This window comes from Thalassophryne amazonica, chromosome 13, assembly GCF_902500255.1.
Source record: "Thalassophryne amazonica chromosome 13, fThaAma1.1, whole genome shotgun sequence".
Lineage (NCBI taxonomy): Eukaryota > Metazoa > Chordata > Actinopteri > Batrachoidiformes > Batrachoididae > Thalassophryne > Thalassophryne amazonica.
This window is the reverse complement of record NC_047115.1, coordinates 74746716-74818804: the sequence shown is the minus strand read 5'-3', so window position 1 is coordinate 74818804 and position 72089 is coordinate 74746716. Positions and strand designations below refer to the sequence as shown.

The window sequence follows — 72089 nt, the reverse complement described above, 5'->3', positions numbered from 1 at the left end:
GGTTAGTTTTATAAGATACCTCGTATATATATATATATATATATATATATATATATATGTGTGTGTGTGTGTGTGTGTGTGTGTGTGTGTATGTATTGATCACTGTCTGGTTTTACATAAAAGGCTATTTCTTCAGTAAAAGGCTATTTTGGGGGTAATTTTCACTTCAACTTAAGTATTTGAACATCCTGCGGTTTTTGCAAGTTCTCCCACTTAGAAATCATGGAGGGGTCTGAAATTTTCATCTTAGGTGCATGTCCACTGCGAGAGACATAATCTAAAAAAAAAAATCCGGAAATCATAATGTATGATTTTTTAATAATTTATTTGTGTGTTACTGCTACAAATAAGTATTTGAACACCTACGAACCAGCAAGAATTCTGGCTCACACAGGCCCGTTAATTTTTCTTTAAGAAGCCCTCTTATTCTGCAGTCTTTACCTGTGTTAATTGCACCTGTTTGAACTTGTTACCTGTATAAAAGACACCTGTTCACACACAATCACACTGCAACCTGTCCACCATAGCCAAGACCAAAGAGCTGTCTAAGGACACCAGGGACAAAACTGCAGACTTGCACAAGGCTGGGATGGACTACAGGACAACAGGCAAACAGCTTGGTAGAAGACAACAACTGTTATGATTATTTATTAGAAAGTGGAAGAAACACAAGATGACTGTCAGTCTCCCTCGGTCTGGGATTCCATGCAAGATCTCACTTTGTGAGGTAAGGATGATTCTGAGAAAGCTCAGAACTACACAGGAGGACCTGGTCAAAGACCTGAAGAGAGCTGGGACCACAGTCACAAAGATTACATTAGTAACACATGATGCTGTCATGGTTTAAAATCCTGCAGGGCAGCAAGGTCCCCCTGCTCAAGCCAGCACATGTCCAGGCCCTGTTTGAAGTTCATCAGTGACCATCTGGATGATCCAGAGGAGGCATGGGAGAAGGTCATGTGGTCAGATGAGACCAGAATAGAGCTTTTTGGAATCAACTCAACTTACTATGTTTAGAGGATGAGAACAACCCCAAGAAAACCATCCCAACCATGAAGCATGGGGGTGGAAACATCATACTCTCGGGGTGCTCTTCTGCAAAGGGGACAGGACGACTGCACCGTATTGAAGTGAGGATGGATGGGGTCATGTATTGCGAGATTTTGGCAAACAACCTCCTTCCTCAGTAAGACCATTGAAGATGGGTTATGGCTGGGTCTTCCAGCATGACAATGACCCCAAACACACAGCCAGGGCAACTAAGGAGGGGCTCCGTAAGAAGCATTTCAAGGTCCTGGAGTGACCTGGCCAGTCTCCAGACCTGAACTCAATAGAAAATCTTTGGAGGGAGCTGAAACTCCAAACCTGAAAGATCTAGAGAAGATCTGTATGGAGGAGTGGACCAAAATCCCTGCTGCAGTGTGTGCAAACCTGGTGAAAAACTACAGGAAATGTTTGACCTCTGTAATTGCAAACAAAGGCTACTGTACCAAATATTAACATTGATTTTCACAGGTGTTTAAATACTTATTTGCAGCAGTAACATACAAATAAATAATAAAAAAAGTCATACATTGTGATTTGCGTTTTTTTTTTTTTTAGATTATGTCTCTCACAATGGACATGCACGTAAGATGAAAATTTCAGACCCCTCCATGATTTCTAAGTGGGAGAACTTGCAAAATTGCAGGGTGTTGAAATACTTACTTTCCTCACTGTAAATTTGTGTATATATTAGAGGTGCGCCGATCAGGATTTTTTAGGCCGATCACTGATCACTGAAATTTTGATCTGCCGATACCGATCAAGGCCGATACCGATCAAGTACATATTTGGATCATGCCCAAAATAAGAATATATGTCTAATGTATAGGACTATTTTTGCATTAAAAGTTAATGATGAAAACAAAAAACATGCATTCAAATAAAGACACTAGAATAAACTGCCAACTTTTGTTTTATTACACTGACTTTGTTCTACTAGCAAGGTTTTTTCCATGTTTCATGTTGCTCAGGTTACAGCCTACAGAGAATACGTTGAGAATGTAAAATACAGCCCTCATTCTGTGGGGTTAGTTGTCAATTCCAGTATCATGGCAGTTCATACTGTCTGTACCTCTACACTCATATGAAAAAATAAACAAAATCAAAATGCCTACTGATTCACAAATACACACTCACGCACACTGGATATCCACTAGATGGCAGTGTGGTCCCATTCATTACACAGCAGTCTATTTAGATCTCTCAGAGCCATTTGAGTCATTTTGACTTCTGATATGAGCTGGACGGACATGGACTACATTAGATGATGGCGACTGCTCTCCTTGTCCGTCCAGCTCATATCAGAAGTCAAAATGAGTTTACGTCACAGAGGAAAGCGTGTCATGACAGGACCAAGCGCTCCCTGCGCTACTACCTGCACTGTTGTGATCGGTCTTTTTGATCGATGCATTTTGCCGATCACAGATCAGACTGATCAAGGCGTGATCGGCCGATATTGATCGGTGCCCGATCGATCGGTGCACCTCTAATATATATATATATATATATATATATATATATATATATATATATATATATATATATATATATATATATATATATATATACGAGGTCTATTAGAAAAGTATCCGACCTTATTATTTTTTCAAAAACCATATGGATTTGAATCACGTGTGATTACATCAGGACATGCTTGACCCTCGTGGGCATGCGAGAATTTTTTCACGACTGTCGGTTACGTCATTCGCCTGTGGGCAGTCTTTGAGTGAGGAGTCGTCCACCCGCTCGTCGATTTTTTTTCATTGTTTAGGAATGGCTCAGAGACTGCTGCTTTGTTTGATAAACAATTTTTTCAAACTGTAAGGCACAACTGAGTGGACACCATTCAATAAATTCAGCTGGTTTTCGGTAAAAATTTTTAACGGCTGATGAGAGATTTTGGTCTGGTAGTGTCGCTTTAAGGACGGTCCACGGCGCCTGACGGCGATCTGCGCTTCGAGGCGGCAGCGTCTCGCCGTCCACATTTCAGGCTCTGTTGACGCAGTAAGTCGTCAGAGAACAGAGAACTTTCAGAAGAAGTCGGCATGAGGAGTTTATTCGGACATTCCATTGTTAACGGTCATTTTGTAATGAAAGAACGTGCGGGCAGAGTCGCATGTCGGGCTGGACCCGACCGCGGGGGGTTGCGGCAGGAAAAACACCTCCGTTGGAAATCTTAACGGGCAAGTTGGAACATGCCCAAGCTGTTAAACAATTTCTCCAGTTACTCACTTGTTGAAAGCCATTAAAAGCCGCCTGAATTCTACAAATGGTTTTCACCACGGAGGTGTTTTCCTGTCGCGGCGCACACAGATTTGCCGAGTTGTCACGGAAACGACTCGGCGAATTTGCGCGTACGTCTTTCATTACAAAATGTCCGTTAACAATGGAATGTCCGCATAAAGTCCTCATGCCGGCTTCTTCTGAATCTTCTCTGTTCTCTCACGATGTCCTGGGTGAATTAAGCCTTAAATTAGGATGGTTTCAGCTCGAAACAGGCCGACGACAGCGCCTGGAAGCGCTGCAGGACGTCCCGCTCCGTGGGAAGTCCTTACACCGACAGAACACCCCATAATCTCTCATCAGCTGTTAAACTTTTCACAGAAAACCATCTTAATTTCTCGAATAGTGTCCACTCGGATATTCCTCACAGATCCAGAAAAAATTTTGATTAAGCAACGCGCGCCGTCTCGAGCAGCGTGTTGAAACAAAGGAATTCAGCCGAGAGGGCGGGACCACATCTCACTCAAGGCCTGCCCACAGGGAAATGACGTCACCGACACGCGTGAAAAAAACTCACGCATGCGCACGAGGGTTCAAGCATGATTGGTGTAATCGCATGTCATTCAAATCCATATAGTTAAAAAAAAATAAAAGGGTCGGTTTATTATCTAAGAGACCTCGTATATATATATATATATATATATATCATATATATATATATATATATATATCCCGGGATTGGGATGGGACAGGAATAACAATGAACGGGAAGCGGGCAGGAGCGGGGGAATGCCAAAAATTGATGATGATTTTCATCTATTTAAAACAACCAGAATTACACCAGTCCATTGTTATGCCTCGTTCACACCGGGCGCGATTAGATGCTACAAATTCACGGGGGTCGCATGGCGACGGACGCGCCTCCTTCGCCCGGTGTGTTGCTCTGCTTTTGCTGCGAAAATTCGCCCCGGTGCGGCTCTGGTTGTCAGTCAAGTTAACATGACGGACCTTGATCACACGGAGCGAGTTGTTGTGGAAAGCTCCCAATACAGGGAGTATCATTATTAAGGAGCTGTGTCTGGATGACGGCCACTTTCAGCGGTCCTTCCGCCTCTGCGGGACCCAGTTTGAGGACCTCCTGTCCCGTTCACGCGCGCACATATAAACAATAAAAAAAAGAAAAAAAAAGAAACTGCTGCTTGCTATGGGACTGCAGCTCGCTCTTCCCCCAAAAACTCTGTCATAATTGTGTTTAGAAACCAGTCACCATTTGTTTTATTATACATCTGTGTAGTTAATAAGTAAAATAATCTCCATGGTCATTTCGCTCGCGCGTGCATGTAAATTGAAGAGAAAAAGAAACTCTGCTCCCCGCTGCTGGGGCTGCTGCTCGCTATAAAAACTCTGTCATAATTGTGTTTAGAAACCAGTCACCATTTGTTTTATTATACATCTGTGTAGTTAATAAGTTTAATAATCTCCATGGTCATTTCGCTCGTGTGTGCACGTAAATTGAAGAGAAAAAGAAACTCTGCTCCCCGCTGCTGGGGCTGCTGCTCGCTATAAAAACTCTGTCATAATTGTGTTTAGAAACCAGTCACCATTTGTTTTTATTATACATCTGGTAGTTAATAAGTAAAATAATCTCCATGGTCATTTCGCTCGCACGTGCACGTAAATTGAAGAGAAAAAGAAACTCCGCTCCCCGCTGCTGGGGCTGCTGCTCGCTATAAAAACTCTGTCATAATTGCGAAATAAAGGACAAAAGAGACATAAGTCCTGACATAAGTCCTGCTCACAGGCTGCTACCAGATACAGGACATGTTCACATCTTCAGTCAAACTCCAGACATCTCCACGTCACTACATATTCAGTCCCTGATTGGTCATTGCGGTATGACGAGACGAAAAAGTTGATTTTTCAACTTGGGGAGGAGGGCAACGTGACGTGAACCGGCGTGAAGTTAGACAGTAGACAGTAGTTCATTATTCAGACAGTAATTCGCGATGAAGCAGTTCTGGGTGCATTATGGGCAAGAAATGTTTTTAAAATGGAAATAAATGTGCCCAGTTGAATTCTACCTTTAAAAAATCCAAAATAAAATGATGATTTGGTTTTAGTACTTAAGCAAAAAATACGACAGAATATGGAAAGCGAAAACAGACATATACTAATTTATTAGGCTTGTGCTTTTAATTAAATCTGTCAACTCCTTACACCTCACTCTAGTCACAACTTTAGTTAAAAAAAGTGCTGCAAAACCAATTATGAAAAGAACTGACAGTTACACATCAAAAAACAACTAAAAATAAAAGAATAGTAAACGATTTAAAAATTTTAAAAAAGTCAAGATGACAACTGACTACTGTACAAATAATATTTTGAAAATTCAGATTTTCTCCCCCTCCCACCCCTCAATTTCACTGTGGAGCCGCATGGCGCAAAGCAATGCCGTGATGAAGCCTTCCGGGACATGTTGGGGCATGTCCAGCTCATGCACAATCACAATCGGATAATCACACGACTGAAAAGCAACCGGAATCCATCTGAAATCCACCTGAAAGCCGTCCTGTGAGACCAACACGGAGGTGGTTTTTTGCCGCGTAATGAACGGCTCCGTGGCATGTCCCTCCGCTTTCTTTCCATGAAAAAACTCCTGTAACAGTGGAATGTGCCGAAAAAGTGCTGATGTCCACGACTTCTGCCTTTTTGTGAAAGTCAGACGAGGTCCTGGATCAACAAAGCCTTCACGTTGGAAATGATCTGGTTGTTTCAGTGGGGTGTCAGCCTGTCAATGGGGGCTGGGAGCGCACCGCGCTCTCAGCAGTTGTGGGCCATCCTTAAAGCGGCAGTAACACTCCTTAATCTGTATAATCCCCATAAAATCGTTCCTGAAAGCCATATTAATTTTCCGGACGGTGTCCACCTGGAGGTCTCTCACAGTTTCTGGAAAAAAAATTGATGCAGCAAAGCTCCAAATCGTTCAGACATTTGTTCGCAATAAAAAAAACGATGAGAGGGGTGGACCAGTGCTCACACAAAGCCTGCTCACAAGCGAATGACGCAACCGACAGGCGTGAAAAAACACGCATGCGCACGAAGGTTCAAGCTTGTCTGATGCAATCACACGTGATTCAAATCCATATGGTTTTTGAAAAAAATAAAAAGGTTGGATACTTTTCTAACAGACCCGTATTGGCCAATGAGCGATCCAGTGTTATAGAGAGAGATCAGTGGTCTGGAATAGAGTGCCTTTATTAGAGAGAGTGGCGACATGACCAGTCGAAAAACATCGGTCACATGAGTCATGGTGCCATCTTGGGGCAAAAATAGCATTAGCTGTTAATGTGTCTGCATGTAAGTGCAGCTATTTTATTTATTTATTTGCTGAAAATGCTGGATTGTGCATTTGGATGCACAAATAGACACAGCAATCTGAGAGACTATTACTGTGCAGCTCAGCTCAGAACCAGTAATTAAGTGGTTGTGATAAAAATTATTCTGCTAATGGAAAGATATTGAGACAAAAGTGGAAGAATTCCCAGTTCAGACGCTTCTGGGAAATAATAAACTTAGAAAAACACTACAGCACTCACTTGATCATATAGTGTCCCATACTTTGGAGATTTGGTCTGAGAAATTAAACAGGACAAATTGGAAAAGGAAGTAAAGTTGTTGAGTTGGGTTGCATATGACAGTGGATTTACACCAGGTGTACATGATCAAGGATTTAAAAACTGGGAAAAACGGGGAATAACGGCAATATGTACTATAATTAAGGATGGCAATCTGATCAGTTTTCAGGAACTGAAAGACCATCACCAACTGGGAAAACATGATTTCTTCCGGTACCTACAATTTAGAGATTATTTTTTGAAGGAAATACAAAGTTCTCGGTCCATTGTATGTCTTGTTATACTGTGTGATTAAAACATACAAAGAGATACAATTCAAGGAAATCTCAGCACTGTATAAAACCTTCAGGGAAAACACGTCAACATCAACCATCTATATCAAATCTAAATGGGAGAAGGAGAGAAAAACTAAAATATCACCCATATTAAACTGCTTTTAATGTGGGTGATGTCCTTACAGAAAGGAAATTAAAGAATGAAGTGAGGTCTGAAATAAAAAGGCTAAACTAAGGTATAAAGATAAAATTGAGTTAGAACTGAGCAGTAACAACCTAAGGAAACCCTGGAATGGAATGAAAACAATGACAGGATTACAGAGGAAGGGGGATGACAAAATTTCATTGCATGGTTTTACTTCAAAGATTTAGCAAATGACTTAAACAGATTTTATCTTCGATTTGAAAATCAGAATTTAACTGCACAGACGGGTGTTTTTAAAGATACTTTGTCTACGTCTCCAGCATTTTCTATTGATGTGGTAAATCTTTGAAGAAATCTAAAGCTTGTGCGGATCAGCTGAGCAGCATTTTCCACTATATTTTTTCACTGTCTCTTGAGCTGCATAAAGTACCCAAGCTTTGGGAACATTCAGTTATTGTTCCAATAGGAAAGAGAGGCTCCCCAAAGTACTCAATGATTTCAGGCCTGTAGCTCTGACTTCTTCAGTGATGAAGACTTTTGAGAAGATCATTACGTCTGAAATTTTATTGCATGTTGAACAACAGCTCGACCCATTGCAGTTTGCATACAATGCTGGCAGAGGTGGAGAAGATGCAGTTGTAACATTATTGCACTTTTTGTTCAGGCATCTTGAGGGGCAGAAGACACGTCAGACTCTTATTCATAGACTTTTCCTCAGTATTCAATACCATCCAACCCTTTCTGCTTGCTGATCTGCTCCTCCATCATTTTAAACTTGATCCTCACCTGATTAGTTGGATAACTGACTTTTTAACTTACAGGTCACATGAGAGTTAACGGTGTTTTTTTCTCATGTGCTCTCCTCTTCCACTGCCTCTCCTCAGGGTTGCTGCTTGTTGCTCCTGCTCTTTATTTTGTATAGTAATGAGTGCCGTAGCAGCTTTAGTGACAGACACATCTTAATGTGTGCTGATAATATGGTTATTGTTCGTCTTCTTCATGGAGATGAGTAGGATCATGGGCCTGCTGTTGATGGCTTTGTTTTTTGGTGTGTTTTTTTTTTCCAAAAATTTATTTCAGCAAATACAATAACAAACAAGCAAACACAGCACAAGGCCACAAAAAAACACAGTATCAATGTTATAATTGAAAGAGATATACAAGAAAAATAAAAATGTTCCTTATAGAGAAGGTGTCAGCATTTTTTTGTGTGTGTTCAACAAAATTGTTCATCTTACATCTTTACAATCAAATTCAATCTCCAAATTGAGTTTTCTTTTCACAAACAAGCTTATAGCTTTCCAAAAAATTTGCGTGTATGAACATTCCCAGAAAAGATGAATAATTGATTCTTCAAAATTATTACAAAATGAACAGAGAGGGTCAACATTTAAAGAAATTTTGAAATCACACTGTTTCCACAGTAGCATCTATGTAAAATCTTAAGACATACTTCACGTATCTTATTGCTTACAAATAATTTTTTGGGTAAAAGCCAAACACATTTCCAATCAATATTACAAAATAAATTGTCCCAAACAAATACAGAGGCTGGTTTGCATATTGTGTCCCGAATTATGAGTTCTCTAATACATTTGTTATTTGTTTTTACATTTAAAAATGGTTCAGAGTTACAAATAAATAATTCTGTGGAGGGGTCAACATCAGGATTATGTACATAAGTTGTGATGAGTCTTCTCTGGAGTTGAATGTGTCAAAAACCAAAGATATGATTATTGATTTTAGGAAGTCTACCTCTTTCCCATCACCAACTTTTATCAAAGGTGCTGATGTTGAGATGGTGGAGAGCTACAAATATCTGGGTGTGGTCCTTGATAATAAACTTTGCTTTGAACCTCATGTTGATGTTACCCTCAAAAAGGTTCGGTAAAGATGTTCTTTTTGAGGAAGATCAGAACCTTCCATGTTTCTTCTGAGATGATGACTCTCTTTTATAGAACTTTTATTGAAACTGTTTAAACTTTTTGTATTGTTGCATGGTTTGGAAACTTGAACTGTTCCAGTAAGATCCGTCTCGGTAGTCTTGTTAAAACTGCTGGAAAAATCTCAGGAAGTCAGTAGGCCGGGATAATGTCTCTCTATAACAGACAGGTCCTGAGAAAGGCTAATGCTATTCTTGATTGTCCAAATCACCCATGGAAAAAAAGAGTTTGAGCTTTTGCCCTCAGGCCATCGTTTTAGGGCTCCTATGAAGTGGACTAAAAGATTTTAGGTCTTGTTTATCCCCAGTGTAATTTTATTACTTAATGGCAATTAAGTAATAAAGACTGCTCCTTCCCAAGTGCAGGACCAACAGACTGAAAAACTCCTTTGTCCCTCAGGCCATCAGACTGTACAACTCCTCACTCGGGGGGGCAGAAGAGTAACAGGAAGACAGAAGACAGGAAGGAGAGGAACAGTAGTAGCCAGTAAACCAGTAGCAATCAGTATGTCTGGTATTTATATTTGTGTATTTATATTTATATTTGCAAACTTTTTTTTTTAACTTTCATGTTTGATACTCTGTGTGCTTCTTACCCTTTGTGCTGCTATACAGTGCTGTTAGAACTTGAATTTCCCTGAGCGAATCTTCCCAAGGGATTAATAAAGTTGTATCCAATCTAATCTAACACCAGTAGAGTTCATGCAACAACATTATTATTAGTAGTAATTTTATGTTTGAGCATGAAAAGCAGTCCTTTTGAACAACTGGGTTTTAGTGGATAAAATTTGTCACAAATTTCGGCGAGCGTCTGCGGAAATTGCTTTCTGTAAGTAACTGTTGTGTGTTGGGGGGGGCGTGGCTGGATGTTTTGGTGTTCTTTTCTTTCTTTGCTCTCCAGGTGGCATGAGGGCTTGATTTGTCTGTGAAGAAGGTGCTGGCTGAAGAGTCTTCACCCTCATCAACATCATGGAAAGCACCTGTGCTTGTGCTCACGTGCAACCTGGACGACTTGCAGCTGAAGCAGATAATTGGATGGCGTTCTGCATTTAGGTCATGTGTGATTCAAGCAAACTGCCGGGAACTCGACCTTGTGACGTTCGTTTGTGAGACGCTGAGGACCGCGCCTGGGTTTGACACATCGAGCCCGTGAAGCAGGGAGGGGGTGAGGACACATGCTGTCAGCACACACGAAAAGTAATTAAGTGTTTAGGTACTTGTTGATAGTAACTTGGTGTTTTGTTACACAGTATACTGGAATTGTAAAGAGAATTGCGCAGTTTGCTTCTCACTGCTGTGGCCGTGAAGGATAAGTGATCCTCCACTTGTTGTGAGAAGCTGCTCATTTGCATAAAGTAAAAAAAAAGGACACTGACCTGAGTGTGTTGCTGGCAGCGTGTGTTTATTGGAAGATATAGTTGTATCTGTTGACTTACCTCACCGTCTCTTTGCTTCACAGAGAGTCAGTTTGTTGTGTCCACCTGGGGGGTGTTTGGCGGTGGTAGAAGTCCAGGAGCGCCAGCTTTAATCCTTGCGGGCGCTGGAGAGCGAGCCGCGGATCACTCCACCAGAGGGACGTTGTTTTTTATGGTTTTTACACTTTTAAACACAGGTGTATAATAAATAGTTTTTGTTTGGAACCGCTTTCTGGTTATTTTAGCGCTGGGTCCTGTCTGACGCAGGTTCGCTCCTCAATCCGCGTCGACACATAACAAGTAACCACCACTGTCATTTCACACTCCCTTTATTCCATCTTCTCTGAGCTATCTCTCCCTTATGCAAAAACTATGTGCCTTTCTTCAGGAGTGGCTTCCGTCTGGCCACTCTACCATGCAGGCCTGATTGGTGGATTGCTGCAGAGATGGCTGTCCTTCTGGAAGGTTCTCCTCTCCCCACAGAGGAATACTGGAGCAGTGACAGAGTGACCATCATGTTCTTGGTCACCTCCCTGACTAAGGCCTTTGTCCCCCGAACGCTCAGCATGCAGCCAGCTCCAGGAAAAGTCCTGGTGGATCCGAACTGGTTCCATTTACGGATGATGGAGGCTACTGTGCTCATTGGGACTTTCAAAACAGCAGAAATGTTTCTGTACCTGTCCCCAGATTTATTCCCCAAGACAATCCTGTTTCAGAAGTCTACAAACATTTCCTTTGACTTCATACTTGGTTTGTGTTCTGACATGCACTGTTAACTGTGGGACCTTATATGTAGACAGGTGTGTGTCTTTCCAGATCATGTCCAATCAAACTGAATTTACCCCAGGTGGACTCCAGTTAAGCTGTAGAAACATCTCAAGGATAATCAGTGGAATTAGAGAGCATCTGAACTCAATTTTGAGCTTTATGGCAAAGGGGTGAATACTCATGTACATGTAATTTCTTAATTTTTTTGTTTAATAAATGTGCAAAAAAAAAAAAGAGAGAAAACAAAACAAAACACCAACACACTGTCTTATTGGGTAGTGTTTGTAGAATTTTGTGGGAAAGAAATGAATTTCATCAAGTTGTGGAATTAGGCTGTAACATAACAAAATGGTAGAAAAAGTGAAGTGCTAGTGAATACTTTCTGGGTGTACTGTACGAGGTCTATTAGAAAAGTATCCAACCTTTATTATTTTTTCAAAAACCAGATGGATTTGGATCACGTGTGATTACATCAGACATGCTTGAACCCTCGTGGGCATGCGAGAGTTTTTTCACGCCTGTCGGTTACGTCATTCGCCTGTGGGCAGTCTTTGAGTGAGGAGTCGCCCACCCTCGTGTCGATTTTTTTCATTGTTTAGGAATGGCTCAGAGACTGCTGCTTTGTTTGATCAAAATTTTTTCAAAAACTGTAAGGCACAACTGAGTGGACACCATTCGATAAATTCAGCTAGTTTTCGGTGAAAATTTTACGGCTGATGAGAGATTTTGGTGTGTAAAGTGTCGCTTTAAGGCGCCCACGGCGCCTGATGGCGATCTGCGCTCCGAAGGCGGCGGCGTCTCGCTGTTTCAAGCTGAAAACTTCCACATTTCAGGCTCTGTTCACCCAGGTCGTCGTCAGAGAACAGGAGAAGTTTCAGAAGAGGTTCGGCATGAGGAGTTTATGCGGACATTCCACTGTTAAAGGAGTTTTCTAATGAAAGAACGTGCAGGCAGATTCGCATGTCGGGCCGGAGGGGGGGTCGCGACAGGAAAAACACCTCCTTTGGAAACCTTAACGGACAAGTTGGAACATGCCCAGCTGTTAAACAATTTCTCAGATACTCACTTGATGAAATCCATCAACAAATGGTTTTCAACATGGAGGTGTTTTTCCTGTCGCGGCGCAGAAGGATTTGCGTCGTCGTCACGGAACCGACTTGGCGAATTTGCCCACACGTTCTTTCATTACAAAATCTCCTTTAACAGTGGAATGTCCGCATAAACTCCTCATGCCGACTTCTTCTGAAACTTCTCTGTTCTCTGACGACGACCTGGGTGAACAGAGCCTTAAATTAGGAAACCAGCAGAATTTCTCGAATAGTGTCCACTCGGATATCCCTCACAGGTCCCGAAAAAATTTTGATAAAGCAACGCGCGCCGTCTCCAGCAGCGTCTCAAAGGATTTCAGCCGAGAGGGCTGGACCAGTGCTCACTCAAAGCCTGCCCACAGGCGAATGACGTCACCGACATGCGTGAAAAAACTCACGCATGCGCACGAAGGTTCAAGCATGTCTGGTGTAATCGCACGTGATTCAAATACATAGTTTTTTTTTTTTATAAAACTGCAGTTAGTTTCTAATACACCTCGTATATGCATTTTAATTCAGTTACTTGTACAGCCCTACTCTGTTCTGTATGTTGGCGTACACTCATGGAATGCTTTATTGTGGAGTATTACGAGTGTGATGCTAGATAACATAATGCAGCTTGTTTATGCAGAGTTTCAAGAAAATACTTGATGTATCATGCGTGAAGTAGTCTTTGCACCAGTGTCATGGTGTATCCACACACAAGCATTCCATCCCAATGTGACATAAACTGTACACATAATATACAGTAAACTCAGGTGCACTGAACTTGAAATTGTAGAATAATACATGTTGTGTCCCAATGCTCTTCTCTCCTTGCATCTTACAGTATTATGCACTTCAGATTCTGGAAACAGTTATCAAAACAAGATGGAAAATACTTCCCAAGAACCAGTGTGAGGGTAAATGTGTAGTTTGTGGCATTGCCACTTTAGTATTTATAAAAAAAGAAGCTGAAAATTATGTCAATACCTTCTGTTGTGATTTATTTATGTAAGTAAGTCCCTTCGGCTGCTCCCTTGTTTGCACTCGGGTCGCCACACGCAAATCCAAGGTGATCTGCATGTTGATTTGGCACAGGTTTTACGCCAGATGCCCTTCCTGACACAACTCCACATGACATGGAGAAATGTGGCAGAGGTGGGATTTGAACCCAGAACCTTCCGAACTGAAACCAAGCGCATTAACCACTTGACCACCACCCCTGCTTTGTGATTCAGTTTATGTATTCCCCCATAAAAGGTAGGTATCCCTTTAATTATTTTAGCAGAATATAGACTGTGAACTTCGTCACACTTTAGTTTTAGACAGCTATACAGAGTTCAAAGAAGTCGATATGAAGTGAGTCTGTCATAGGAGCCAGGTGTCTGTATTTGTTTGGATGTACTCATTACTGAAAATTTTAAACGGAAAATAAGGATTGTTTTTTGTCCATTTTCACTCTCTGGTGGCAGAATGCACTTGTTTTGGTTGACAAGGAAAAAGTGAGCTGTAAATGCACAGTATAGCACATATAGACTGCAGGAGAAACACTTGTCCTCAGAAACCAGTATTAGTACTTATTGCGTAACCTAATACTTACATTATTGGAGTGGTTGTTTGTTGTTATTTTTTAAGCATTTTGTATCTGTGCACACAAACATTTGTGACTGATAGGGATCATCCTATCTGCCTGTCCATGAGTCTTGGACGTACAACTCCTCCTACCTTTACATCCAGGATCTGTGTCCTTTGAAGTTATGATTCCACTTACGCTCATGTGGGCATGTTAATCTAAAAATGGGATGGGGTCAGTTGCAGAGCTGATGCTTTACCATCCGTCACCAGAAATTGTTTGTGAGTTAAACACTGTTTTCCACTGTACACTCTCTCTGACAAGTGGCCCTAAACAGTTAACTTGCCAGAAATCCTTTTCCTTACATTTCGTTCCTCCATACCACAGTGTTATGTGCCAGGTGCACTCTAGTTTAAAGGTAAGGACATGTGCCACTGGTTGATAACGTGTTTGGACTACTTTCTTGGCCAGGTCACTGTTGTAAAAGAGGCCTCGATCTCAATGGTATTTTATCTGTTTAAAAAAAGGTTATTTTTATTATTATTACAACCCCAATTCCAATGAAGTTGGGACGTTGTGTAAAATGTAAATAAAAACGGAAAACTGATTTACAAATCCTCTTCAACGTATATTCAATTGTATACACCACAAAGACAAGATAGTTAATGTTCAAACTGATGAACCTATTTGTTTTTGTGCAAATATTTGCTCATTTTGAAATAGATGCCATGTAACATATTTCAAAAAAAGCTGGAACGGTGGTATTTTTACCAGTGTGTTATATTACTTTTCCTTCTAACAACACTCAATAAGCGTTTGGGAACTGAGCACACGAATTGTTGAAGCTGTGTAGAAGGGTGAAGCTGCTCTAATATAAATCTTTGAGGGTTATTGCAGTATTGGGATGGTGGCATTTGTTCAGTAAAGGAAACTTGAGCTTCGCTGATCTCCAAAAAGCATTTATATGTATTTGACACATGAACATCACTACATTACAGCAGAAGAAGAAATGACATTTTTACAGCACATTTTTTAAGATGAGATGTCCAGGTGGGGCAGCCCAGCACAAAAAACTGAGAAAAGATACACACGTTTTTACATGTTTCTGCAACATGAGCATTACACTTGAACTGAGAATCAATATGAACACAGAGTAACTTGAAAATTGTGTTACAGTCAATAGTTGTACCATAAATAGTTATAGACTGTTGGTGATTTTTACCATACAAAATATATTGAAATTTATCATGGTTTGCTTGCATGAAATGTGCACAGAACCATTCTAGCATGACATTTGTAAACTGTTAGAGTTTTGTAATGGTTTTCTTAGACACTTGTACCACAACAAGTTGCAGTGTCAGCATGACAACAGATCATTAGAGAGGATATTGTAACAAAAAGGGACAAACAGAACCCCGTGGAGCATTTTTTTTTCCAACCAGTCATTTAAATTCTTTAGACATAACCAAACAATAAATTGCCATTTTAATTTTTATGCAGTTGACAAAATGTATCAAGAATTGCATCTTTTCACCAAACAGTTTGTCACGGTATATGATACATTTGAACTTGGAGCTCTTTGGTTGTCCAAACAATTAGGTTGCAGCATTGTTTGCCCAAAACATGGAATGGCCCTTGGATCTGGTCATAGTAACTGTGGGTGTTCTTCATTGACAGGCCTCTGTTGTTAAATTCTAGATAGTAGGCAGATACAAATAAGTTACGATAATTAACAAAGGGTAGTATCAACTGTAACCTTACCAAGATAGAAGTCCCTTTCGAGATGTTACTGCCTCAAAAACAGTTAACTCTTTGGCTGTGTAGGGACATTTGACCTAAACGATGTCTGGCTGCTGGACAGTCTGTACGCCATCTTGGAAATGGACAGGGACCGATGGTGGCGTCACCACAATACCATCCAGAGAGGCGCCCAGAACGCCAGAGTCATGCAAAAACATTGCAAAATTATTTCTCTTGAAGTTAACAATTTTATGTCTTGGCTTAATTCCAAATGACAGTATGACAATAATTTAACCTGTGGTGGGCTGGGCCTTACGAACGGTCATTTAAGACCGTACCACATGGCAACTGACGCAAACTCATTCATGCCCAAACGGAAAGGTACTCAGACTGAACCAGTCTTAAATGACAAAAATAACCAACAAAAGGTCAAAATCAATTTGAAGCATGGTAATACTCCACAAAACATGGCTGAGATACAAAAAAGAAAAGAAAAACATGTACCAGTAGGTTCGACAACAGCACAAGGCCCATGTAGTCCTTTATGGCCCGGTCCTCATGGTTGATGCCCCAAGCGACACTTCCGTACGGCCTCCAGGTTGTACAAGGGACAGCAGGTGCTTCTTCACCGAATTAGTGATTCTGTGACTGGAAAATATCTATGTTAACCCTCCTGTTGTGTTCACCTCTACCCCTTACTTGTGTTCCTGGTCAAATTTGACCAGTCTGTTTTAACTGCTCTCAAATTAATACAAAAACTGTTAATCACCACCATTTTTTATTTAAGACTGTTTTTAGCTGTGAACAATGTTCTCAGCATAGCAGTTAACATGAATACTGCCTTGAAAATACAAATAGGCACTGAAAATGCAATTCTTTTTTATGACTTGAACTTCACATTTTAACAAAATAAGACATACAAATTATACCATGTCACACCTTAAGCCAGTTGTGTATGCAAACACTGAAAACATAGACAATATAAAACAAATTAAAATATAAAACAAAAAATAAAAAGCTGCCAACCATACACTTTTACCAGGTTACAGCAGGCATAACTAATAAAGGTCAACCTCCTGAGTTGGAAACATCATTGACCTGTGTAGGAGAAGTATGGGCCCATTTGTCATTCTAATCATCTATTCTATCAACAGTCTGTACGATAACCTTTCAAATGCTGCCAGTTGTCCAAGTGAGGTGTGCCACTGGGAGAAGCAGGTATCAATGGGGCCTTCCACTCTCTAAAAGTTTTCTCCCCAGCATGATGGCTGTTTGTACCCACTGCGCAAGAGAAGAGGGCAAATGACTCAAAAGGATCTCCTAGTACATAAAGCCTGTTCAAAAAGAGAATGCCCTGACCAACAACTTTCTCCACAACAGTCTGAACAGAAGACCAGCGTAACTGAACTTTAGGACATTCCCAGAGCATATGCAAAAGTGAGCCACTGTTGTGCTGGCACTCTCAACAGGTGTCAGAGTCAGCTAATCCCACTTCATGCAACCTCGAAGGCATCCAGTATATGCAGTTTAGGATTTTAAATTGAACCAATCCAGATCATAATACCCGTGATAATTTTTTCATATTCTTAAGAATTCTACACAACTCCTCTTCTGTAAAACACAGATTTAAATCAATTTCCCAGTTCTTTTAAGGGACAGTATATTAAGATCTGCGGATAACAATAACATTTTATAGTAGAACTGAGGCCTCGTGTCCATGTCCAAAACCTTTTAATGTTCTCCAAGGTCACAGCATGAGGGGGGCTTTGTGGGTGAGCCCAGTGTATTTACCACCAGATGTCGCAATTGTAAATATTTCCAAAAAATCCTGCCGGGGTAAATTAATCCTGCGCGAGTTTTTCCAAAACATTTCAATACATTATTGTCATATAAATTCCCCAACACTTTTATACCTTTTTCAAACCAGGACTTCCAAAAAAAAATGGCGACTTAGCTATGCGAAGTTTTGGATTATGCCAAATACCAGCAGACTGATTGAGGTGGGGGTCAAATTAAAAAATTTTGGACATTTTCTTCCATGCTCCTTTCAAGTGAGACAGAATAGGGTGCGACTGGTTATGAAGGCCAAGATTAGTTGATTGACTATTGAGCAGTCTAAAGGGTAAACAAGCTATGCTCTCAAGGTAGAACCAAGGGGGTGCTTTCTCAGGGGGTAAAAACCAATGTGCCAAGTGCCTGAGAGAAAAGGCATAGTGATAATGGAGTAAATTAGGCATCCCAAGTCCACCTCTGTCCACTGGTCTCTGTAGTTTTCTCAAGTTACGCTAGGTTTCTTAATGCTGCAAATAATGAATTACAAAGTTGATCAAATTGTTTGAAATAGTTCAAAGGAACATGGACAGGTAAAGTGTTGTAAAAGGTAGTTAAACTTGGGTGTACAGACCATTTTTATTATATTACCTTTCCCTCACATAGAGAGATAAAGCTGAGAACCAGCGGTCAACATCAGCTCTCATCCCACTTAGTAGAGGTTCAAAATTATTTTTATCAAGTCTGACAACTGCAGTGGGAAGACATACCAAGATACATAAAACCCTTCTGTGGCCAAAAGAACAGCTAGTTGGAAAAAGGGTCTCAGGGCAGGAGCAAGTTAGAGGAAGGGCTTCTGACTTGGTCCAATTTACTTTAAACCAAGAGATATCTGAAAACGGTGTTAATTATTGTGAACAGAGAGGAAAAGGAATGCTCTGGGTCCGATACAAAAAGAAGAATGTAGTCGGCATACAACATAAGTTTATGACCGTCGCCTCCTACCTTACACCTGGAAATTTGGGCTCCCAAAGTATGGCAACTGCCAATGATTCGAGGGCCAGGGCGAAGAGGGAAAAGGGGGTCCCCCTGCCTGATGCCTCGACCTAGTTAAAATGGAGGACCCTATGATACCATTTGTAAGGAACAGAAGCCTTGGGGTGAGCGTATATAAGCCTAATCCAGTCAATGCAAAGCATTCAGAGTTGTGAATAAGTATCGGAATTCAACTCTGTCGAATGCCTTTTCGGCATCCAACGAGATCGCGGCCACAGGAGACTGACTACCCTGAACTGCCCACCATGATGTCAATCAGCCTCCTAATGTTATCCGCAGAAGAGCGTGAACATATAAATCCAACCTGAATCCGCATGGATAAGAGAGGTTATCACTCGATCTGATCGCACTGGCCAAAACTTTAGATAAAATTTTACTGTCATAAGAGGTCAAAGTTATTGGTCGGGATAACTTTTACAATCAGAGGCATCTTATCTTTTTCAAAATGAGAGTAAAAATGGCCTCCAATAGAGAAGGTGGAGGCATTCCCTTTTGATAGGATTCGTTGTAGGTGTTCAGGATAAAGGTGCCAATTCATCAGGAAATGATTTATAGAAACTCGGCTGTAAAGCCGTCTAGACTTGGAGCCTTACCTGAAAGAAGATGTTTAATAACCTCAACTATTTCCTCAATAGTAATGGGTGAGTCCAGATACTCGAGCTGATCAGCTGTGACTATGGGAAGATTTAGGGGTAGCAGAAAATTTCTTATTCTCTGAAGCATTTGACTCCGGGCTGTACAGGTCCCTATAGATGTTACTGAATGTTGCATTAATTTTCTTAGGCTCAAAAAGGAGCTGTCCATCACCATCTTTAATGGCCGAGATAGTGGTCATGGCTTCCCTCTGTTTAATCTATCTTGCCAGGAGCCTACTTGCTTTATCACCTTCTTCAGAATACTTCTGTCTCATGCGAAATAAAGAAAATTCTACTTTTTGTGACAGTATTGCATTAAATTCATATTTCAGTTTAGTCAACTTGTTCAAGTTTGATAAAGAGGATTCCCTTTTAAAACTAGATTCAGTGATTTCAATCTGTTGTTCAAGATTCTGGAGCTTGGCGAGGCTCTCTCTCTCTTTTTAAAGGAAGCATGTGAAAAATGTGCCCTCTTAAAAAGGCCTTTAATGCCTCCCATGCACTCCAGCTGAAGGGGCACTGGGCACATTGATTTCTATATACAGATTAATTTGAGACCGAAGAGACTCTTTGAAATTTTCATCTAATAGAAGGCTGGCGTTTAGTCTCCACCTAGGGGTCCTAATGGTAGCATTGAAAGCAAACGTGGAGGTAGACAGGGCTGTGGTCTGAGAGAATTATGTTGCCAATAGTACTAGATGGATGCAACAGCCAACATCAGTGATTGGGACACCAGGAAAAATCTATTCTCGAGGAGTGATGGGGTGAAGAGAAAAAGGTATAATCCCTCCCAGAAGGATTTTGCAACCACCAAACATCTGTAAGCACATGCCTCGGATACCCCTTTAAGAGCAGTGTGGGCCCTAGAAACGTGTACCAGTCTAGAGCTTCGGTTGAGGAGTGGATCCATAACCTCATTAAAATCTCCCCCCAAGATAACTGGATAATGCCCCATATCAATTATTTTTTTCCTGAAGTGGATCGTCAATATTCAGAGCATATACATTGGCTAAAGTTACTGTATTCGCTTCAATCTCACACAGCATCAGCAACATCCTCCCGGCATCATCTTTACACTGTTTGAGGTATTTCAACTGTAAATGTTTACGAATCAACGTTGTCACCCCTCTGCTTTTGCTACTGCCACTGGCTGCACCCACAAAGCCTGCCCAACCCACACATAACCTCTGAGAATCCAGAGGCGAAAGATGTGTTTCTTGGACAAACATGATATTGCACTTTATAGATTTTATGAAGACTGAAAATGCATTCTAAAATATACACGTAATGTTAAAAAGAAATGGAAAACCAGAGACCAAACTCCTCAACATGAAGTCATATGTGTGTGTGTATATTCTCTCTGATGGATGAATAAAATCTGGATACACATTCATTTCCTATGGCAGTCTCTGTTGACCGGGAACACCACAGATGTAACAAGGTTGACTAAACCACTCAAAATTCGATAAAGTGGTGATCATCACTTTAATATGTTCAAGTGCACATTGTGGAGGATATCATGAGGCCTTGAGGCAGTCAGATGTAAAACACAATATTTATGAGTGTTTTGAGTTTTAAATCACTCAGATTTAACCCGAACACAACAGGAAGGTTAAATGCAAAAATAATAATCATTGCATGACCAAACTACCTCTTTGTCCTGGTGGCGTGCAGCACCATGCCAAAGTTGGAAGCCGTCAACCGGTTCTTCCTGGCAATGCTCCACAAGACATTGTTTCTCTGACCCAAAGTCAGCCGGGCAACGTGGACTACCTCCTGTGGAGACACAGCCAGCACCTCCTTCAGGTATGCAGTCTTGTCCGGCGTGACCAGGTTCTGCTCACGGACCAGGACATCCTCAACGACACGCACCGGCAAGGACGGTGACTTCACCTCAGGACCCAGGATCCAGTGGAGAGCTGGGGAAATAGTAACATTTTATATCATTGTGTTGAGTTTGATATAAAATTAAACAAACAGCACAAAAGCTGGCGTGAACATGAACAATGATGAAAAGAAAGTGGAAAACAATGAAAATTTTAAAAAGACAAATGAAGTGGAAAACAATGAAAATATCAACATCTTAAATAAATATGTGCTTAAAGCAGAACTGTAGCACAAACTGAAACCAACAGAACAATAAGGAATAACTCCTGTACGTCTTAACACTCATATTCCAGTGAAGCGGCCCAATTCTGAAAACTCTGAACATGAAGTCCCGGTCATCATCACTGACTGGGCATCCTAATGCGCTACATAATTAATCCATCCCCTTCAGTTTGTTAACAAAACTCAAAAACAAATGTTATCATTTTCTGACTCACCAATTTAAAATGTAATGTGGATAAAATGATTAGATGTTGGTTGAAAGTAATTACACTGATGTAATATGGCATGGACCTGATCACCACAGGCTGAACACTACCATCTGCTGGACGTAGCTGGAGTGCTGCAGAGAATAATCTGATACCACATACCTGTCTGCCACCTGCTGGACATATATTGGTTTGTTACAATCTTATCCATATGCATAATGGAAATTAAGAGGTTAGTTTAAATTACATGAACCTTAAAATGAGCTTTTTTTTCTCACCATTTTTCCCACTTTTAAAGCCGAGGTCTCGAGGCCTCCAAAGCCACTGCTGCTTGTTAATGTCTGAAATTAATGGAAATATTTTTCATGAATTAATCTAAGGTGGTGCTGCCACATTAGTTCCCATACGTTTAATATTCGCCAGTCATAACCTATTTGCCTATTTATCAAACTTAAAATTTTATGCCTTCCATAAATTTGTGTAGAATAACTAATGAAGGAGAGGAAATCTTTTCAACTTAACTTTTCTGCATCACAAAAATGGGATGTGAAGCAATATCTTTGTTTTATTAAGTGATATCTAAGGGAGGGCAGAACTGGGTGTGATTGGGGTTCTCGCTTTAAAGTCAAGCCATTTGGAGTCAGGAAAATCATTAATATAAAAATGAATAAGGCTCTTGAGGTTAGTGATCTTGTCAAACAAATAAGTAGGGTGTGATGTCAATTAAGTATTTGGTAAAAGCAGAAAAGGTGAAAATTTGCAAAGGAAAAAAAAAATACTAAGTCAACACATATTATGCAGTATAACTGAAGTATTAAAAAGCTGGGTTACACACCAACACCAGACACTATAACTTATGAATTCATCTAAATAAAATGTATATAAGCCATATTAAGTACATAATTGTATCACTATCGTGACACATATAGAGTACCGGACACCCAATGTATTTTATCATATCGAGTTCTGAGAAACAATACAGAGCTAAGAATATAGATACTAACTTAAAAAATCCTTCATGGACTAGCACCTCTCTACCTGGTCAAGCTAAATAAACTGTACGTACTGACCTGTGTTCAGCATTCTCAGGATGCAGGATATGTGTCCCTGAGGTTAAAAGAAGCCAACACGCCGCAGAGCTTTCAGTTATTGTGTGTCTGTTCTGTGGAACAATCTGCCTGCTGAGATACAACAGCCCAATTCTCTGGAGTCATTAAAGTCCAGATTAAGACTCATCTATTTTCCCTTTCATATGGTACTTGTGAAGTAAGAACTTTTCCTCAAAAAAACAACAGAGGGAGTTTTTCCTTACTGCTGTATGTGCTTAGTTGTGACCTTACCATGTGAAGCGCTTTGGGGTGACTTTGTTTGGATTTGGCGCAATATAAATTAATTAAATTAGGCATGGACATACAACCCCAACCTCCATTCAAGATGGGACATTGTGTAAAATGTAAGTAAAAACAGAATACAATGATTTGGAAATCCTCTTCAACCTATTGAATTGAATACACCACAAAGACAAGATATTTAATGTTCAAACTGATAGACTTTTTTGTTTTTGTGCAAATATTTGCTCATTTTGAAGTTGATGTCTGCAACACATTTCAAAAAAATTGGGACGTGGCAACAAAAGACTAGAAAAGTTGATGAATGCTCAAAGAACACCTAATTGGAAAAAGGCGAGTGTCATGATTGAGTATAAAAGGGGCATCCCCAAAAGGCTCAGCCATTCACAAGCAAAGATGGGGCGAGGATCACCACTTTCTGAACAACTGCATGAAGAAATAGTCCAACAGTTTAAGAACAATGTTTCTCAATGTTCAATGGCAAGGAATTTAAGGATTACATCTGCAGTCCATAATATAATCACAAGATTCAGAAAATCTGGAGAACTTTCTACATGTAAGTGGCAAGGTCAAAAACCAACACTGAATGCCCATGACCTTCGATCCCTCAGGCGGCACTGCATTAAAAACCGACATTGTGTAAAGGATCTTAACGCGTGGGCTCAGGAACAATTCAGAAAACCATTGTCAGTTAACACAGTTCGTCGCTACATCTACAAATTTAAGTTAAAACTCTACCATGCAAAGCGAAAGCCATACATCAACAACATCAAGAAACACCGCTGCCTTCTCTGGGCCCAAGCTCATTTGAAATGGACAGACGCAAAGTTGAAAAGTGTGCTGTGGTCTGATGAGTCCACATTTCAAAATGTTTTTGGAAATCATGGACGTTGTGTCCGCCTGACAAAAGAGGAAAAAGACCATCCAGACTGTTACCAGTGCAAAGTTCAAAAGCCAGCATCTGTGATGGTATGGGGGTGTGTTAGTGTCCATGGCATGGGCAACTTACGCATCTGTGATGGCACCATCAATGCTGAAAGGTACATCCAGGTTTTGGAGCAACACATGCTGCCATCCAAGCAACGTCTTTTTCAGGGACATCCCTTCTTATTTCAGTAAGACAATGCCAAGTCACATTCTGCACGTGTTACAACAGAGTGACTTCGTATTAAAAGAGTGCGGGTACTAGACTGGCCTGCCTGCAGTCCAGACCTGTCACCCATTGAAAATGTGTGGCGCATTATGGAGCGCAAAATACCACAACTGAGACCCCGTACTGTTGAACAACTTTAGTCATACATCAAGCAAGAATGGGAAAAAAATTCTACCTACAAAGTTTCAACAATTAGTGTCCTCAGTTCCCAAATGCTTGAGTGTTGTTAGAAGGAAATGTGATGTAACACAGTAGTAAACATACCACTGTCCCAGCTTTTTTGAAATGTGTTGCAGGCATTCATTTCAAAATGAGCAAATATTTGCATAAAAACAAATAGGCTCATGAGTTTGAACATTAAATATCTTGTCTTTGTGGTGTATTCAATTGAATATAGGTTAAAGAGGATTCACAAATCATTGCATTCAGTTTTTATTTACATTTTACACAACGTCCCAACTTCATTGGAATTGGGGTTGTAATAATAATAAAAATAACCTTTTTTTAAACAGACAAAATACCATTCAGATCAAGGCCTCTTTTACAACGGTGACCTGGCCAAGAAAGTAGTCCAAACACGTTCTCAACCAGTGGCACATGTCCTTACCATTAAACTAGAGTGCACCTGGCACACAACACTGTGGTATGGAGAAAAGAAATGTAAGCAAAAGGATTTCTGGTAAGTTAACTGTTTCGGACCACTTGTCAGAGAGAGTGTACAGTGGAAAACAGTGTTTAACTCACAAATGGTTTCTGGTGACGGATGGTAAAGCATCAGCTCTGCAACTGACCCCATCCCATTTTTAGATTAACATGCCCACATGAGCTTAAGTGGAATCATAACTTCAAAGGACACAGATCCTGGATGTAAAGGTAGGAGGAGTTGTACGTCCAAGACTCATGGACAGGCAGATAGGATGATCCCTATCAGTCACAAATGTTTGTGTGCATATATATAAAATGCTTAAAAAATAACAACAAACAACCACTCCAATAATGTAAGTATTAGGTTACGCAATAAGTACTAATACTGGTTTCTGAGGACAAGTGTTTCTCCTGCAGTCGATATCTGCTATACTGTGCATTTACAGCTCAATTTATCCTTGTCAACCAAAACAAGTGCATTCTGCCACCAGAGAGTGAAAATGGACAAAAAACAATCCTTATTTTCTGTTTCAAATTTTCAGTAATGAGTACATCCAAACAAATACAGACACCTGGCTCCTATGACAGACTCACTTCATATCGACTTCTTTGAGCTCTGTACAGCTGTCTAAAACTAAAGTGTGACGAAGTTCACAGTCTATAATCTACTAAATGAATTCAAGGGATACATCAAATAAATCACAACAGAAGGTATTGACATAATTTCAGCTTCTTTTTTTATAAATACTAAAGTGGCAATGCCACAAACTACACATTTACCCTCACACTGGTTCTTGGGACGTATTTTCCATCTTGTTTTGATAACTGTTTGCAGAATCTGAAGTGCATAATACTGCAAGATGCAAGGAGAGAAGAGCATTGGGACACAACATGTATTATTCTTACAATTTCAAGTTCAGTGCACCTGAGTTTACTGTATATTATGTGTACAGTTTATGTCACATTGGGATGGAATGCTTGTGTGTGGATACACCATGACACTGGTGCAAAGACTACTTCACGCATGATACATCAAGTATTTTCTTGAAACTCTGCATAAACAAGCTGCATTATGTTATCTAGCATCACACTCGTAATACTCCACAATAAAGCATTCCATGAGTGTACGCCAACATACAGAACAGAGTAGGGCTGTACAAGTAACTGAATTAAAATGCATATACAGTACACCCAGAAAGTATTCACAGCACTTCACTTTTCCTACATTTTATGTTGCAGCCTAATTCGAAAATTGATGAAATTATTTTTTTCCCTCAAAATTCTACAAACAATACCCCATAATGACAATGTGTGTTGTTTTTTTAAAAGATTTTTGCAAATTTATTAAAAAAAAAAAAATTAAGAAATCACATACATGAGTATTCACAGCCATTGCCATGAAGCTCAAAATTGAGTTCAGATGTCTCCTATTTCCACTGATCACCCTTGACATGTTTCTACAGCTTAACTGGAGTCCACATGGGGTAAATTCAGTTAATTGGACATGATTTGGAAAGACACACACCTGTCTACATATAAGGTCCCACAGTTAACAGTGCATGTCAGAGCACAAACTAAGTATGAAGTCAAAGGAAATGTTTGTAGACTTCTGAAACAGGATTGTCTCAAAGAATAAATCTGTGGACAGGTACAGAAACATTTCTGCTGTTTTGAAAGTCCCAATGAGCACAGTGGCCTCCGTCATCCGTAAATGGAACCAGTTCAGATCCACCAGGACTTTTCGTAGAGCTGGCTGCCCGTCTAAACTGAGAGTGCGGGGGACAAAGGCCTTAGTCAGGGACGTGACCAAGAACCTGATGGCACTCTGTCACTGCTCCAGCATTCCTCTGTGGAGAGAGGAGAACCTTCCAGAAGGACAGCCATCTCTGCAGCAATCCACCAATCAGGCCTGCATGGTAGAGTGGCCAGACGGAAGCCACTCCTGAAGAAAAGGCACATAGTTTTTGCATAGGGGAGAGATAGCTCAGAGAAGATGGAATAAAGGGGTCGACCGAGAGTGTGAAATGACTGCGGAAATTGCTTTCTGTAAGTAACAGCCACTGACGCTCGCCGAAATTTGTGACAAACTTTATCCACTAAAACCCAGTTGCTTTTCATGCTCAAATATAAAAGTAGTAGTAATAATAATGTTGTTGCATGAACTCTACTGGCGTTAGATTAGATTGGATACAACTTTATTGATCACTTGGGAAGACTTGCTCAGGGAACTTCAGGTTCTAACAGCATTGTATTACAGCACACAGGGTAAGAAGCACACAAAGTATCAAACGTGAAAGTAAAAAAAAAAGTTTGCAAATATAAATGTACACAAACAAATATAAATACCAGACATACTGATTGCTCCTGGTTCACTGGCTACTACTGTTCCTCTCCTTCCTGTCCTCTGTCATCCTGTTACTCCTCTGCCCAGAGTGAGGAGTTGTACAGTCTGATGGCCTGAGGGACAAAGGAGTTTTTCAGTCTGTTGGTCCTGAGGAGAGCCAATGGAAGAGGAGAGCACACTAGAAAAAACACCGTTAACTCTCATGTGACCTGTAAGTTAAAAAGTCAGTTATCCAACTAATCAGGTGAGGATCAAGTTTAAAATGATGGAGGAGCCGATCAGCAAGCAGAAAGGGTTGGATGGTATTGAATACTGAGGAAAAGTCTATGAATAAGAGTCTGACATGTCTTCTGCCCCTCAAGATGCCTGAAGAAAAAGTGCAATAATGTTACAACTGCATCTTCTCCACCTCTGCCAGCTCTGTATGCAAACTGCAATGAGTCGAGCTGTTGTTCAACATGCAATCAAATTTCAGACTTGATGATCTTCTGAAAAGTCTTCATCAGTAAAGAAGTCAGAGCTACAGGCCTGAAATCATTGAGTACTTTGGGGGAGCCTCTCTTTCCTATTGGAACAATAACTGAATGTTCCCAAAGCTTGGGTACTTTATGCAGCTCAAAAGACAGTGAAAAAATATAGTGGAAAATGCTGCTCAGCTGATCCGCACAAGCTTTAGATTTCTTCAAAAGATTTACCACATCATCCACATCAATAGAAAATGCTGGAGACGTAGACAAAGTATCTTTAAAAACACCCGTCTGTGCAGTTCAAGATTTAGCAGATGACTTAAACAGATTTTATCTTCGATTTGAAAGTCAGAATTTGTCTGAAGTAAAACCATGCAATGAAATTTTGTCATTCCCCTTCCTCTGTAATCCTGTCATTGTTTTCATTCCATTCCAGGCTTTCCTTAGGTTGTTACTGCTCAGTTCTGCCTCAGTTTTATCTTTATACCTTAGTTTAGCCTTTTTATTTCAGACCTCACTTCATTCTTTAATTTCCTTTCTGTAAGGACATCACCCACATTAAAAGCAGTTTAATGTGGGTGATATTTTAGTTTTTCTCTCCTTCTCCCATTTAGATTTGATATAGATGGTTGATGTTGATGTGTTTTCCCTGAAGGTTTTATACAGTGCTGAGATTTCCTTGAATTGTATCTCTTTGTATGTTTTAATCACACAGTATAACAAGACATACGATGACCGAGAACTTTGTATTTCCTTCAAAAAATAATCTCTAAATTGTAGGTACCGGAAGAAATCATGTTTTCCCAGTTGGTGATGGTCTTTCAGTTCCTGAAAACTGATCAGATTGCCATCCTTAATTATAGTACATATTGCCGTTATTCCCCTTTTTTCCCAGTTTTTAAATCCTTGTTCATGTACACCCGGTGTAAATCCACTGTCATATGCAACCCAACTCAACAACTTTACATTTCCAATTTGTCCATTAATAACAAATAAGTGCGTGGTCTGGCGAGGTGGAAAAACGGTGCGCTCCCAGCAGCACAAACGGTCCGGAGCCAGAACAGTTCGGACCCAAGGACCCCGCCGACACCCCCCAGGTGGCCGCGACCAACCGAGTCTGTGAAAGAAGAAACCATAATGTGAGTCCACCACTCCACACACAGAGAGACCACTCAAAGGTGTACATAATCAGCAAACACTTCCTGGCTTAATCACCAATCAGCTTCCCACCCTGCAGGCATGGAACACCCAGTTCAATTCTCCACTGCAGTGGAAGCTGTTTAAACGACTAACATAACAGCTCAATATAATAAGGTGTGAGGGACACCACATCTACTGACTGTACTCATGTTAGTCACAAAACCTAAAGTACCTCAGGAAGTGTGCTGACGAGCGTGAGACCTCACCCCCTCCTCTTTCACAGACCATGGCATCAAACCTGGTACGGTCTCTGCGTCCATAAAGATGAGATGGTTCTCCAAACGTCGATCTCACCCGTCTGGTCACAAGGTCGAGTCTCTGGCAAATACACACTGTGTACTCCAGACTTAAATGCAACCATGCCCCAATCCATACAGATACACCACAGCTGTGAGTCCTGACAAGCTGCACATGACCAGCCTCAGGTGATCAGGGTGAGGTCCTAATAACTCAGCCACACATCAGCCACTCAGTCCTGAACGCATGCCACCTGGAAGGAAAAACAGAAGACAGAAACAAAAGCCAGCCAGGCACCCCAGCCACACAACAAAAGGCTCATATGTCATAAAGTCATGTGACGTTAAGCCATCACAAAGGACATAAATGCACTTTACAAGTGTTTGTACAGTTGACAGTGTCATTGTAACCATAGCAGCAAGTAGACAACAACAAAAATAATTTTCCACCTACAACAAATATTGAAAGAGCATCACTACATATTTAAAACATCTAAGGACAGACTGGTAAGTTTTTGGTCATTTTGTAATCCCTTGTTACTAATATTAGGCTGAAGCTCACAGAGCTGTGTGTAATAAATGTTGTCACTGCAGGGAAAACTAACTGTCCTGTAGCTAGTTAAGTGGTGTTTTATTCTTTTAGTGCAACTATTTAAAAAAAATTCACTATTTCTGTATTATCCATCATGACCTTTGTTATATGTTCATGGTATTTGACCAATACATACACACACGCGCGCGCGCGCACACACACACACACACACACACACACACACACCCATATATATACATATACTGGGCCTCATGTATCAATGTTGCGCACTTGTGGCATAAATTTATGGCGTAAACTTGAAATACACCAAAGATGCCGTGACATGTATCAAGCAGTGCGCACCTGCCCATTTCTGGTGTACGCCTGACGTGATCTTGATAAATGCGGCGGGTGGAAACGATCGTAATTATAATAAACACGCCCATAAATATTCAGACTCTGCTTCAGACACACCCTCATTTTACGACATGGAAGCCGGAAAGACGGCAATGAAAAAGAACTCCACCAATCACGACGCGTGCCAATAGAGCATCAAAAGCGGCTGTCGTATCAATTGTTTTGTAGTATATAATCAATAAAGTGTTACAGTGGTCCCTCATTGATCGCTGGAGTTACGTTCTAAAAAATAGCCAGTAATACGCGAAACCGCGACCTAGTCAGCGTTATTTTTTACAATTATTATAGACGTTTCAAAGCTGTAAAACCCCTCACTACACAGTTTATACACTTTCTCAATCAGGCATGAACATTTTATCACTTTTCTCTCATGTAAACACTCTCAAAGTTCAAACCTTAGTAGGAAAATAATACCAAACTGTTTTCAGGCCCAAACATTTGTTTGAGAAATAAAAATAGTTTTCCTATAAATAATTATGATGGCATTTAGAACTAATTAATTTTAACGATCAACGAACGAGGTTGGACACATAAGAAATTATTAATAGTGACTCACCAGTATGTCACAGATCGGGCCTCCGCGTCCTGACGCCGCACCTTTTCCCACTCACATCTCGCTGCAGCAGGTGTTTGTTTCCGTGTGACAAACACAGTTATGAGTAGTTGTTGGCGCTCTTTTCTCTTCTGGGCAACAAGATTGTTATAAACAGATACGCAGAACACAGAACACTGTAAAAAAAAAAGGCATGCAAAATTGGACTAAATACTCCGCGAGACTCTGAGGCCACGACAGGTGAACGGCGTTATAGCGAGGGACCACTGTATTCTCTTTTCACATGTCAATAATTCTTGACATGTGGATATTTGCTCGCTCATTTAATAAGACACGCCTAATCTGTCATATTTCTTTATTTTTTAAATGTATTTCTGTATTTATTTTATTGTGACAACCGAATGGAGACGACAAAACCTGGTTGCAGCACGGGCGAATTAAGGGAATGACAAAACTACAGTTGTTATTATCAATTTAAACATTTCTATTAAACATTAGGTCTCTCTCTTCTAAGTCCCTGTTGGTAAATGATATAATAATTGATCAATGTATTGATTTATTCTGCCTAACAGAAACCTGGTTACAGCAGGATGAATATGTTAGTTTAAATGAGTCAACACCCCCGAGTCACACTAACTGTCAGAATGCTCGTAGCACGGGCCGGGGCGGAGGATTAGCAGCAATCTTCCATTCCAGCTTATTAATTAATCAAAAACCTAGACAGAGCTTTAATTCATTTGAAAGCTTGTCTCTTAGTCTTGTCCATCCAAATTGGAAGTCTCAAAAACCAGTTTTATTTGTTATTATCTATCGTCCACCTGGTCGTTACTGTGAGTTTCTCTGTGAATTTTCAGACCTTTTGTCTGACTTAGTGCTTAGCTCAGATAAGATAATTATAGTGGGCGATTTTAACATCCACACAGATGCTGAGAATGACAGCCTCAACACTGCATTTAATCTATTATTAGACTCTATTGGCTTTGCTCAAAAAGTAAATGAGTCCACCCACCACTTTAATCATATCTTAGATCTTGTTCTGACTTATGGTATGGAAATAGAAGACTTAACAGTATTCCCTGAAAACTCCCTTCTGTCTGATCATTTTTTAATAACATTTACATTTACCCTGATGGACTACCCTGCAGTGGGGAATAAGTTTCATTACACTAGAAGTCTTTCAGAAAGCGCTGTAACTAGGTTTAAGGATATGATTCCTTCTTTATGTTCTCTAATGTCATATACCAACACAGAGCAGAGTAGCTACCTAAACTCTGTAAGGGAGTTAGAGTATCTCGTCAATAGTTTTACATCCTCATTGAAGACAACCTTGGATGCTGTAGCTCCTCTGAAAAAGAGAGCTTTAAATCAGAAGTGTCTGACTCCGTGGTATAACTCACAAACTCGTAGCTTAAAGCAGATAACCCGTAAGTTGGAGAGGAAATGGCGTCTCACTAATTTAGAAGATCTTCACTTAGCCTGGAAAAAGATTTTGTTGCTCTATAAAAAAGCCCTCCGTAAAGCTAGGACATCTTTCTACTCATCACTAATTGAAGAAAATAAGAACAACCCCAGGTTTCTTTTCAGCACTGTAGCCAGGCTGACAAAGAGTCAGAGCTCTATTGAGCTGAGTATTCCATTAACTTTAACTAGTAATGACTTCATGACTTTCTTTGCTAACAAAATTTTGACTATTAGAGAAAAAATTACTCATAACCATCCCAAAGATGTATCGTTATCTTTGGCTGCTTTCAGTGATGCCGGTATTTGGTTAGACTCTTTCTCTCCGATTGTTCTGTCTGAGTTATTTTCATTAGTTACTTCATCCAAACCATCAACATGTTTATTAGACCCCATTCCTGCCAGGCTGCTCAAGGAAGTCCTACCATTATTCAATGCTTCAATCTTAAATATGATCAATCTATCTTTGTTAGTTGGTTATGTACCACAGGCCTTTAAGGTGGCAGTAATTAAACCATTACTTAAAAAGCCATCACTTGACCCAGCTATCTTAGCTAATTATAGGCCAATCTCCAACCTTCCTTTTCTCTCAAAGATTCTTGAGAGGGTAGTTGTAAAACAGCTAACTGATCACCTGCAGAGGAATGGTCTATTTGAAGAGTTTCAGTCAGGTTTTAGAATTCATCATAGTACAGAAACAGCATTAGTGAAGGTTACAAATGATCTTCTTATGGCTTCGGACAGTGGACTTATCTCTGTGCTTGTTTTGTTGGACCTCAGTGCTGCTTTTGATACTGTTGACCATAAAATTTTATTACAGAGATTAGAGCATGTCATAGGTATTAAAGGCACTGCGCTGCGGTGGTTTGAATCATATTTGTCTAATAGATTACAGTTTGTTCATGTAAATGGGGAATCTTCTTCACAGACTAAAGTTAATTATGGAGTTCCACAAGGTTCTGTGCTAGGACCAATTTTATTCACTTTATACATGCTTCCCTTAGGCAGTATTATTAGACGGTATTGCTTAAATTTTCATTGTTACACAGATGATACCCAGCTTTATCTATCCATGAAGCCAGAGGATACACACCAATTAGCTAAACTGCAGGATTGTCTTACAGACATAAAGACATGGATGACCTCTAATTTCCTGCTTTTAAACTCAGATAAAACTGAAGTTATTGTACTTGGCCCCACAAATCTTAGAAGCATGGTGTATAACCAGATCGTTACTCTGGATGGCATTTCCCTGATCTCTAGTAATACTGTGAGAAATCTTGGAGTCATTTTTGATCAGGATATGTCATTCAAAGCGCATATTAAACAAATATGTAGGACTGCCTTTTTGCATTTACGCAATATCTCTAAAATCAGAAAGGTCTTGTCTCAGAGTGATGCTGAAAAATTAATTCATGCATTTATTTCCTCTAGGCTGGACTATTGTAATTCATTATTATCAGGTTGTCCTAAAAGTTCCCTAAAAAGCCTTCAGTTGGTTCAGAATGCTGCAGCTAGAGTACTGACGGGGACTAGCAGGAGAGAGCATATCTCACCCGTGTTGGCCTCTCTTCATTGGCTTCCTCTTAATTCTAGAATAGAATTTAAAATTCTTCTTCTTACTTATAAGGTTTTGAATAATCAGGTCCCATCTTATCTTAGGGACCTCGTAGTACCATATTACCCCATTAGAGCGCTTCGCTCTCAGACTGCAGGCTTACTTGTAGTTCCTAGGGTTTGTAAGAGTAGAATGGGAGGCAGAGCCTTCAGCTTTCAGGCTCCTCTCCTGTGGAACCAGCTCCCAATTCAGATCAGGGAGACATATACCCTCTCTACTTTTAAGATTAGGCTTAAAACTTTCCTTTTCGCTAAGGCTTATAGTTAGGGCTGGATCAGGTGACCCTGGACCATCCCTTGGTTATGCTGCTTTAGACGTAGACTGTGGGGGGGTTCCCATGATGCACTGTTTCTTTCTCTTTTTGCTCTGTATGCATCACTCTGCATTTAATCATTAGTGATCGATCTCTGCCCCCCTTCACAGCATGTCTTTTTCCTGGTTCTTTCCCTCAGCCCCAACCAGTCTCAGCAGAAGACTGCCCCTCCCTGAGCCTGGTTCTGCTGGAGGTTTCTTCCTGTTAAAAGGGAGTTTTTCCTTCCCACTGTAGCCAAGTGCTTGCTCATAGGGGGTCGTTTTGACCGTTGGGGTTTTTCATAATTATTGTATGGCCTTGCCTTACAATATAGAGCGCCTTGGGGCAACTGTTTGTTGTGATTTGGCGCTATATAAGAAAAAAGTTGATTGATTGATTGAATTTCATAGTCTAAAATGATCAACCACATAAAGTTAAGCTCAGCGCTGCTCTGGCTCCAGGCTCGAAGTCTGGAGAAAAAGGCGAGCAGCGCTGTCTTTGCAGTCAGCGCTGTGGCAACGGATCGTGCTCCATAACAATCCCGCAAAGGCGGGATTTGTATTGATTATTATGTAGTATAATCAGGAAAGTGTTATTTATGTAACATATGCATTGATTTGTATAATGGCACTGTTTATCATGTTGATCATCTTCATTTTTATGTGGATTCCAGCGCTGGTTCATTTTGGGGTATAATTTACGCCACCTCTCGACCTGGTGTATATTTTCAACGCAACGAACGCCAACGACCACATTGATAAATGCCAAGTAGCGCAGCCGTTTTGGAGTACACCCCATATACGCTCAAATATCGCTGTACGCAACGTTGATACATGAGGCCCATTGTGTATATATATAAAAACTGGTACCATTTTTTTTAAAAGTTGAAGTGAAAATTACCCCCAAAATAGCCTTTTATGTAAGACCATACAGTGTTCCACCCCACTATCATGTTTTAGTGCTGACAATAGTCCACAGATATCAAGTACTTAATCATTTTTATTACACCAATCTTATGGTTACTGGGCAAACAATAATTGAATACTTTCATCTATTCTTTTTTCTATTTCTTCATGGTGTCACAAAGCCCATGAGAACAAATGCTCATATGTCATAAAGTCATGTGACCGTTAACCCATCACAAAGGACTGCTGTCATGGACCCCGGAGGGAGGTGCTGTTCTCGGGCCTGGTCTGTTCGGTCGACGGGAGGCTTCCCGTTGATGGGGGGGTACTGTTGTGTGTTGGGGGGTTTGGCTGGATGTTTTTGTGTTGTTTTCTTTTCTTTGCTCTCCAGGTGGTATGCAAACTGGTTTTTGTCTGTGGAGACGGTGCTGGCAGAAGAGTCCTTCACCCTCATCAGCATTGTTGGCTGCACTTGTGGAGGATGTTCATGTGCAGGCCTGGTGACTCGCAGCACCTGTGGATGACGCTCACGTGCAGACTTAAGGACTTTCAGCTGAAGCAGATAATTAGATGGCGTTCTGCATTTAAGCCATGAGAGGTTCAAGAAGAATTGCCGGGAACTCAACCTTGTGACGTTCGTTTGTGAGATGCTGAGGACCGCGCCTGGGTTTGACACATCGTGCCTGTGAAGGAGGCCGGGTGAGGGACACATGCTGTCAGCACACATCAGAGGTGACTGATTGTCTGAATAAGTGTTAATAGTAATTTGGTATTTTGTTACGCAGTATATTTGAACATTGATGAGAATTGTGCAGCTCGCTTCTCACGGCTGTGGTGTGCGGACTGATGATCCTCCACCTGTTGTGAGAAGCTGCTCATTTACATAAAGCTTAAATTCAGACCTGAATGTGTTGCTGATAGTTTGTGCCTTTGAAGGATAGTAGTTGTAGCTGTTGACTTACCTCACCTCTTCTATCCTTCACAGAGTCAGTTTGTCGTGTCCACCTGGGGGGTGTTTGGCGGTGAATGTGAGTCCAGAAGCGCCGGGCTTCGATCCCTTTGGGCGCTGGAGACAAACCATATCTTATGTTGTACACAAGTATTGCACAGAAAGGGAAATAAATGTTTTGTTTTTGGAACCGCTTTCTGGTTATTTAGCGCTGGGTTCAGTCAGACGCAGGTCCGCTCCTCAACCCGCGTCGGCACATAACAGGAAGGAGGTTGTTTGCCAAAATCTCGCAATACATGACCCCATCCATCCTCCCTTCAATACGGTGCAGTCATCCTGTCCCCTTTGCAGAAGAGCACCCCCAGTGTATGGACCACATGACCTTCTCCCATGCCTCCTCTGGATCATCCTGATGGTCACTGGTGAACTTCAAACAGGCCTGGACATGTGTTGGCTTGAGCAGGGGGACCTTGCTGCCCTGCAGGATTTTAAACCATGACAGCATCATGTGTTACTAATGTAATCTTTGTGACTGTGGTCCCAGCTCTCTTCAGGTCATTGACCAGGTCCTCCTGTGTAATTCTGAGCTTTCTCAGAATCATCCTTGCCCCACAAAATGAGATCTTGCATGGAATCCCGGACCGAGGGAGATTGACAGTCATCTTGTGTTTCTTCCACTTTCTAATAAATAATCATAACAGTTGTTGTCTTCTACCAAGCTGCTTGCCTGTTGTCCTGTAGTCCATCCCAGCCTTGTGCAAGTCTGCAGTTTTTTTCCCTGGTGTCCTTAGACATCTCTTTGGTCTTGGCTATGGTGGACAGGTTGCAGTGTGATTGAGTGTGTGAACAGGTGTCTTTTATACAGGTAACAAGTTCAAACAGGTGCAATTAACACAGGTAAAGACTGCAGAATAAGAGGGCTTCTTAAAGAAAAATTAACGGGCTTGTGTGAGCCAGAAGTCTTCCTGGTTTGTAGGTGTTCAAATACTTATTTGTAGCAGTAATATACAAATAAATTATTAAAAAATCATACATTGTGATTTCTGGATTTTTTTTTTTTTTTTTAGATTATGTCTCTCACAGTGGACATGCACCTAAGATGAAAATTTCAGACCCCTCCATGATTTCTAAGTGGGAGAACTTGCAAAACCGCAGGGTGTTCAAATACTTATTTTCCTCACTGTATATATATAAACTGGTACCATTTTTTTCAAAGTTGAACTGAAAATTACCCCCAAAATAGCATTTTACAGAAGAAATAGACTTTTATGTAAAACCAGACAGTGATCAATACATACACACACACAAACACACACACACACATATAGCCTTTTATGGAAGACCATATAGTGTTCCACCCCACTATCTCATTTTAGTCCTGACAGAAGTCCACAGAAAAATTAGAGAATCAGCTCAGTTATTACTTGAAATTGTTGACGTTCTAATAAACTAAGTTCGGTCTGAATAAGTTGGGAGTAGCAAGATGGCGACAGTTTGCTTCAGTGGATTGTAAGGACACAGTAATATATACAGATCAGAGTTCCAGACCGTCAGCGACGGGATAAAGTTAAAACTTTGCCTGAAAACGCTCCGGATCTCATCAACATTACCAGATAACTTCAGATCTTCTTGTTGACGGACATTATAAATCATTTTCTGAGTTTTCTCCTGGTACCACTTTTCATTGTGAAGACACCACAACGAATAGCGTGGTCAGAACCGATTTATTTCCGGTCCGCTCCAGAATAAAGCTTCCGGTTTCAACATAAATCACCCAGTGACGTAAGAGCACAGCCGTTGGCTTTATGAGTACTTAAGGTCTGGCAGAATTAAAAACAAATCAGTTGGAGCAACACGGTTGAGCTGCTCGGTTTAAGTGGATAAAGTTTGTCACAAATTTCTGTGATTATCTGTGGAAACTGCTTTCTGTAAGTAACCAACACTGTCGTTTCACACTCCTGGTCGACAGGGGGCGATGATACCCTTTTATTCCGTCTTACTTTTGGGCAAAAAATCATTTCAAAGGTGCATTTTCAACATTAGCAACATAGTTGAGTTCATGAGTGAAAATTTGGCAGAAGACAGCATCCAACAGAGCAAGAGGTCAGAATCTCCAACCTTTAGAGGATTTTTAAGGCAGCTTGAATTCTTAAACCTTAAAAAAAGGTCCAAAGTCAGAATGCACTTGAATATCAGAATTTTGGTAAATATTTATGGCCATAATGATGGGCATAAAAATTAGACTTTGCTGTATCAAGTGTCAGATACTCTAGATGAATAACATGGTAACTTTCCAACTGAACATATATTGAAAAGAGGAGATTTTAATTTAACTCCTAAAGAATATTATGACAGGTGACCACCTCGGTTTCTACAAGAACATCAGAATCAGATTACAGGGGAATTTATCTAAAACAGTAACTTGATAGATGTATGGAGAAAGTTAATTATGGATAAAAGACCATTTGCATGGTTTAAGCCAAATCTAGAATTGATTATTGACTTGTTTCGGATTCTATCCTGAAACACGTCTCAGAAAGCTCTATCTCCATCAGCCCTCTAAATGATCACTGGACAGTAAATCTCAAATTAACCAAAAGCCATAAAACTATTAAGTTCACAGATTATTGGAAATTCAGTGCAAACTTACTGACAAATCAAGAAAACTGCAAGAACATGAAAGATCTTATTTTTGTTACAAATGATGGAAATTTAAATTCCCCAATTCAAAAATGGGAGAATCTCAGATTTATTATAAGAAAATATTCTATAACCTTTAGTAAAAAATTGAATGAAGAAATGAGAACAAAGGAAACATACTATAATGAAGTAGAATACAGTACTATAGTAAAGTAAATTGGAGTGATGAGGACAGAGAGAAAATCAGTATCTCAGCTAGATGAGTTTTATATTAATAAAAAGCTTGGGGAGCATTCATTAGATCCAGAGCAAAGTGGACTTAAGAGGGAGAAAAAAAAAACATATTTTAGTAATTGTGAAAAATGTAGACAAGAAAAAAAAATATCATTTACAGTCTTATATTACTTATCTTACCCGTTCTATTCACAGGTAATAGAGAAGAATTTTAGACGTGTCCTTGTATATTTCGTGTCACGTTACTTAAGGTGTTGTAAGTTGCATTGCATTGTGTGTATGTTGTCATCATTAATTTTCATAGAGTAATTTGTGACATTCATGAGACTCAAGTGAATGATGATAAAAGGTGATATTATGGACAGTAATGGCCCCATATGATCGCATGTCACTGCAATACTCTGGCATGTCGCACACACCAGGTACATTTTAATTGAAAAAACAAACAAAAAAATTCACGCCTTACTTACTTGTTGGTCACCATTTCTGTACCACATTCACTGACAAAACTAAAGTAACATGTCGGAGCCTGTTTTGTATTTAACCATGACAACCTTTGCTTTTATGTCATTCAGACACAACCGTTGGACAGAACTTCAGATTGGTCTGAAATGGAAAGTCCACAAGATACGAGCCACACCCAGCCAGAAAGATCCAGGTATGAACCAGTATTTGGATTTGTTACATAAGATCAAGTTTTTGTTGGCTGATTTAATGTTAAACTGTGTTTGTTTGCTGCAGCCCTCAATCTGGCAGGAGAAGAAGAAGTGACTCTGAAGACTCCGTTGATGCTGTAAATCACCGTAGTATTCTCACGATAATCACTGTGTTTATTGGGGGGTGCACAGGTTGATTGCTGTATCTTTCTGACTTCAGGTGACACAGGAGTCAAAAAGGAGGAGGACTGCAGGAGGAGCAGCAGCCCAAAATGATGGTTCCTCAAGCTCCTCAACAGAGGTCCTGCAGAGTCAGATGGACGAGACACCAAACACATCATCAGGTTTGTAGAAAGTCTACCAATTCATTAAGACGGCAAAAACTCATAACATAAGTCAGATTAATGCAGTGTACACAAGCAAGGATTCAACATGGCCTACTGCAAAAACTCCTGCAGGTGGGTTTTTAATTATTATTATTATTATTATTATTATGACATGAAGAAAGCAGACCAGAGTCAGACAGGTGACCATCTGGTTTCACCATACCAATGAAAAAACAAATGCACATGAGAGCATACGGTGACAAAAATGTTGCAGTTCTATTCATATGAGGTTAGTTTGGCAGATGATGTAGTTCTCTTGGCGTCATCGTGTTATAACAGTGATCCTAACAACCAATAGCTGAAAAGTCAACCAGAAACTGAAGAGGAGAATCCAGTAAAATGAAATACCATTAATGAGTGAATGTACTGTGCACAGATCTGTTTGCTCAACAGAAAACCTCACACTTGAGTCTGCTATAAAACGGGATGACAGAAGACAGTCTTATTGCTTTATCATGTTCTGCTTAAAACATGCTCATGAATAATTAAGTGAACAAATATAACATGTTTGTGCCTTAAGCTTTATCATATTTTGCTCCTCTCAATTGCAAGGTGGAGATGGGCACGCCACAAATGAAGATATGCCATGTGCTTTAGTCAAGCCGTAAACCTCAATCGGGTATTTTCACCCCATCTCGGAAGTAATACATATTGCACTTCTTTGACTGCCCATTTGAGGCTGGTTCTGAAACACAGCACATTTGGAGAGGGCTCCGTGTTATAATGTTCAGCTGTAGAGCAGAAATGAACATGTTTACAGACTGGTACAAAAACAGTTTTGGTCTCTATAGATAGTTTCCTCCTCCATAACAACTGTACGGGGGTGAATTTTCTTCTAGTGTCTTAGTTTAAGCTGTTTTAAGCCATAAAATTCAGTATAGTTGTGTGCATGGTTGCTTTAAGTGACAGCGGCTGAGCCCAGCGACTCCTCTCACTGTGAACGTAACTCAGAGTCCTGCGCCCGCTTGCTGTTGTGTTATTGCTACGTGTGTTTGTTTGGGGTATTTCATTACAAACACCTGATTAATATGACTTGCTGTGTCATGAAATATCTCTGTTGCAATATTCAGACTGCGTGAAACTCATCATATGTTATGTTGTATGTTAGCGTTTTTAGCAGCTGTCAATAGTTTCATCCATTAGGTCCATCTCATGTTCGATTACTGAGAAAATAAGCGGCTCATAACTTTTATTGTCCACACCAAAGTAAATCATCAGGAGAACCACTGCCCTGTCCAAAAAATATGATTTAATAAACAACCAAATTGATGCAAGTCTCTTCGATGGTGGTTTGAACTTGAAGAGAGGGGTGTGTTCAGGGTTTTGTCATCACACACTGAGCCACCCATGGCCTACCCCATTATGTATTAATGAGGTCATTGTGAAGCCGTGCAGGCGGGGCTGTCTACATGGTGTCACTAAGACACGGGGGTTATTTCTGCTGTTCCGGGTCTGTATAGAAAACATATGGGTGACTTCAGACTTTGACCAATATATATAGAATCTGTGGCTTTAGCCCATGTGCAGTATATAGACAAAAGTGAGCCCTAAATTTTGTGGAAAGATGGTGGCCGAGAGAATGCAACAAATTATGGTCCTGTGAATTTAGCTTGGTTTTCCTTTGATCTCTTTCTTCATTTTTAAATTTTTTTATTTACAGTTATCTTTTGTTCTTTTGTAGCAGCAGAGACCGTCAGGCCTGGAGGAAATGACGATCAGCTCCTGCCAGGCCAACTGCAGGAAGATGACATACAGGTAAGACTGTTTTTGTCCATTATTTCAATTTTTCCGTTTCAATTCAAGATCAGTTTAATAATTTACAAATGAGAAATCAATCTACAAATGGTATAAAGTCATTATTTTTATTTAGTTTTATCGCTGTTAAGCAACAACTCCAGAACCAGATACGAATGACGAAACAAGTCCTTCAGCTTGATGATATGACAATGAAGAGTTGTTTTGTAGTTCAAAGCAGAATCACTATTTTTGTGTTCCCTTTAAGGCTGTGTGACAAAACAATATGTATCTTTTAAATGTTAAAAAATATCTATCGATATAGACTATATTTTACTTTTTGTCTTTTGCTAATATCATAGTTAACCAGCTCAGCTCTGCTGGATTTTTTGACGTCTGTACACTTTTTAGTCCGTATCTCACTTACATGTCTGAACATTTCTGGGTCAAGATACATAAAGTGGGACTTCATTACTCTCTGAAGTTCTTCATATTTTTTGCAATTGCACCTGATGAGCCACTTGCAAAGTACTAATTTGAACTGCTAATGTGTCAGTAAACATCTCTCGTTACTTTGTGACAGCTTAAGGAATTTATGACTTTGATGTGGACAAAGATGGGCGTAAAAAGACTCTTACGGTGTTAGTTCAGCATGAATGTAGTAACCCAATAAAAAATATCTGTAATATATTGATGTGTGGAAATAATTGGCCCAAATTTCACAAAATGTCTGTGCTGTAAGTTCAGGTGTATTTTGTGAAATGAGCAGGAACGTTTCCCCTCATGTTACTTGTGTTTTTCTGTGCAGCTGCCATCTCACTCCGTGGTGGCGTCCTCGGTGGAGTTTCCAGTTTCAGAAGAAGCTGGTAAGATGTCCACACATTAATGTTGCAACACAGAACTGAACATTTGACACGGCGATTAGTGGATTGTGTTGGGATAAGAAAAGCATTTAAACAAACAGGGAGAGAAAAACAATCATCAGCTAGATTAAAATTTGCTAATTGCTGAATCAGTTATAAAACAAACAAACAAACAAAAACCCATCAAATTTAGAGTTGGACACAATAACTTAGATCTTTTCTGCTTTGTTTGAGAGAAACAGATTTTTATCAAGTTTAAAATTTAAGTATAAAATTCTCCATGAGGTTCCATGTGTGCTCCATGTGGTGCACACTGAGATACACACGTTGTACGAGGTGTCAGCTCTGTATAGTCCGATCCATCTCCACACTGTAAATCCGAAAGATCAAAATAATTTAACAGATTATATTCAGTAAACTTTGAAGAAAAAAACCTTAAGGATTTTTTTTTAAATAAATGATGCTACTAACTTAAAGTTTTAAGTTACTATGACATTTTCTTCATTTTGAGTTTATTCAACTGTTAATTTCTGGTTAACGTGAATTATTTCATGGATTAAGTAAATCCCAATTAAAGGTATAATTTCAGTCTGGGTGAAATTAAGAGACAATGTAAGAGACAATGTTAGAGACAAAACCCATCTTCAGTCGTACTGCGCTGAGCACACCTGCACTGTTTGGCAAGTTACTTCCAAAATGTAGTACATTATAGATTATTAGTTACTGTTATTTCAAAGTAATTACTTACATTACAATATTACTGTCTCTGACATGAAATGCGTTATAAAACTCCTGCATTGTGTTTGAGTTGCTTTCACCAAAATGACTACAGAAGTCAAACTTGGCATTCTAAAATGCAAAAATGTGGTTTACCTCAGCTCATTATACATCCAGTGGAGGGCGCTGTGGTGTAGCATAATGACTACAGGCCTTTAAGACGACTAACAACAATATAATTAATATAACTGGTGCAGTGACTCAAGGTGCAAATAACAATCACAGCCAGAATCCAAAAGGATCAAAGTGTGATGGTGTGAATATTTAAAGTCTAGGCCAATTTCTATCAAGCACAATAGAGCTAGAGCTCTATACACTGACACAGAAAATGAATCCTTTAATTTATAGTCATCTTTCTGTTGTAGTTTAAGACAGTTTTAAAATGTGCACCTGAAACACTGAGCAAATAATTGACAGAAAACTAATCATCTGCTATAAACAATATGCTAATTGTTGAATCATTTCTTGAGCAGAAAGCCAAATTTGTGTCAAAACCAATGGATGATGTCTTGTAGACTTTGTCCAGTATATATACAGTCTGTGGCTTTAGCCTTTGTGTCATATGTGGTCAAGACTGAGCCCTAAATTTTTTTGGAAAGATGTGGCTGAGAGAATGCAAGAAATTATGGTGGAGATGTGAATCTGTCTCAGATTTCCTTTGATCTCTTTTTTCATTTTTTTCTTTTATTCACAATTATCTTTTGTTCTGTTGGAACAGCAGAGACAACCGTCTGGCCAAGCGTTGATTATCAAGATGGATTTCAGTCCCTCCCAGTCGATGCACAGCAATTTCTCACACAGGTAAGTTTTGATTTTTATTTAGTTTTATCACTGTGAAGCAACACTTCCAGAACCAGATACGACTCATGAAACGTCCTTCAGCTTGATGATATGACAATGAAGAGTTGTTTTGTAGTTTAAAGCAGAATCACTATTTTAGCGTTCCCTTCAAGGCTGTGCGACAAAACAATATAAAAAATGTTGTTATAAAAATGTCTATTGATATAGGCTAGATTTTACTCTTTTGTCTTTTGCTGTTGTAGTTAACCAGCTTTTTTCATGTGTTTGGCCCATTGGTATTACTGAGCCGCCACCGCATTCATCAAATACTCTCATTTAAAGATACGAGGGGTGCTTTTGCACACGCACAGCTTTTGCGATTACCGGATGTAAAGACCCAGGCAGTTTTTGTCTATCCAGACCTCAGACGTGCAAGCCACAGAAATGACAGATTACTCTTACATTTGATAAATCTTTCAAAAGTATTAGATTGTAGACATACCTGGGTATAACTGTTGAGCATCTGGAATCGATGATGATGCAGGTTGTTTGAACGAATCGCCATTGCTAGTTCTATGTTGTTGGTATTCCCATTCCTGATCACTGTCTTTTCTCACCAGGAGGCCAATCTCATTCGCTCTCTCCACTAAATGTAAATGTAAACAGATTCACAATGGCATCGTGGCTTGTTGTGCCCAGCCAGGCGTGTTCCTATGTTGGTGGTACATACACACAAGCAACCCACTATAAGCCCCTAGTAGTTTCAAATTCATGTATTGAAAGGGGTCTTTTGTTACAGACGAGCTGGAGTGAGTACAACCCCAATTCCAGTGAAGTTGGGACGTTGTGTGAAATGTAAACAAAAACAGAATACAATGATTTTCAAAAGGTCTTCAACCTATATTCAATTGAATACACCACAGAGACAAGATATTTAATGTTCAAACTGATAAACTTTATTTTTTTTGTGCAAATATTTGCTCATTTTGAAATGGATGCCTGCAACACATTTCAAAAAAGCTGGGACAGTGGTATGTTTACCACTGTGTTACATCACCTTTCCTTCTAACAACACTCAATAAGCATTTGGGAACTGAGGACACTAATTGTGAGTGTCATGATTGGGTATAAAAGGCTCAGCCATTCACAAGCAAAGATGGGGCGAGGATCACCACTTTGTGAACAACTGTGTGAAAAAAAATAGTCCAGCAGTTTAAGAACAATGTTTCTCAATGTTCAATTGCCAGGAATTTAGGGATTCCATCATCTACAGTCCATAATATAATCAGAACATTCAGAGAATCTGGAGAACTTTCTACACATAAGCGGCCAGGCTGAAAACCAACAATGAATGCCTGTGAACTTTGATCCCTCGGGCAGCACCGCATTAAAAACCTACGTTGTGTAAAGGATCTTACCACGTGGGCTCAGGAACACTTCAGAAAACCATTGTCAGTTAACACAGTTCGTCCCTACATCTACAAGTACAAGTTAAAAGTCTAGCATGCAAAGTGAAAGCCATACATCAACAACTTCCAGAAACACCGCCATCTTCTCTGGGCCCGAGCTCATTTGAAATGGACAGACACAAAGTGTAAAATTGTGCTGTGGTCTGATGAGTCCACATTTCAAATTGTTTTTGGAAATCATGGACGTTGTGTCCTCCGGACAAAAGAGGAAAAAGACCATCCAGATTGTTACAAGCGCAAAGTTCAAAAGCCAGCATCTGTGATGGTATGGGGGTGTGTTTGTGCCCATGTCATGGCCAACTTACACATCTGTGTGGCACCATCAATGCTGAAAGGTACATCCAGGTTTTGGAGCAACACATGCTCACATCCAAGCAACGTCTCTTTCAGCAAGAAAATGCCAAGCCACATTCCGCATGTGTTACAGCAGCATGGCTTCTTAGTCAAAGAGTGCGGGTACTAGACTGGCCTGTCTGCAGTCCAGACCTGTCACCCAGTGAAAATGTGTGGCGCATTATGAAGCGCAAAATATGACAACAGAGACCCCGGACTGTTGAACAACTGAAGTTGTACATCAAGCAAGAATGGGAAAGAATTCCACCTACAAAGCTTCAAAAATTAGTGTCTTCAGTTCCCAAACGCTTATTGAGTGTTGTTAGAAGGAAAGGTGATGTAACACAGTGGTAAACATACCACTGTCCCAGCTTTTTTGAAACGTGTTGCAGGCATCCATTTTAAAATGAGCAAAAATTTGTACAAAAAACAATAAAGTTTATCAGTTTGAACATTAAATATCTTGTCTTTGTATTCAATTGAATATAGATTGAAGAGGATTTGCAAATCATTGCTTCAATCTGTTTTTATTTACATTTTACACAACGTCCCAACTTCATTGGAACTGGGGTTGTATTTACAACATTATTTCTCTTTACATGTGAGTCTGAACATCAGTCATTGATGAAGGAGATGTTGACATGACAACATGTGATTTTGACTTGTATTTTTCTGTGCAGTTTGAGTCAGAGTTGTCTGATGAAGACAGGGAGTCCTGGCAGGGTGGCCTGATTTTACACCTGCCCAGTAAGTTTTCCACACATTAATGTTGCTACACAGTGCAGAACATTTGACATGGCAAGTATCAGATTCTGTGTGGATGAGAAAAGCATTTAAACCAGCAGTGAGAGAAAAGCTGGTTAGCTAGTTAGTTAGCTAGTTTAAAATTTGCTAATTGCTGAGTCATTTATCAAGAAAAACATCAAATTTGACCTTGGACACAATGGCTTACAGTGCAGCATTTGGATTAAGGCTGTTACTGGATTATGAGAAATCCACAAAACACACCAAGGTTTTTGTTCAATATTCCGTTATCTCTGGTGCACGTACCTGGGATACAACTCCAAAACGGGGTCTGCTCTGTTGTCAGAAGGTCCGGTAGTCAGAAAATGTGTCTTTTGTGGGATTCCATACGTTTTACTGGTGTGCCTCTGAACATTGTGCAACAATTTACAGTAATAATGTCATACAAAAGGTGTTATAGGATATGTCTTGTTGGCTAATGTAGCTGTTGTTTATGGTTTGTTTGTAGACTTCTGTGCAGTTCCTCTACTTGCAATGCTGCAATAAGTACATCTTCATATGCATGCTTTCCATTCAGGCTGGCGTTGATTTTATTTTTGAATTCTATTTTAAATAAAGCTGAAGACATTTTCTACTTTTCACTGTTATTATTCAGAGATTTTTCTGCTGAAAACAAATTGATTTTTCTAACTTCCGGGCCTTCTGACCACTGGGAATTTTTGACAAACGGCCCGATGATTTTCTGTATCATATGTAGAAAATTTTTTATGCATACGTAACTCAATTGAACTCAGTTTTGGGCTACCTTTAAAAAGGTTCACCTATTAACCAATGTTTGTCTTATGCAAAACCTGTTTGAATATGGATAAGGTTGCATAGCGCTCTTGACTTTCAGTAAATTCTTAGCATTTGTGAGACCTCAGTGGTGATTAGATTGTATTGCTGAGTCATCATGTTTTTTTTTTCCCTTTTTTGTTTATTATTCAACCAGGGTTTTAGTTTTTGGAAATACACCCAAATGCAACAGAGTATATAAATTTAAAAGTTAGTCATGGGTGAACTTTTTTTTTATAAAAAAAAAACCCTTTGTTTGTCATTGTTTTCTAGAAAAAGCATCAGAATATGATACAGGACTGTGAGGTTGCAAAAAAGTTGTATCCCTAAAGTATAATGTTGATTATTTTTCTTGTGTGCATGTCTAAAAGTGTCTTTTCATCTGGTCACAAAGGCCACCATGTGTGGATCACCTGTGATCATCATCTGAACCATTACTAAGAATAAATCTTATTTACTATGTCACATATTGGAATGCAAGAGATGATGTGATTAACTTTTGATCAATATAGGTATTGGAAAACATTTTTAAATATTGAAATGCCAACTCCATGTGTCCGTATTACCTAACCACCCTGAATTTCAAAGACAAAACAGATGCATGGTCTGTGCAAGTGGTTTGTACATTACTTCTTTCTGATTGTAAAAGAAAATAAATAATAAAAACACATACACTGAACAAAACTCTTCACTGAGATTCAAGAATCCAGTCAAGTCATGTTGCTTGTTTATACTTTTAGAACATATTCTGTGTTAGAAACAATTCAGTTAAAGGCCATTGTTTTCCAAACTAATAATGCAGTTTCTGTTTGTACAGCTTTTGAAATGCTGTGGACCCTTTTCGTCGAAGTAGAAGGATTCATGGAGGTGAGGAGGACAACATACACACAGCAAATCAGTTGGTGCAACATTTGATCAAGTGCCTGAAAATGTGCTAACACTTAAGTGAACAAGAGTCATCAGGAGATGACATATCCCCCCGGTCCCCACAAATCTGTAATACAAAGTGTCGGGGATCACTCAAGTGCACCCTCATGCTAAATATGAATGAAATTGAAGATCTGGTTTTTGAGATATCACGCTAACCAGGGTGGCAATGATAGTTTCTTGACTATCTCTCTGTCACCTTGAAATTGACCCCAAGGTCACCGTAATCGACTGGTGTCAGGGGATCACCCAAGTACACCCTCATGCTAAATATGATTGAAATAGGTCAACTGGTTCTTGAGATATCGTGCTAACAAGGGAAAACGGACGGACAGACAGACAGACATGCTGATTGCTAAAAGCCCACATATTTCATCCCAGGGAGGTAAAAATGACAATGTTTCAGCATATTGTGTGCAGCAGTATTGTTTATGATTTCTACTAAATCACCAAACTGTGGTTCCAAAAGTAAGTGTCATACTGTTGGATCTGTATCAGTACGTTAAGTATTTCTGCACGGCACCAGAAAAAACATTTAATCACATACTGTAGGCTAAAAAAAAAAAAGAATTGAAAGAAAATATTTAAACCAAAATGTTGACATGGCTTTATAATTTTAAAATGAGAACTCATCATGTTTGAGTTTGAATGTTACTGCTGAGTGACGGGTTGAAATGCTTCTCAGGAAAGCAGTGAAATAAATATTGTGGTAAGATGTCTGTTTGATAATAATCTCTTGTGATTTGGAAGTTCTTGCCCACTCATACAAGTCTAACGTATTTACTTTCATAAACACTCCCTCTTTAATAAAAGCCCTCCCATCACTGAATTTTTTTTAGTCACATTGCAGGTGGTGAAATTGTGAATTCCGGAGAGAACAGCGTAAAATGAAAATGAAATAGTCCTACTTTATTGCCACAAAATCCATCAAAGTCTGTTCTGGTTGCATGCTGCTTATGTAGCCACAGGACCTTATATTTTAGACCCTTCCTTGTCATGCAAACGCCTGCAGTGCCCCCCCTCACCAGACTGCTGTTTTGGTCAGGGTTTGAAGCTTATCCTTGTTCCTACACCACTCCCAGGCACGTTTCCTATGAACTAGAAAATCCGAGCAGCATGGTGCTTCCCCTTCTCTTCTGCTTCTTTCACAACTTTTATCTTGAACGCTGCCAAGTAACAACATTTGCACTGAGCCATTTTATGAAATTGTGTAGCAGCAACTGCATGCAGAAAAGACATTAGTTTCAAGTCTGCACTGCTTCTCTTGCATGCAGTATGCATGTGCGTATGTACTGTGAGGCCGTACTGTGTACAGCATGCATGCAAGCACACACGTGGATGCAAACGATCATCAATAAATGCCCCCAACACACCCCTGGGGCGTATATTAGATAAAATACAGTGTTTTTAAAAATAAACAACAGCAACAACATGTCCTCAATTATTCTGGAAGCCTTTATTTAATGTTTGATTGAAACAACCGGTCACCTTTACCTACAGGAGGAGATGCCAATCAACCACCCTGTGGCCAGCTGTTCCAGTGCGCAGCAAACAGCAATGCTTTCCAACAAGACATACAAGTTCACCAACAGCAACATAAACACCAGGTCAGTTCATCTATTCTGATCAGGATATTCAAAACCCTACATGTTTTAATGGCTGACCTTTGATTAATGACCTTCAGTATGGAACACTGTTCTACTGTTAAACTATTTGGTCACAAATGATCATGTAAAATGTTTGTTTCCTGCAAACTCTACATGTGTTAATCTTTTCCTTTGATTCACAGCTGTCGGATCTGTTTGACGGACTTTGAGGAAGCCAAGGAACTGACCGAATTACCATGTCACCATGATTTCCACCCCAGTTGTATTGGGCAGTGGTTAAAGGTACAGCACATCAGAGTTTGCCTTGTCTGTTAGTATAAAGTAAAACTTTGTGCATGACATTTTAGGGGCACTAGCTGTCTCAAACATAGTTTTTTTTAAATTCCACCCACTTAGAACAAGGGTCTAGATTCAAACATGTCTTTGCAGACAGCTCTCCCAGTCTGGATACTCGTAGTGTTACAGCAGTGTTCTGAGGGTGGTTGCATTGTGACATCTCTGCACAATAAAGCCACCTCTCTGTCAAACGTGTGACTCATTGAGGCTGGTGAGTCGGACCACCACACTTGGCCAACTGCTGCACACCAGTAACCCAACTTAGCTCCCTCAAACACACTCATAACACTGGCAAAATATGATATTTCTCTTTTCTACTTACTCAACAGGATCACCCCACCTGCCCGATCTGCCGAGTTCATGTGTTGTCTGAAAGTTGGGAGCCCAGTTTCTCCTGATGTCAGAGATTTTTGTCTCCTGTAAGTATGTTTCTTCTTCTGCTTTGATCTCTCTGTAAATTTACTGTGTGATTCACTGTCTGCACTGCTGCATGTGGGCAAGTGAAGCCATGGAGCAGTGGAGGCAGAGCTGTCACATGGGTTGTGTGACGTGTACAGCAGCACAGGGCTTCATGCCTCCAGAAGGCCTTGCGCCTGGCCTGCCGTTTTTTTCTCCTCCACGTTGCAGGACAGATGATGTAGGCTCACCCATCTATCAGTGGAAAAGGGGGTCACATCCCAGATGGATTCCAAGGATATAATTGCTGAGTTTGTGGCTCAATGAGCATGGCATGCATGGAGCATGCTGTGGAGGTCAGCATAGGTGAGCGTGGAGTGGACCCTGTAACCAAGTACATGGTGCTCGCCGCTGGGGAGGTGGACTTTTTATGCCACTATTTTGTTCATTTTTCCAATGAGAACCAGCTTAGAAAATATTTGGCTTCCCAAGTACCACCTTTCCAACCCTAATTAAAATAATTCAACTCAGTTTATTTATATCGCACCAAATCACAAAGTAGTCACTCCAAGACACCTCACAAGGCTGCGGTCTGACCTTACCCACCCCCCGAGCAAGAAAATTGGCAACAGTAGTGAGGAAAAACTCCCTGGAAGAATTCAAATGAACGAAGAAACGCAGCTGGCATAGATGGATTTGCACATCTTGACTCGTGCACTGCATTGTGGGATACAACACAACAGCTCATATAGCAGAAAGCAGCGTGGATCACTATGATTTAGATCCATTTAAGCTGAAGGTGATGGCTTCAAGTGTTTTTTCATTTGTCGTGGACCAACTGTGACATCCAGGACTGTGTCCAGCAGTAAAGAAGAACTGATGTCTCTCAAATCTGCAGTGCGTTTGGACAGAGGAGGAGGAGGACAGAGAACTTGTCAAAATTACTGCATGTCCTTGCAAACTACAGCATGGATACTTGATCCAGCCTGAAGGGTTGGGTCGTGTTCGAACAAATATTTCAAAATCATACTCAGGTTGATCACATCGGCACAAAGACACTGAATGTACAGAATGTTTGTGAAACAGTGTCACAGCCCCGCCTCTGCAACCTCAGTCACTCACAATTAATGACGTTGTTGTTGTTCATAATAGAATTTAGCAGACTGTTTTTTGTCTTGGTGGATCACTAATGGGATTTATTTTTGTCTGTGCAGAATCCTGAAGGGACGACAGATGGAATTATGTTTGGATCATGTGAAGCCGACCTGTTGACCCCAGAACACAGCATCAGTAAAAAGTCTGAATTTGAGCTGTTGTGTTCTTTCATCTGGATTCATCACAGCCTGACAGAAACTGTTTTGGAAAATGACATCTGAAATTATCTGGGACGAGCTCGGAGTCGAGCCGCTGCTCCTCCACATCAGTTGAGGTGGCTCGGGCATCTCTTCCGGATGCCCCCTGGACACCTCGCTGGAGAGGTGTTCCGGGCACGTCCCATTGGGATGAGGCCCCGGGGAAGACCCAGGACACGCTGGAGGGACTACATCTCTCGGCTGGCTTGGGAACGCCTTTGGTTCCCCTGGAGGAGCTGGGGAGGTGTGTGTGGATCTGGAGGTCTGGGCGGCTTTGCTTGAGCTGCTGCCCCCGCGACCCGACTCTGGATAAAGCGGAAGAAAATGGATGGATGGATGGACATCTGGAATTACTTTAAATACTTATTGTGGAAATTGCTTGTGAATAAACAAGGAAGGGTGTTAAAATCTTGTCAATAAACTGATTCCCAATTTATTAATATGAATTTATTTTGTTTTTGTTCAATGGGCTAAATTTGATTGGTTGTTATGGGACACTGCTTTGAAGAATTAAAATGTCTTAAAGATAGAACGGCTCTGTGGTCCCAGCAGACACAGGGTGAGAGACAGAGTCCACCCTGGACAGGATGCCAGTCTACCACAGGGTGAGAGACAGGGTCCACCCTGGACAGGACGCCAGTCTACCACAGGGTGAGAGACAGGGTCCACCCTGGACAGGACGCCAGTCTACCACAGGGTGTAAAGTAAAGTAAAGTCAGCTTTCCTGTCATTCTGCTCCATTCAGGGCGTGTAAATGAACAAAATGTCATTTCATACGTAGTCCGAGTGCAAAACACACATTTCAAACACAAATCAGATCTCAAATATGAAAAACAACAATATCTAATAGCGCAAAAAGACAAGACAAATAGTGCAAGACTCACATAACAGAATACAACAGGTGCAAGACAGGTAGACAGTGTAGAACATATGACCACCTGGGCAGAAACTATGGAGGAGTACAGCACCTGAATGAGGTACACAAGTAAATAGTAACTGCTGGTAACTTCATGATGACTGTTTTATGTCGTGTCAGTGGATTTCTATGTTCTGGGGAAACGTACCTAAAGGTTTTGGACGTTTTCCAGTCTGAGCTGAAGACTGATGAAGTTGAATCAAACATTTGTCCCACTATAAACAGGAATTCAAGATTCCTAATTCAGGGAGCACAGAATATCCTTTTCAGGTGAACAACCTGAGAAATTTCTGTTCATCAGAGAGCAACAGATCACTGACTGGGTTGATGATGGAAAATCTGCAGCATGTGTCAGCGACACAGTGTCCAAACAATGTACCAAATCAGAAAAGCAGAATGAAGATTTTTGTTTGTTTGCTTGACAGCAGATCTGTTCATAAAATAGTCTGCATGCTGCAACACAACACTCGGCTTTGGACTCTTATGATCTTGACCTTTCTGTCGGGCAAAAACTCGTTATTAAATTGCCCAAATTTGGGTTAAATGATGGATGGAAAACGCCCTCTGCAGGTAACTGTGGAAACCACATTTGCACACCAGTGAGCTGACAACCAAATTCCTGACTCTTACTGCCGAATATCACGATTTACAAATTACATTAAATTTAAAGAATTTATATTTTCAAACTACCTTTTTAATTTATTCATTTCTGTTGTCATATATCTCAAATGCAGCTGCAAACTGTCTCCAGAGCAAAAATATTTGTCTCAGCAAACACAATAAATTTGAAGTTTTGGGACACTTAGTGCAGCAGATCAGCAAAAATGATTTTGTGACGAAAACATGAAATTTGACAAACATATTCTAAATTAACACTTATTTTCAGATGTTGATCTGGAGCTGACCTCTCATGACCTTCATTGACCCCTGTAGGTCATGAGAGGTCAACTCCAAGAGGCCTCCAGCTCAGAAAAGAAGTATCTGTTAATTTAGAGTACCTGTGAAAATTTCATACTTTCATCACAAAATGAAAACTGATCCCTGAGGTACTCCACAGGCAAGTCATAACTTTGAGTTGTCAATCATAACAACAGATGACCCAAACTCATCCAAGGAGAACATGCAAACTCAACATAGAAAGGATCAGGTGGGAAGCGACCCCACATTCTTCTTGCTGTTATGCAACAGGAACAACTAAACCACTGTGCTGCCCTTCCAGGTTACAATGAGACAAAATAGTTGAATGTAATCCTGAAAAGGGAAACGACACAATGACAGCAAAGTGTGGAGGAGACGGAAATTCATAATTGTTGTTGTTTTAATGTAAATAAATTCTTGTCCTTCTGCAAAGCAACCACTTTTTCTTGGAGTCAAACCTGATAAAAATAAAATAAAATAATAATGGTTTGAACTTACATAAGCACCATCTGTCTTTTGTCAGTAGAGGTCACCCTATACAAGTAAAAACATTTTCACCAAAGAGCATTCGTTAGACACAACATAAAATAACTTAGGACACAACATCCAGGGCATGGAGGGAACTGGAAATGTTGATTGTAAATGCATTTATGAAAAAATGATCATAGTCAAAGTGTTATCTTCATTCAGCAATGTCACACACACACACACACACACACACCACACACACACACACACACACACACACACACACACACACAGACACACACACACACACCACACACACACACACACACACACACACACAAAACAATAAAACGAAATAAAAACACATGACTGCACAAAGTCACTGAGATTCTTTCTCCATCATCATGTTTTTGTGCTCGGTCAAGCCAGAGGACTTCATCCACATCACAGGCAATATTTTCCCTTTGCCTGGCAAAGGGGGAATAACTCCTGTGGTGTTCTGATCCCAGCCTGGACAAGACTCCAGTCACATCATCACAGGCCGGTTCCACTGCCTCCAATAAAGGTGCCCTGACACAGACCTTCCACTCCCACACAGACAAAACTCCTTTAGTGGATCCAGAAAGGGGCTGTAAGGTCAAAGGAAAACCTGTATGAAGCGCTGGTTGTTGGTGAACCGCTCGCATATCAGGACAACACGGAGAACGGCCACATTGTCCCAAACTGTGACATATACAGGACGCAGTGCTGCTGATCCAGTTGGCTGAATATCATCAGGAAGGATTGTTCTTGGTCCTCCTCATCCACCACCTCTCACATGAACTCGTCCTCCTCTGTCTCTCTGTATGTTTCTGTCCATGGTAGATGATGCACGTGTGCCACCTGTGCACTCTGAACTGAGTTTTATTCTGTTTGTCTGATCACATCATTAGAAACGTTTGTTCAGATTTGAGCTGTGTGGAAAAATAACTTCCTTCAGGATTAATAAAGTTCTTTATATGAACGAGTGGTGGCCAAGTGGTTCGTGCACTTGGTTTCAGTGCAGAAGATTCCCAGTTCAAACCCCACCCCTGCCACATTTCTCCGTGTTATGTGGAGTTCCGTCAGGAAGGGCATCCGGCGTAAAACTTGTGCCAAAATCAACATGCAGATCCAGTTTGGATTTGCTGTGGCGATGTGGGACCATGTGCGCACGTGTGAAGGGTTATTATTAGTGTGTGTATATATATATATATATATATATATATATATATATATATATATATATATATATATATATATACCTTCGAGGTCTGACAGCCCCGTGGCTGCTGCTGCTGGAACACGGCCGTTGGCGCTCGTCAACTATGTTTGGTGTCTGGAGTGGATTGACGGAATTAAGGTAGTGAGTGCAAGTTATTCTATTTTCTAATTATGGGGCCTAAAAAGGGGACTGCGGTTATGGAGGAAGAACTGGAGGAAATTAGAAAAATGTTAAATGGCGGATCAATTAAAAATTATTTCACAACAACAACAAAAATATTGGAATTAACGAAGCAAATTGCTGAATTACAAAAGGCAAATGAAGAGAAGGAAAACTCAATAAAATGTATGGAAAATCGCATTGCCGACCTTGAGCAACAGACTAGGTCAAATGACCTCCTCATCACGGGTTTGGACATCAAACCTCGGAGCCCTCTGAGTTGGACAACCAGTCTGTGGAGGAACAGGTGATGACTTTTCTGAGTGCTAAAGGAATTTTGATAAACTCTGGAGACATTGAAAACTGTCGCCTTTTACCCTGGAGAGGTCAAATGCAATCTAAAGTCACAGTGTTGAGGTTTGTAAATAGAAAACAGAAGATTGCGGTTCTCAAGCAAGCAAAAAAACTTAAGTGAACTAATGAACACTTGACCAAAAATTCAGATCTTGCAAGACAAGCTCGACTCCTAAAAAAGCAAAATAAGATACAGGCCACATGGACATTAAATTGCAAAATTTATATTAAACTAAACGGGACACCAGAAGAGGCTAAAACCCTGTGCATTAAAGATGAATATGATTTGAGCAAGTTTAACTGAAAAAGGTGTAAACAATGAAACAATATGGTGAAAATCACAATTAAGATTAATGACTAACCTTATGGATGGGTTTTCATCATTTGATGATGGAACTTTTGCGCAGGAGTCTAGCTTAAAAATCTTTGAAGATACTGAACACAATTTTCATAACTTTGAAAATATATTGACCCAGATAGTTTTTTTCATGAAAATTTTATTCAAAATTGTAAATATTTCACTGAAAAGAAACTGAAGGAATACTCTTTAATAAATGGCACTTTTTCTATTATACATTTTAATAGTAGAAGTCTCCTTACAAATTTCTCTAAAAGTCAGGACTGTTTAAGAATATCAAATAGCAATTTTCAGTTATAGCTATCACTGAGACTTGGTTGAGAGAGGAGCTAGAGGATGATGTTCAGCTTGAGGGATATGATTTTTTTGCAATAAACAGGAAGATAAACGAGGTGGTGGTGTGGCACTTTATGTAAGTTCTAATCACCAATGTGAAATTATACATAGTATGTCATTTTCCTTGGAAAATATCATGGAATGTGTTACAGTTGAAATGAAATGTAAAAATAAAAAATATAATTATAAGCTGCGTTTATAGAGCTCCAGGATCAGATATCAATACTTTTGTGGATAGACTGACTGACATGTACAACATAATTAATAATAACAAGCTTTTGTTTGTCTGTGGAGACTTTAATATTGATTTTTTAAAACCCTTATGGTCAATTACAAATAACTGAATTTATAAACTCTATGTTTTGTATGGGTCTATATCCTGTGATCACACATCCAACCAGGATAACTATGAACACATCAACACTCACTGACAACATATTAACAAATGTTATTTTATATTATATTTATTGTTATATTGTTATTATATATTATTATAGGGAATATAACAGGTGGAATACTTATTTTCGATGTCAGTGATCACTTGCCAGTTTTTGTAGGCTTTTAATCATCAGTGGACAGCGTGCACCAAACAAAAACTGTACATTTTATTAGGAAAATAACTAATGTTAATATTGAGAACCTCAGAAGGGATTTATTGTGCCAGAATTGGTGTGAAATTTATCAATCAATCAATTTTTTTATATAGCGCCAAATCACAACAAACAGTTGCCCCAAGGCGCTTTATATTGTAAGGCAAGGCCATACAATAATGTAAAACCCCAACGTCAAACGACCCCCTGTGAGCAAGCACTTGGCTACAGTGGGAAGGAAAAACTCCCTTTTAACAGGAAGAAACCTCCAGCAGAACCAGGCTCAGGGAGGGGCAGTCTTCTGCTGGGACTGGTTGGGGCTGAGGGAGAGAACCAGGAAAAAGACATGCTGTGGAGGGGAGCAGAGATCAATCACTAATGATTAAATGCAGAGTGGTGCATACAGAGCAAAAAGAGAAAGAAACAGTGCATCATGGGAACCCCCCAGCAGTCTACGTCTATAGCAGCATAACTAAGGGATGGTTCAGGGTCACCTGATCCAGCCCTAACTATAAGCTTTAGCAAAAAAAGTTTTAAGCCTAATCTTAAAAGTAGAGAGGGTGTCTGTCTCCCTGATCTGAATTGGGAGCTGGTTCCACAGGAGAGGAGCCTGAAAGCTGAAGGCTCTGCCTCCCATTCTACTCTTACAAACCCTAGGAACTACAAGTAAGCCTGCAGTCTGAGAGCGAAGTGCTCTATTGGGGTGATATGGTACTAGGAGGTCCCTAAGATAAGATGGGACCTGATTATTCAAACCTTATAAGTAAGAAGAAGAATTTTAAATTCTATTCTAGAATTAACAGGAAGCCAATGAAGAGAGGCCAATATGGGTGAGATATGCTCTCTCCTTCTAGTCCCTGTCAGTACTCTAGCTGCAGCATTTTGAATTAACTGAAGGCTTTTTAGGGAACTTTTAGGACAACCTGATATAATGAATTACAATAGTCCAGCCTAGAGGAAATAAATGCATGAATTAGTTTTTCAGCATCACCTTTCTGATTTTAGAGATATTGCGTAAATGCAAAAAAGCAGTCCTACATATTTGTTTAATATGCGCTTTGAATGACATATCCTGATCAAAAATGACTCCAAGATTTCTCACAGTATTACTAGAGGTCAGGGTAATGCCATCCAGAGTAAGGATCTGGTTAGACACCATGTTTCTAAGATTTGTGGGGCCAAGTACAATAACTTCAGTTTTATCTGAGTTTAAAAGCAGGAAATTAGAGGTCATCCATGTCTTTATGTCTGTAAGACAATCCTGCAGTTTAGCTAATTGGTGTGTGTCCTCTGGCTTCATGGATAGATAAAGCTGGGTATCATCTGCGTAACAATGAAAATTTAAGCAATACCGTCTAATAATACTGCCTAAGGGAAGCATGTATAAAGTGAATAAAATTGGTCTTAGCACAGAACCTTGTGGAACTCCATAATTAACTTTAGTCTGTGAAGAAGATTCCCCATTTACATGAACAAATTGTAATCTATTAGACAAATATGATTCAAACCACCGCAGCGCAGTGCCTTTAATACCTATGGCATGCTCTAATCTCTGTAATAAAATTTTATGGTCAACAGTATCAAAAGCAGCACTGAGGTCTAACAGAACAAGCACAGAGATGAGTCCACTGTCCGAGGCCATAAGAAGATCATTTGTAACCTTCACTAATGCTGTTTCTGTACTATGATGAATTCTAAAACCTGACTGAAACTCTTCAAATAGACCATTCCTCTGCAGATGATCAGTTAGCTGTTTTACAACTACCCTTTCAAGAATTTTTGAGAGAAAAGGAAGGTTGGAGATTGGCCTATAATAGCTAAGATAGCTGGGTCATGTGATGGCTTTTTAAGTAATGGTTTAATTACTGCCACCTTAAAAGCCTGTGGTACATAGCCAACTAACAAAGATAGATTGATCATATTTAAGATCGAAGCATTAAATAATGGTAGGGCTTCCTTGAGCAGCCTGGTAGGAATGGGGTCTAATAACATGTTGATGGTTTGGATGAAGTAACTAATGAAAATACTCAGACAGAACAATCGGAGAGAAAGTCTAACCAAATACTGGCATCACTGAAAGCAGCCAAAGATAACGATACGTCTTTGGGATGGTTATGAGTAATTTTTTCTCTAATAGTTAAAATTTTGTTAGCAAGAAAGTCATGAAGTTATTACTAGTTAAAGTTAATGGAATACTCAGCTCAATAGAGCTCTGACTCTTTGTCAGCCTGGCTACAGTGCTGAAAGAAACCTGGGGTTGTTCTTATTTTCTTCAATTAGTGATGAGTAGAAAGATGTCCTAGCTTTACGGAGGGCTTTTTTATAGAGCAACAGACTCTTTTTCCAGGCTAAGTGAAGATCTTCTAAATTAGTGAGACGCCATTTCCTCTCCAACTTACGGGTTATCTGCTTTAAGCTACGAGTTTTGAGTTTGACCCCATCCATCCTCCCTTCAATACGGTGCAGTCATCCTGTCCCCTTTGCAGAAGAGCACCCCCAGTGTATGGACCACATGACCTTCTCCCATGCCTCCTCTGGATCATCCTGATGGTCACTGGTGAACTTCAAACAGGCCTGGACATGTGTTGGCTTGAGCAGGGGGACCTTGCTGCCCTGCAGGATTTTAAACCATGACAGCATCATGTGTTACTAATGTAATCTTTGTGACTGTGGTCCCAGCTCTCTTCAGGTCATTGACCAGGTCCTCCTGTGTAATTCTGAGCTTTCTCAGAATCATCCTTGCCCCACAAAATGAGATCTTGCATGGAATCCCGGACCGAGGGAGATTGACAGTCATCTTGTGTTTCTTCCACTTTCTAATAAATAATCATAACAGTTGTTGTCTTCTACCAAGCTGCTTGCCTGTTGTCCTGTAGTCCATCCCAGCCTTGTGCAAGTCTGCAGTTTTTTTCCCTGGTGTCCTTAGACATCTCTTTGGTCTTGGCTATGGTGGACAGGTTGCAGTGTGATTGAGTGTGTGAACAGGTGTCTTTTATACAGGTAACAAGTTCAAACAGGTGCAATTAACACAGGTAAAGACTGCAGAATAAGAGGGCTTCTTAAAGAAAAATTAACGGGCTTGTGTGAGCCAGAAGTCTTCCTGGTTTGTAGGTGTTCAAATACTTATTTGTAGCAGTAATATACAAATAAATTATTAAAAATCATACATTGTGATTTCTGGATTTTTTTTTTTTTTTTTTAGATTATGTCTCTCACAGTGGACATGCACCTAAGATGAAAATTTCAGACCCCTCCATGATTTCTAAGTGGGAGAACTTGCAAAACCGCAGGGTGTTCAAATACTTATTTTCCTCACTGTATATATAAACTGGTACCATTTTTTTCAAAGTTGAACTGAAATTACCCCCAAAATAGCATTTTACAGAAGAAATAGACTTTTATGTAAAACCAGACAGTGATCAATACATACACACACACAAACACACACACACATATAGCCTTTTATGGAAGACCATATAGTGTTCCACCCCACTATCTCATTTTAGTCCTGACAGAAGTCCACAGAAAAATTAGAGAATCAGCTCAGTTATTACTTGAAATTGTTGACGTTCTAATAAACTAAGTTCGGTCTGAATAAGTTGGGTAGCAAGATGGCGACAGTTTGCTTCAGTGGATTGTAAGGACACAGTAATATATACAGATCAGAGTTCCAGACCGTCAGCGACGGGATAAAGTTAAAAACTTTGCCTGAAAACGCTCCGGATCTCATCAACATTACCAGATAACTTCAGATCTTCTTGTTGACGGACATTATAAATCATTTTCTGAGTTTTCTCCTGGTACCACTTTTCATTGTGAAGACACCACAACGAATAGCGTGGTCAGAACCGATTTATTTCCGGTCCGCTCCAGAATAAAGCTTCCGGTTTCAACATAAATCACCCAGTGACGTAAGAGCACAGCCGTTGGCTTTATGAGTACTTAAGGTCTGGCAGAATTAAAAACAAATCAGTTGGAGCAACACGGTTGAGCTGCTCGGTTTAAGTGGATAAAGTTTGTCACAAATTTCTGTGATTATCTGTGGAAACTGCTTTCTGTAAGTAACCAACACTGTCGTTTCACACTCCTGGTCGACAGGGGGCGATGATACCCTTTTATTCCGTCTTACTTTTGGGCAAAAAATCATTTTAAAGGTGCATTTTCAACATTAGCAACATAGTTGAGTTCATGAGTGAAAATGTGGCAGAAGACAGCATCCAACAGAGCAAGAGGTCAGAATCTCCAACCTTTAGAGGATTTTTAAGGCAGCTTGAATTCTTAAACCTTAAAAAAGGTCCAAAGTCAGAATGCACTTGAATATCAGAATTTTGGTAAATATTTACGGCCATAATGATGGGCATAAAATTGACTTTGTGTATCAAGTGTCAGATACTCTAGATGAATAACATGGTAACTTTCCAACTGAACATATATTGAAAAGAGGAGATTTTAATTTAACTCCTAAAGAATATTATGACAGGTGACCACCTCGGTTTCTACAAGAACATCAGAATCAGGTTACAGGGGAATTTATCTAAAACAGTAACTTGATAGATGTATGGAGAAAGTTAATTATGGATAAAAGACCATTTGCATGGTTTAAGCCAAATCTAGAATTGATTATTGACTTGTTTCGGATTCTATCCTGAAACACGTCTCAGAAAGCTCTATCTCCATCAGCCCTCTAAATGATCACTGGACAGTAAATCTCAAATTAACCAAAAGCCGTAAAACTATAAGTTCACAGATTATTGGAAATTCAGTGCAAACTTACTGACAAATCAAGAAAACTGCAAGAACATGAAAGATCTTATTTTTGTTACAAATGATGGAAATTTAAATTCCCCAATTCAAAAATGGGAGAATCTCAGATTTATTATAAGAAAATATTCTATAACCTTTAGTAAAAATTGAATGAAGAAATGAGAACAAAGGAAACATACTATAATGAAGTAGAATACAGTACTATAGTAAAGTAAATTGGAGTGATGAGGACAGAGAGAAAATCAGTATCTCAGCTAGATGAGTTTTATATTAATAAAAAGCTTGGGGAGCATTCATTAGATCCAGAGCAAAGTGGACTTAAGAGGGAGAAAAAAAAAACATATTTTAGTAATTGTGAAAAATGTAGACAAGAAAAAAAAAATATCATTTACAGTCTTATATTACTTATCTTACCCGTTCTATTCACAGGTAATAGAGAAGAATTTTAGACGTGTCCTTGTATATTTCGTGTCACGTTACTTAAGGTGTTGTAAGTTGCATTGCAGTGTGTATGTTGTCATCATTAATTTTCATAGAGTAATTTGTGACATTCATGAGATCAAGTGAATGATGATAAAAGGTGATATTATGGACAGTAATGGCCCCATATGATCGCATGTCACTGCAATACTCTGGCATGTCGCACACACCAGGTACATTTTAATTGAAAAACAAACAAAAAAAATTCACGCCTTACTTACTTGTTGGTCACCATTTCTGTACCACATTCACTGACAAAACTAAAGTAACATGTCGGAGCCTGTTTTGTATTTAACCATGACAACCTTTGCTTTTATGTCATTCAGACACAACCGTTGGACAGAACTTCAGATTGGTCTGAAATGGAAAGTCCACAAGATACGAGCCACACCCAGCCAGAAAGATCCAGGTATGAACCAGTATTTGGATTTGTTACATAAGATCAAGTTTTTGTTGGCTGATTTAATGTTAAACTGTGTTTGTTTGCTGCAGCCCTCAATCTGGCAGGAGAAGAAGTGACTCTGAAGACTCCGTTGATGCTGTAAATCACCGTAGTATTCTCACGATAATCACTGTGTTTATTGGGGGGTGCACAGGTTGATTGCTGTATCTTTCTGACTTCAGGTGACACAGGAGTCAAAAAGGAGGAGGACTGCAGGAGGAGCAGCAGCCCAAAATGATGGTTCCTCAAGCTCCTCAACAGAGGTCCTGCAGAGTCAGATGGACGAGACACCAAACACATCATCAGGTTTGTAGAAAGTCTACCAATTCATTAAGACGGCAAAAACTCATAACATAAGTCAGATTAATGCAGTGTACACAAGCAAGGATTCAACATGGCCTACTGCAAAAACTCCTGCAGGTGGGTTTTTAATTATTATTATTATTATTATTATTATGACATGAAGACAGACCAGAGTCAGACAGGTGACCATCTGGTTTCACCATACCAATGAAAAAACAAATGCACATGAGAGCATACGGTGACAAAAATGTTGCAGTTCTATTCATATGAGGTTAGTTTGGCAGATGATGTAGTTCTCTTGGCGTCATCGTGTTATAACAGTGATCCTAAAACCAATAGCTGAAAAGTCAACCAGAAACTGAAGAGGAGAATCCAGTAAAATGAATACCATTAATGAGTGAATGTACTGTGCACAGATCTGTTTGCTCAACAGAAAACCTCACACTTGAGTCTGCTATAACACGGGATGACAGAAGACAGTCTTATTGCTTTATTCATGTTCTGCTTAAAACATGCTCATGAATAATTAAGTGAACAAATATAACATGTTTGTGCCTTAAGCTTTATCATATTTTGCTCCTCTCAATTGCAAGGTGGAGATGGGCACGCCACAAATGAAGATATGCCATGTGCTTTAGTCAAGCCGTAAACCTCAATCGGGTATTTTCACCCCATCTCGGAAGTAATACATATTGCACTTCTTTGACTGCCCATTTGAGGCTGGTTCTGAAACACAGCACATTTGGAGAGGGCTCCGTGTTATAATGTTCAGCTGTAGAGCAGAATGAACATGTTTACAGACTGGTACAAAAACAGTTTTGGTCTCTATAGATAGTTTCCTCCTCCATAACACTGTACGGGGGTGAATTTTCTTCTAGTGTCTTAGTTTAAGCTGTTTTAAGCCATAAAATTCAGTATAGTTGTGTGCATGGTTGCTTTAAGTGACAGCGGCTGAGCCCAGCGACTCCTCTCACTGTGAACGTAACTCAGAGTCCTGCGCCCGCTTGCTGTTGTGTTATTGCTACGTGTGTTTGTTTGGGGTATTTCATTACAACACCTGATTAATATGACTTGCTGTGTCATGAAATATCTCTGTTGCAATATTCAGACTGCGTGAAACTCATCATATGTTATGTTGTATGTTAGCGTTTTTAGCAGCTGTCAATAGTTTCATCCATTAGGTCCATCTCATGTTCGATTACTGAGAAAATAAGCGGCTCATAACTTTTATTGTCCACACCAAAGTAAATCATCAGGAGAAACCACTGCCCTGTCCAAAAAATATGATTTAATAAACAACCAAATTGATGCAAGTCTCTTCGATGGTGGTTTGAACTTGAAGAGAGGGGTGTGTTCAGGGTTTTGTCATCACACACTGAGCCACCCATGGCCTACCCCATTATGTATTAATGAGGGTCATTGTGAAGCCGTGCAGGCGGGGCTGTCTACATGGTGTCACTAAGACACGGGGGTTATTTCTGCTGTTCCGGGTCTGTATAGAAAACATATGGGTGACTTCAGACTTTGACCAATATATATAGAATCTGTGGCTTTAGCCCATGTGCAGCATATAGACAAAAGTGAGCCCTAAATTTTGTGGAAAGATGGTGGCCGAGAGAATGCAACAAATTATGGTCCTGTGAATTTAGCTTGGTTTTCCTTTGATCTCTTTTCTTCATTTTTAAATTTTTTTATTTACAGTTATCTTTTGTTCTTTTGTAGCAGCAGAGACCGTCAGGCCTGGAGGAAATGACGATCAGCTCCTGCCAGGCCAACTGCAGGAAGATGACATACAGGTAAGACGTTTTTGTCCATTATTTCAATTTTTTCCGTTTCAATTCAAGATCAGTTTAATAATTTACAAATGAGAAATCAATCTACAAATGGTATAAAGTCATTATTTTTATTTAGTTTTATCGCTGTTAAGCAACAACTCCAGAACCAGATACGAATGACGAAACAAGTCCTTCAGCTTGATGATATGACAATGAAGAGTTGTTTGTAGTTCAAAGCAGAATCACTATTTTTGTGTTCCCTTTAAGGCTGTGTGACAAAACAATATGTATCTTTTAAATGTTAAAAAATATCTATCGATATAGACTATATTTTACTTTTTGTCTTTTGCTAATATCATAGTTAACCAGCTCAGCTCTGCTGGATTTTTTGACGTCTGTACACTTTTTAGTCCGTAATCTCACTTACATGTCTGAACATTTCTGGGTCAGATACATAAAGTGGGACTTCATTACTCTCTGAAGTTCTTCATATTTTTTGCAATTGCACCTGATGAGCCACTTGCAAAGTACTAATTTGAACTGCTAATGTGTCAGTAAACATCTCTCGTTACTTTGTGACAGCTTAAGGAATTTATGACTTTGATGTGGACAAAGATGGGCGTAAAAAGACTCTTAACGGTGTTAGTTCAGCATGAATGTAGTAACCCAATAAAAATATCTGTAATATATTGATGTGTGGAAATAATTGGCCCAAATTTCACAAAATGTCTGTGCTGTAAAGTTCAGGTGTATTTTGTGAAATGAGCAGGAACGTTTCCCCTCATGTTACTTGTGTTTTTCTGTGCAGCTGCCATCTCACTCCGTGGTGGCGTCCTCGGTGGAGTTTCCAGTTTCAGAAGAAGCTGGTAAGATGTCCACACATTAATGTTGCAACACAGAACTGAACATTTGACACGGCGATTAGTGGATTGTGTTGGGATAAGAAAAGCATTTAACAAACAGGGAGAGAAAAACAATCATCAGCTAGATTAAAATTTGCTAATTGCTGAATCAGTTATAAAACAAACAAACAAACAAAAACCCATCAAATTAGAGTTGGACACAATAACTTAGATCTTTTCTGCTTGTTTGAGAGAAACAGATTTTTATCAAGTTAAAATTTAAGTATAAAATTCTCCATGAGGTTCCATGTGTGCTCCATGTGGTGCACACTGAGATACACACGTTGTACGAGGTGTCAGCTCTGTATAGTCCGATCCATCTCCACACTGTAAATCCGAAAGATCAAAATAATTTAACAGATTATATTCAGTAAACTTTGAAGAAAAAAACCTTAAGGATTTTTTTTAAATAAATGATGCTACTAACTTAAGTTTTAAGTTAACTATGACATTTTCTTCATTTTGAGTTTATTCAACTGTTAATTTCTGGTTAACGTGAATTATTTCATGGATTAAGTAAATCCCAATTAAAGGTATAATTTCAGTCTGGGTGAAATTAAGAGACAATGTAAGAGACAATGTTAGAGACAAAACCCATCTTCAGTCGTACTGCGCTGAGCACACCTGCACTGTTTGGCAAGTTACTTCCAAAATGTAGTACATTATAGATTATTAGTTACTGTTATTTCAAAGTAATTACTTACATTACAATATTACTGTCTCTGACATGAAATGCGTTATAAAACTCCTGCATTGTGTTTGAGTTGCTTTCACCAAATGACTACAGAAGTCAAACTTGGCATTCTAAAATGCAAAATGTGGTTTACCTCAGCTCATTATACATCCAGTGGAGGGCGCTGTGGTGTAGCATAATGACTACAGGCCTTTAAGACGACTAACAACAATATAATTAATATAACTGGTGCAGTGACTCAAGGTGCAAATAACAATCACAGCCAGAATCCAAAAGGATCAAAGTGTGATGGTGTGAATATTTAAAGTCTAGGCAATTTCTATCAAGCACAATAGAGCTAGAGCTCTATACACTGACACAGAAAATGAATCCTTTAATTTATAGTCATCTTTCTGTTGTAGTTTAAGACAGTTTTAAAATGTGCACCTGAAACACTGAGCAAATAATTGACAGAAAACTAATCATCTGCTATAAACAATATGCTAATTGTTGAATCATTTCTTGAGCAGAAAGCCAAATTTGTGTTCAAAAACCAATGGATGATGTCTTGTAGACTTTGTCCAGTATATATACAGTCTGTGGCTTTAGCCTTTGTGTCATATGTGGTCAAGACTGAGCCCTAAATTTTTTTGGAAAGATGTGGCTGAGAGAATGCAAGAAATTATGGTGGAGATGTGAATCTGTCTCAGATTCCTTTGATCTCTTTTTTCATTTTTTTCTTTTATCACAATTATCTTTTGTTCTGTTGGAACAGCAGAGACAAACCGTCTGGCCAAGCGTTGATTATCAAGATGGATTTCAGTCCCTCCCAGTCGATGCACAGCAATTTCTCACACAGGTAAGTTTTGATTTTTATTTAGTTTTATCACTGTGAAGCAACACTTCCAGAACCAGATACGACTCATGAAACGTCCTTCAGCTTGATGATATGACAATGAAGGAGTTGTTTTGTAGTTTAAAAGCAGAATCACTATTTTAGCGTTCCCTTCAAGGCTGTGCGACAAAACAATATAAAAAATGTTGTTATAAAATGTCTATTGATATAGGCTAGATTTTACTCTTTTGTCTTTTGCTGTTGTAGTTAACCAGCTTTTTTCATGTGTTTGGCCCATTGGTATTACTGAGCCGCCACCGCATTCATCAAATACTCTCATTTAAAGATACGAGGGGTGCTTTTGCACACGCACAGCTTTTGCGATTACCGGATGTAAAGACCCAGGCAGTTTTTGTCTATCCAGACCTCAGACGTGCAAGCCACAGAAATGACAGATTACTCTTACATTTGATAAATCTTTCAAAAGTATTAGATTGTAGACATACCTGGGTATAACTGTTGAGCATCTGGAATCGATGATGATGCAGGTTTGTTTGAACGAATCGCCATTGCTAGTTCTATGTTGTTGGTATTCCCATTCCTGATCACTGTCTTTTCTCACCAGGAGGCCAATCTCATTCGCTCTCTCCACTAAATGTAAATGTAAACAGATTCACAATGGCATCGTGGCTTGTTGTGCCCAGCCAGGCGTGTTCCTATGTTGGTGGTACATACACACAAGCAACCCACTATAAGCCCCTAGTAGTTTCAAATTCATGTATTGAAAGGGGTCTTTTGTTACAGACGAGCTGGAGTGAGTACAACCCCAATTCCAGTGAAGTTGGGACGTTGTGTGAAATGTAAACAAAAACAGAATACATGATTTCAAAAGGTCTTCAACCTATATTCAATTGAATACACCACAGAGACAAGATATTTAATGTTCAAACTGATAAACTTTATTGTTTTTGTGCAAATATTTGCTCATTTTGAAATGGATGCCTGCAACACATTTCAAAAAAAGCTGGGACAGTGGTATGTTTACCACTGTGTTACATCACCTTTCCTTCTAACAACACTCAATAAGCATTTGGGAACTGAGGACACTAATTGTGAGTGTCATGATTGGGTATAAAAGGCTCAGCCATTCACAAGCAAAGATGGGGCGAGGATCACCACTTTGTGAACAACTGTGTGAAAAAAAAATAGTCCAGCAGTTTAAGAACAATGTTTCTCAATGTTCAATTGCCAGGAATTTAGGGATTCCATCATCTACAGTCCATAATATAATCAGAACATTCAGAGAATCTGGAGAACTTTCTACACATAAGCGGCAGGCTGAAAACCACAATGAATGCCTGTGAACTTTGATCCCTCGGCAGCACCGCATTAAAAACCTACGTTGTGTAAAGGATCTTACCACGTGGGCTCAGGAACACTTCAGAAAACCATTGTCAGTTAACACAGTTCGTCCCTACATCTACAAGTACAAGTTAAAAGTCTAGCATGCAAAGTGAAAGCCATACATCAACAACTTCCAGAAACACCGCCATCTTCTCTGGGCCCGAGCTCATTTGAAATGGACAGACACAAAGTGTAAAATTGTGCTGTGGTCTGATGAGTCCACATTTCAAATTGTTTTTGGAAATCATGGACGTTGTGTCCTCCGGACAAAAGAGGAAAAAGACCATCCAGATTGTTACAAGCGCAAAGTTCAAAAGCCAGCATCGTGATGGGTATGGGGGGTGTGTTTGTGCCCATGTCATGGGCCAACTTACACATCTGTGTGGCACCATCAATGCTGAAAGGTACATCCAGGTTTTGGAGCAACACATGCTCACATCCAAGCAACGTCTCTTTCAGCAAGAAAATGCCAAGCCACATTCCGCATGTGTTACAGCAGCATGGCTTCTTAGTCAAGAGTGCGGGTACTAGACTGGCCTGTCTGCAGTCCAGACCTGTCACCCAGTGAAAATGTGGGCGCATTATGAAGCGCAAAATAGACAAACAGAGACCCCGGACTGTTGAACAACTGAAGTGTACATCAAGCAAGAATGGGAAAGAATTCCACCTACAAAGCTTCAAAAATTAGTGTCTTCAGTTCCCAAACGCTTATTGAGTGTTGTTAGAAGGAAAGGTGATGTGTAACCACAGTGGTAAACATACCACTGTCCCAGCTTTTTTTGAACAGTGTTGCAGGCATCCATTTTAAAATGAGCAAAAATTTGTACAAAAAACAATTAAAGTTTATCAGTTTGAACATTAAAATATCTGTCTTTGTATTCATTGAATATAGATTGAAGAGGATTGCCAATCATTGCTTCAATCTGTTTTATTTACATTTTACACAACGTCCCAACTTCATTGGAACTGGGTTGTATTTACAACATTATTTCTCTTTACATGTGAGTTGAACATCAGTCATTGATGAAGGAGCTGTTGACATGACACATGTGATGTTTTGACTTGTATTTTTCTGTGCAGTTTGAGTCAGAGTTGTCTGATCTGAAGACAGGGAGTCCTGGCAGGGTGGCCTGATTTTACCACCTGCCCATAAGTTTTCCACACATTAATGTTGTACACATTGCAGAACATTTGACCATGGCAAGTAGTCAAGATTCTGTGGATGAGAAAAGCATTTAAACCAGCCAGTGAGAGAAAAGTGGTTAGCTAGTTAGTTAGCTATGTTTAAAATTTGCTAATTGCTGAGTCATTTATCAAGAAAACATCAATTTGACCTGGACACAATGGACTTACAGTGCAGCATTTGGATTAAGGCTGTACTTGGATTATGAGAAATCCGCAAAACACACCAAGGTTTTTGTTCAATATTCCGTTATCTTGGTGCACGTACCTGGGATACAACTCCAAAACGGGGTTCTGCTCTGTTTGTCAGACAGGTCCGGTAGTCAGAAAATGTGTCTTTTGTGGGATTCCAATACGTTTTATGGTGTGCCTCTGAACATTGTGCAACAATTTACAGTAATAATGTCATACAAAAGGTGTTATAGGATATGTCTTGTTGGCTAATGTAGCTGTTGTTTTATGGTTGTTGTTAGACTTCTGTGCAGTTCCTCTACTTGCAATGCTGCAATAAGTACATCTCATATGCTGCTCTTCCATCAGGCTGGCGTTGATTTTTATTTTTGAATTCTATTTTATAATTAAAGCTGAAGACATTCTACTTTTCACTGTTATTATCAGAGATTTTTCTGCTGAAAACAAATTGATTTTTCTAACTTCCGGGCCTTCTGACCTACTGGGCTATTTTTTGTACAAACGGCCCGATGATTTCTGTACTCATATGTAGAAATTTTTTATGCATACGTAACTCAATTGAACTCAGTTTTGGGCTACCCTTTAAAAAGGTTCACCTATTAACCAATGTTTGTCTTATGCAAAACCTGTTTGAATATGGATAAGGTTGCATAGCGCTCTTGACTTTCAGTAAATTCTTAGCATTTGTGAGACCTCAGTGGTGATTAGATTGTATTGCTGAGTCATCATGTTTTTTTTCCCTTTTTGTGTTATTATTCAACCAGGGTTTAGTTTTTGGGAAATACACCCAAATGCAACAGAGTATATAAATTTAAAGTTAGTCATGGGTGAACCTTTTTTTTTTTATAAAAAAAAACCCCTTTGTTTGTCATTGTTTTCTAGAAAAAGCATCAGAATATGATACAGGACTGTGAGGTTGCAAAAAAGTTGTATCCCTAAAGTATAATGTTGATTCTTTTTTCTTGTGTGCATGTCTAAGTGTCTTTTCTCTGGTCACAAAGGCCACCATGTGTGGATCACCTGTGATCCTCATCTGGAACCATTACTAAGAATAAATCTTATTTACTATGTCCACATATTGGAATGCAAGAGATGATGTGATTAACTTTTTGATCAATCTAGGTATTGGAAAAAATTTTTAAATATGAAATGCCAACTCCATGTGTCCGTATTACCTAACCACCCTGAATTTCAAAGACAAAACAGATGCATGGTCTGTGCAAGGGTTTGTACATTACTTCTTTCTGATGTAAAAGAAAATAATAATAAAACCACATACACTGAACAAAAACTCTTCACTGAGATTCAAGAATCCAGTCAAGTCATGTTGCTTGTTATTACTTTTTAGAACATATTCTGTGTTAGAAAACCAATTCAGTTAAAGGCCATTGTTTTCCAAAACTAATAATGCAGTTTCTGTTTGTACAGCTTTTGAAATGCTGTGGACCCCTTTTCGATCGAAGTAAGAAGGATTCATGGATGGTGAGGAGGACAACATACACACAGCAAATTCAGTTGGTGCAACATTTGATCAAGTGCCTGAAATGTGCTAACCACTTAATGTGAACAAGAGTCATCAGGAGATGACATATCCCCCCGGTCCCCACAAATCTGTAATACAAAGTGTCGGGGATCACTCAAGTGCACCCTCATGCTAACTATGAATGAAATGAAGATCTGGTTTTTGAGATATCACGCCTAACCCAGGGTGGCAATGATAGTTTCTTGACTATCTCTCGTCACCTTGAAATTGACCCCAAGGTCACCGTAATCGACTGGTGTCAGGGGATCACCCAAGTACACCCTCATGCTAAATATGATTGAAATAGGTTCAACTGGTTCTTGAGATATCGTGCTACACAAGGGGAAACGGACGGGTGGACAGACAGACAGACAATGCTGATTGCTAAAAGCCCACATATTCATCCCAGGAGGGTAAAAATGACAAGTTCAGCATATTGTGTGCAGCAGTATTGTTTATGATTTCTACTAAATCACCAAAA

At 39.7% G+C, this 72089-nt stretch overlaps 3 long non-coding RNA genes across 3 annotated transcripts; 1 reads left to right on the top strand and 2 right to left on the bottom strand.

Moving 5' to 3' along the window:
- Positions 1-14795: 14795 nt before the first annotated feature.
- On the bottom strand, positions 14796-32362 carry LOC117523637. Its single transcript, XR_004564563.1, has 3 exons — positions 32352-32362; positions 32277-32281; positions 14796-14953 (listed from the first exon to the last, which is right to left on the bottom strand). It is a non-coding gene; the product is annotated as an uncharacterized LOC117523637 (long non-coding RNA).
- A 6709-nt stretch (positions 32363-39071) lies between these two features.
- On the top strand, positions 39072-39548 carry LOC117522782. Its single transcript, XR_004564331.1, has 3 exons — positions 39072-39256; positions 39340-39391; positions 39475-39548. It is a non-coding gene; the product is annotated as an uncharacterized LOC117522782 (long non-coding RNA).
- A 5552-nt stretch (positions 39549-45100) lies between these two features.
- Positions 45101-68777, bottom strand: LOC117523548. Its single transcript, XR_004564535.1, has 3 exons — positions 68710-68777; positions 54772-54773; positions 45101-45189 (listed from the first exon to the last, which is right to left on the bottom strand). It is a non-coding gene; the product is annotated as an uncharacterized LOC117523548 (long non-coding RNA).
- Between the last annotated feature and the right edge of the window lie 3312 nt (positions 68778-72089).